This window comes from Callospermophilus lateralis, chromosome 17 (assembly GCF_048772815.1).
Source record: "Callospermophilus lateralis isolate mCalLat2 chromosome 17, mCalLat2.hap1, whole genome shotgun sequence".
NCBI classification, from domain to species: Eukaryota; Metazoa; Chordata; class Mammalia; order Rodentia; family Sciuridae; genus Callospermophilus; species Callospermophilus lateralis.
In genome coordinates, this window is record NC_135321.1 from 20146263 (window position 1) to 20218351 (window position 72089).

The following is a 72089-nucleotide window of genomic DNA, read 5'->3' on the forward strand; positions in this document are numbered from 1 at the left end:
TGGGAAATACCCAAGAAAATCCTGATACCTATTTCCTACTCTCCTGGGGCTCTCAAGAGGCTGCTTAAGGGGAAAAAAATGTCTGAAGTCAAAAGAAGTCAGAGCTGGATTTTTGCATATTAACTGAAAGAATCTCTAGGAATTCAGATGGAAAATACCAATTGAGATAAGCAAGTCAAATCAAGGTGGAAATACAAAGACTGAATGGGTAGGCAAGGAGCAGACTTGGCTGGAAGCAAAGTAAAAAGGTAGATAAGTAAATTGAAAATGGTCAAACAATGAAGTTCTCAAAAAAGAAAAAATCAGGCTTGGTAGGATAGCACTATGGTGGATTCTTGGGCAATTGGTATATCTATTGGGAATGGTGAGGACCTGACTCTTCATCATCAATGTGTCTTCTGGGGCCTGTCCTCTGAATACAATTTCCCTATGCCTGTGTCATCATTAACATTTTAGCTGAAATTGTTCTTTCAGTCCATCTAACGAGTTCCTCTGGGGTTCAGAGGTTTGAGTTCTCTGACTCAGAATCAGGAGGGCCTTTTCTTTTGAGCCTAAATCTTTTCAGGTTGAGTTTTTACACTATTTCTCATAACATTCTCATCTGAACTGCAGCCAGTGCTTGTTCAATTGGCTCAACTCCCTAGATCCCTGTGGATTCCAACAAAACTTTAAGAATATTGGTGTAAACCAAATAAGAGACGGCATAGATACAGGCCTAGTGTACTATGGGCACTTAGCAAATCTTAATACATAATTATCTGTTGTTTCTTAGAATTTCTGTAGTTTTTCTTTCTTCTGCTTGCCATCCCGAGTCTCATGAGTTGTGGGCTTACTTAATAGCAATCAGTGGCATGGCACAAAGAGGATGCATTTATTAAAAGAACCACCCCTCTCCATTTTGACAAGGGAGACAACCACCCCAGTGACTGTGCAGTGCTCAAAAACGGAAGAACTACACAGACTGGAAACCAGATTAGGGGATGTATGATTCACTTTGTTAGATCTAACAAATTGCTCATATTTTGCATCTACTAGTTATTTAAAAAATAAAGTGATCCTTCTATAGCAAAAAAATAAATAAGTCAAATGGTCATGTTTAGAAGAGTGTCTTCTCAGATCATTAATATTCTAGACCCAAATGTATGGTTAAATTGAGGTTCTAGGAGTTTAGGGGTCAGGAGCTTGGGGTTGAACCCATTTCCATCAATTGTTGGGTGCTAGGTGCTAGAACTTAGTCAAATTAGTTTGTCTCAGTTCCTCCGTCTATAGAATCATCTATACAATGGGAATACTAATCACTAATAGGGTTATTATAAGAGTTAACTCCATCATGTATGGATACCACAATTTATCCATCCATCTGTTGAAGGGAATCTCGGTTGGTTACTTAGTTCAGCTATTGTGTAGTGAGCTGCTGTAGACACTATGTGGCTGTGTTATCATTTGCTCTCATGAGCAGCAGTGTGATAATAAAGGAGAAGGAAACGATGGCTTTCAGCCATGTTGTCTCCCCACCAAACACAATAGGGGTTCCATAAAGAATGCTTCCTTTGCCCTCTTTTATAGTGTTTCCAAAATGAAGCATTTTACATGAATGGACATCAGTATGTTCTTCTCAGCTTATTTTTTTTCTCCTTTTATTTATTTTTCTTCTCTAAACTGAAAACTTCTCACAGTTGGTGCTCTTTCCTCTGAAAACGGCAGTGAAGTTGATTGCAGCTAGGGGTTGCGGAGGACCGTCGGTGGCTTTGCAGCCTTCCTATTTCTGACAGCTTGCTCTCTTCCCAGACTGGAAGGGCATCGTGCCAAGAGCCAGGAGATCTGCAGCTTTGGTCTGGTCCCAGCACAGCCGCTCACTCCAGCTCTCTAGCCCTCCTCTCCCTCATGTTTAGCAGGTGGGGGTTGAATGAGGGTGGAGAGACTTTCAGATGTTGTTCCTTGGTGATTGGGGGTTTCTCAGAGATGCCTTTATGAACCTTGTGGGAGTCAGGAGGCTGGGGAAGCCTTGCAGGGCCAGCTGGGGAGGAGTCCTAGCCTCCACTAAACTGAAACCGCTCTGCCTTTGTCTTTATATTGGCATCCTGTACAACTTTGCAGACTTCTGCTCTTTGAAGGTCTGAAAGGGCTCTCGCTTGGATGAGTTACTTCTAAAGCTGTGCTGCCCAATATTTTGGCCACTAGCCACATGATAGCTATGGAGCACTAGAAAGGTGACTTGTCTGAATTGAATTGTGCCATAAATTTAAACTGTGTGCTAAGTGTCAAAGATTCAGTATGACAAAAATACATAAAGAGCTCATTAATAATTAAAAAAATCATGTTGGAATCATCATTTTGGATATATTGCATCAAGTAAAATATTAAAATTAATTTCATCTTTCTTTTTAAAATTCATCATCTTGAAAATTAAAGCTAATGTGTGTCTTGCATTAATTACATTTCTAGCAAACAGCATTTCTGCCCTGAGTCTCTTTCAGCTCTGAAATTCTGTGCATGCATAAATGGATCCTGCAGTGTGTGGGGTGGTATCTGAGGCTTGCTGGAGAGCTGGGGGTTGCAAGTACATGTGGAGCCTTCTTTGGGGAGCTCAAAGTGGGTTGCAAACTTCCACACCACTGGGAGTTCATGCAGAAAGAGCACTCTTGCCTTATGGTGGCATCCAAAGGCACTCCTGCTTTTCCAGTCCTGCCTTTTTTCTTGCCTGCTCCCAGAAGTCTTCCTAACCGGCTCACGCTGTCAACAGTGTGATTGCCATATGTCCTGGTGGTTCCTAGAATAGCCCTGAATGTTGTTCACTTATTCGGATAACTACTGTTTTGTCAACCTGATTTTGGTTCAAAGACTATGGCACCTTGGATATTGGGGGATTATAAGAAGTTCTCCCCTTAGGATTTACAGCATGTAATCATAACCTTCAGTGGTTCCCAGAGGTAAGTGGGAGAAAAGCATGAACAGGCAGAGCACGGATTTTTGGTGCAGAGAAATAATGACATATGATGGTATTAAGGGTGGATATGTGTTGTACATTTGTCAAAACCCATAGAATAATGCTCAGAGTGAACTGTAAGGTGAGCTATGGGCTTTGGTTGATAACTCTGCCTCAGTGTCGGTTCATCCATTGTATTTTTAAAAGAAGTACCATTTTGTGGGGATGTTGGTGAAGGAGGCTGTGTAGGGGAAAGGGGAGGAAGTACTTGGAAATGCCTTCTACTTTCTGCTCAGTTTTTGCTGTGAACCTAAAACTGTTCTAAATGTAGTCTACTAATTAAAAATGAACACATACAACCTTATGTCTACACTGAAAATGAAAGCCATATATGTAGACAACCCCTGTGATGAAAATTGCCTCTTCTCCTGTTGGAGTGGCAGCTCTGAGTTCGCCTGATGCCCAGCTGTTCTCTGAGCTACTTTGCAGGAGAAAATGGCAATCGGCATCTTGCCAAGGTGTCTGCATCTGTACTTTAACACGAGAAGGCAGGAAAATGATAAATTCACTTGTTTTCTTGCCTTCCCAGGAAGGCCCGATTGATAGAAATAGCCACTAAATGACTTTGCAAAGCTGTAGGAATCTCTTGTGCTTTCTTCGGGACCCTAGGAGGTCAAACTGTCTTTGAAGGCTGGTTGCAAGGTAACCTGGTGACCTCTGAGTGTGATGGGGGACATAGTCTTATTTATTATTTAATGGAATACCTTGGATGACAAATTGCAGGCTTTGACATGCTTAGTGATACAGGGCTGTTATAATGAGATAGTGTGTGAGCAAATCAAGGCTTAATAAGCATGCTCTTCCTCCTCTTGCCTTATAATCTATACTCTTCTTCTGATTTCCAATGCCATGTGTGGAAAAACTCTCCTTCAAGATTCATTTAATTTTTTTTTTCAAAAAAGGATGAAGTTAGAAGAGCAGGATAATGTTCTGTTTTGAAAGAAGTTTAATTTTATGCTGTAGAAATTGAACAAGCTTTGACCAAGAGTGAGTGGTCTGGTTATCCTAGTTTCTGCTGCTCAGTCTCTGTCTTCCTTGGATGCTTCCTAATTCATATGTGAAATGGATGGAAGAGTGATTACTTTGCTTCTGCCTGCTTATATTTTAAAAGTATTTGGTGCTGAGCTTGGTGGTGCATGTCTATATTCCAGTGACTTGAGAGATGGAGACAGGATGATCACAAGTTCAAGGCCAACCTCAGCAACTTAACAAGACCCTCCCTCAAAATGAAAAATAAAAAGGGTTGGGGATGTAGATCAGTGGTAACATGCCCCTGGGTTCGATGTGCAGTACCTTACACACAAAAAATTGCTAAGTGAATAGGGAGAAGGCTCAGTGCTTGTGGATGATTTGTCAGAACAACTTGGGAAGTTGAAACATGGCCCGCCCTCCTCCCCAGAATGCTGTGGTTTGACCCCTGTGTTGACACTTTTCTGAAGTGTGAAGCTGAGCAAGGCACCAGTTCTCCCGGGGACCCATTCTTTCTCTTGTGGACCCCTGTGAATTTACAAATGCAATTTCAACCCATTGATTTATATTTTCTTGGTCTTAAACACACATCTCTCTGTATTCATGTTGAAGAATCTTTTAAATTGCAAAGTTATATACTCATTATATAAAGTTCCAAAATTATGAAAGCATAGAAAATAAAATTGCAAGGCTTCCCATTTCTCCAAATCTTGATAATTTGGTATGTTTCTGAGGCATCTGTTGATATGTCTGGGTATGTATGTGCAATTTAGACTCTACTTTTTGGGCATTCAAGTTATTTATTGGCATTCCAGGGTTATCTTGATATATCACTATATATTGTGCTACTTTTTTTCCTTTTAGTATCTGCATGATACAGTGTTCCATTGCACTGTGTGTATTTAATTTATTTGCTAACCCTTTATTAACGAGGATGTTATCACTCATTTTAGATTTGTTTCTTACAATTGCAAGAAAAAATACATGCTTATAATAAGAAACAGTAAAGAAAGGTATAAAATGTAAATCAAAACTTCTATTCTGACCCATTCTCACTTTTCTCAAATCAGATTCCTTAGAACACTTGAGATAAGTATCTCCCTCCCCCACTTTGTGGTCATTATTGTAGTTCTAAACAGTACGCATATCACTAGTTGTTTAACAACTTTAGACAGTGTCTTTTGACTGGCCACTATGAAAAATGAAGAAGGGTTCTGGAAGTCTGAGGTAGGGAGGACAGAGCAATTATTCAGAGAGGGAGGGAGGGAGTGTGTGTGTGCCTCCTGATAAAATATTTCCTCATTTACACCTCTGTTGATATAAAGGATTATTTGGTAATTGTTATTTTCCTACATTTTAAAAACTTTTAACACTGTTGGGTTTAAGGGATAGGGATAATTTCAGTCTGTCTTGAAACTGGTACAGGGCAGGGGGCATGTGTAGCCTCAGTTTTATATGCATGTTACAGTACCCCAGCCTTGTCCTTGGAATTACCAGAGGCCCTTACTGAAGGGAAGGGTCCAAATTTTGGTCAGTGTGCCTCTGAGAAGACACTGTAAAGAGCATTAGAAGTCATACATTATGCACGGAATCCAGGGTGAATTCAGACAGACTTCAATGTCCAAGAACTAAAGGTTTGGTCTGAGCAAATGATGCGAACTATACGGCTGGAGTTGTGGCTCAGTAGTAGTTTTTAGCATGTGTGAAGCACTGGGTTGATCCTCGGCACCATATTAAAAAAATAGTTATTAAAAAAATGTGAACTATAGGGTCAAATGTACTATTCTGACTATGAGGCTCTCAGTGTGAGATGGTTAATTGGATAGTTTTGGGTCAGAGACCATAGGAACATCTGAAACTGAATTGAGTTCTACAGTTGGAGATATCAAATCTGGTTTTTGGAAGATGTGAGAAGGCTTTGTAATGTAGGCACTGATTAAAAAAAAAAAAAAATAAGGAATTTCCAAAATCTGCTTGTGTTGGGCAACTAAAATCTTTCCCATGTTTAAAACATTTTATTGTGTTCATGTTCAGATTACCACCTCTTGCTGATAAGACATTAAAGTGGGATGTTACTCTGCTTTCACTATTGAGGATAAGTCAAGAATAAAGATAATGGTGGGAAAGTAATCAGGGATGTATTTTTGGTTTAGAAATTTTCTGGCTAAGGGATATGTTTCCATCACGAGGAAGCATTGCTATCCTGCAGGGGAGGGAAAGTCATTTCTAACATTATCCTTAAGATCGTATCTCCAACCAACTATCATTTAATAATTAAGTTTTATTTATTACATCTCTGTGTATGCAACATACCATTCTGATTTCCTTGCACATGAAACACCCAAGAGTAACTTGGATAGGAATGTTATACGTACAGGTTCTGTTTACCTCCTGGATGATTTCATGCTGGTCCCAGACACTGCAGACATTACAGGTAGAATAAGGTATCAGACTTGGGTAGAGGGATTTTGCTTCTGTGGTCAGTATCCAGGGATACAGGGCTGATCTGCATCTCTGAGGCAGACTGCACAACAAATAGGATTTAGTGTGACCACTTTTCAGTGGACCACAAGGTTTGGTTTCCCTGGGCTCAGCGCCCAGATAGAGACTGAAAGTGACTGGCTTTTTGTTGAGTATAAAATACCTCATAAGGTCTAAAATGGTAACCATTCTTTAGAATGAGGCAAACAGGGCTAGTCCTTGTGATCATAAGAAAGGTTAAAAGTAAATCTCTGAAAAGAAAGATGGCAGTCCATTGTGGTTGGGGGTAGTGTATTGTAGACCAGTGGTTCTCTAAGTATGGTGTCCAGACCAGCAGCATTAAGATTGCCTAGGAACTTGTTAGAAATGAGGTCCTAAGGTATACTTCAGACATATAAGTCAGACATCCTGGTGGTGAGGAATAGCAATCTGCATTTAATAAGATCTTTAGGTAATTCAGATTCAAGGTAAAGAATCATGACTGTCAATAGCCAGCAACCTGTTAAAGATTTCCCTGGTGGCACTTATATAAGTATGAACAACTGTGAGAAGGGTCAAAAAAAAAAAAAAAAAAAAAAACAAAAAAAAAAAACTGGAAAAGTTTCTTTTAATTCTGCTATTTTCAAACTTTGTTATTGAAGAAGTTTGTATTTTTTGGTTACATTAACAAAAATGAACTGAAAAGTTCCCATATGCATGCTAGTGTGCTTAGTATTTTAGCTGTATTACTTCCCTGATTTTTACCATCTTCTCTATTAATTGCTATTTTAATTTCCATTTTATAGATGAAGAGACAGAGGGATTAAGAATCTCATTAAACTTTTTGGAGCTAATAAGTGGCAGAGCTGAAACTTGAACCTAGGGAGTTTCACAAAATGAACTTGGCCTTCTTAACCACTAAGCTGTACTATATGGGTTCTTAATTTCCCATTACACCCTCCTTGTGCAGAAGACTGTACCATGCACAGTTTGGTAATGTATATTGATTAGTGCTTTTCTGCTTTGGGAATGATGTAAAACGGGTATTTTCCTGTCATGGCTAGCTCATTGCTCTTGAATCTTGATAGTTAACAATTTCAACACATTTTTATATAGAAAAGCTCAGAGTTTAATGCTAACTGGACTCCATACATACTATGTTTTAATCTTTCACTTGCTAAATTTATGCCTCTTCTCTTATGCCCCTAAATCTTTCCCTGTCATAATATGAATGATTTACCATTTTCCTCTCAAGGATTTCCTCTTGTTGTATTGGCACCTCCTATTATACTTTAGGACAAGGGTAAAAATAATGAGATTCAATGATTTTAAATCAGCCCAAAATATTGTTGCAGGATAAGCATCCAATTATTCTTTTTTTTCCTGATGGTAAGTTTTCTGTAATTGGAAATGTTGCGGTAATGCTATTTTAAATTCTGAGTGTGGAAGTATTTCTACAGCATAAAACTCTTCTCTCTTGTGTGTATGAGTGATTGGGTGTGGGTCAAAGAGACTTGGAACATTAATTTTAATTCAGAAGTGACTCCAGAGAGACGAGTTAATTTTCTAAATCAGCCTGGTGAGAGTTGGAGCTTGGAAAATGCATTCAAGGTAAAATGTCTTCTACTCTGCTAAAACAATTATGAGGTAATAGGCTCAGGAGTAAGCTGGCCACCAAGGTTTAGTAACATTTCTAGAATTGTGGCTGATTTGCCTGAAAACTCCAATTTCAAAATCTTGCTCATTCTAAGATAAGTCACTTTTTCACATCTTAATATTTCTGAAATAGGAACGTGCTTGTGGACAATGAATATGTGGTAGAAGGTCAGCATGACTTTTTACCTAAAGTTGTAATAGACATATTGTCAAAAAAGATGGTTGCAGAAGGAATTGTGATCCTATTTTTTGCTTTTTAATTGTACTAAAATCCACACAATATACAATTCATCTTAAAGTGTACCATTCGAAGGATTAAAGTACATGTGCTTTGCTGTATAATGGGTACCGCTGCCCATCTCCAGAACTTTGTTTTTCTTAGACTGAAACCTTGTACCCGTTAAACAATTTTCCATTATCCCATTCCCCAACTCCTAGCAACCATCATTCTAAGTTGTTTCTATGAATTTGTCTGTACTATAGATACCTCATAAGTAGATTCATACAGTATTCATCTTTCTGTGGCTGGCTTATTTCACTTAGCACAGCGTCCTCAAGGTTCTATGTTGTAACGTGTCACAATTTCCTCCCTTTTTAAGACTAGATAATATTCCATGGTATACATATACACTAGGTTGTTTATTCATCTGAGGGACACTTGGTTTGCTTCTACCTTTTTAGCTATGGTGTATGATGCTATGAACATGGGGGTGAAAATATCTGAGTCTGTTTCCATTTCCTTTGTGTACCCAGAAAACAATTGCTGAGACGTCTGTTTAGGTTTTTTTTTTTTTTGAGGAGTCTTTGTTGTTTTCCAAAGTGGCTGCATCATTACACTCGCACTAAGAGTGGACAAGGGTTCCATTTTCTCTACCTGCTCCCCAGCACTTATTTTCTGTTTGTTTATTTTATCTTATTTTTTAAAATAGTACCTTTTGTGATGAGTGTGGGTGGAGGAGTCATGACTTTCCATCACCCAGCTCACACGCAGGCTATGATGTAAGGATGGGGACTGGATATCTAGGGATAACTTGGGGCCTGGGGGGTCATGTCAGTGGAGAGGGCTGTGGATGTGATCTCATCGGGGAGGAAACAAGTCAAAGTGAAATTTTCGGGAAGGTGTTATACTTCCTTTGTTTTCTAAAGTCACAGGAGACTCCCCACTCCCAGTTGAACCTGGGGAGTTCACTTAGAAGGCTCACCTGCATCCCGCCAGCTGCCTTGGACAGAATTGATAACAACCTGTGATGGCATCAGTCAGGTTGGAGCTTCCCTGGTTCCTTTCCTCCTTCTCCTCCCTCTCCTTTCACTCTGGAGGAGTTGGGACCTGCCATTGTAGGGTCGAGGAGTGGGGAGAGGAAGCCCAGGACAGAATAGAAAAGGAGAGTAGACGGTACCCTGCTGGCTCACTTTCCATTTGCTGCAGACACAGGTAAAGGAGGCAAGAAGCTCCAACTTTACATCAGGACAAAGGTTTGGGAGGTCACTGAAGATCTTCATTACCACGTGAAAACTGCTTTTATAGCTTCAAGTGACAGTTGGCCTTTTGTATGACTTGAGCATACCCCGAGAGCTCATGGAATCAACTTTCGTTTTTGTCTGTAGCAGGGGAGTAAGTAGTACCACAGAGTACATCGTAAGGTACAGAGAAAGTTGGAAATGAAGTTGCTTTATGATAGCTTCTGTCAGTTTGGCTTGTTCAGTGAAATGGTGAAATGGACTTAAAATGTGATAATCTTTCCCAACCGTATCTCTGCCCAGTTGTAACTAAAAAACGATGCCGATTTTTTTTTTCCCCTTGGCAAATTGAGCTGCAGGGGTGAGGGGATGTTTTCATCTGGAACTCGTTGGGTATGGTGTTCAGCTGTCATGTTCTGCCTTGGCAAGAAGTGAGCCCCTTTACTGGTGCATCTGAAGTCGAGGAAGTGGGACCGGGTGCTCCTTACACTTCCTCCAGACAGTGGGAGTCTTTGCTTCTCACGTGTTGACCATCTTTATATTTATAAAACTGCTCCTTTATATTCTCTTTAACATCTTCAAAATGTTATCCGATTGGGGTTTCATTAGTATTACAGACATAAATAAGGTTGACTGTTTATGAAAGACTTGAGGGGTACCAAGTTATAGATGTTTGCCATGTTAAAATAGCTACTGAGAAAGTTTGTTTTCTGAAAATATTTTTGTTTTGGGTGGATTTTGTTTTATTCTGCTCAGGTTGCTCTTACAATTGCCATAATCTGAGTGGCTTTTAAATAACATTCATTTCTCATGCTTCTAGAGAATGGCAAGTCCAGAAGTCAGGTGCTGGCAGAAGGATTTCTGGTTTGTTGGTTCTGCCTTTCCACTGTGCCCTCACCGGGCGGAAGAAGCTGGGTAGCTCTCTAGGGCACTAATCCAGTTCATAAGGGCTCCATCCTCATGATGTCATCACCTCCCAGAGGCCCACCCCCTGATGCCATCACATTGGTGACTAGGTTTCACATGAATAGGGGGTGCGGGCATTCAGACCACAAGCATTACAAGAATACTTGCAAATTGTTTTTGACTGAAATGTTCAAGTTTGTCACTCAACATCCACTGGACAGCACTGGTCATGTAGTAATGAAGAGAAGCGTATTTTAGGAAATAGTGTTGCTGTTTAGTTACTACTATCTTTGGAAATAATTTTCACCAGAATTATAAAAAATCATCTTTAACCCCACCAAAATCTGCCTTTCGCTTGGCTCCACATTTCACTGGGGTATTGTGTGTTTTTCAGTAGCTAACAATAAAAAATAAAACTGGCCTAAACAGTAAGAACATTTATTTTTTTCAAATAACAAAAAAATTCAGAGGTTGGGTAGGCTTCTCATGCCCTCTTGAACGGGTTTCCTGTCCCTGAAGTGGCCTCATCCTGGGCTGCTCATAGATAACAGTGGGAGTTCCAGTAACGCATCTAGTCCTGATGATTGCTAGAGAAAGATTCTTGTTTCAAGATCAACAAAGCTTGACCTTGGAGTACTTCCTTTCACACCACAACGGTCTTCTCCCAAAATCTCTTTGGCTGGAATTTGAGACACATCCTAGTCAGATAACTAGCAAAGGACGAGGTACAATTAGGATTGACTAGAAAGTCAAGTTCACTCCCTGGAGTGCTGATAGGTTAGCTGCTCTTGAAGCATTTATCAGAAAGGGCCAACACCAGGTAGCACTGTTAAAAAGGAGGTTGAACAGTGAAGTGGCCGGTAATGTCCACTGTGGGGTGAGTATCCTTTATCTCAAATGCCAGGGAACAGAAGTGTTTGAATTTTAATTTCTTTAATCTTTGGATTTTTGGAATATTTACATATATATAGTGAGATATCTTGGGGAGGTGACCCAAGTCCAAATAGAATTCAGTTATGATTCATGTGTACTTTGTCCATATACCCTGAAAGTAGTCTTATACAATAGTTTTGGTATAGCTGTGTTTTAACTGCGAGTGTCACATAAGATCAGGTGTGGAATTTTCATCTTCTGATACCATACTAGAGCCTAAACAGTTGTGGATTTCGGAGCATTTTGGATTTTCAGGTGAGAGTTTCTCACCCTGTATAAAAAGTGGGCTCTTAAAGAAATTTGACAGTTAGCTGTTCACTTCAGATGAAATGTTCTCTTTGCAGGATCACAAACATTTCAAAGCTAGAAGGTTCCTTATATTTGGTCTATTCTAAACTGTTTATTTGGGAATGGAAGCTTGCAAGCAGGCAACTTCCAGAAATAACAGTAGGAACTGCAAGAACAATTCTGTGGACAGTTCTAGAGTAATATGATGACTACTACTTTCATTACTGTCAAGAGGATAAGGTACTGTGAAATGAAGCTGAAGGAATATAAGAGAATTCCAGAATTTCAAAGTTTCTCTCTGGTGTAGGCCATGATAGGCCCAGACCTGCCCCACTGTTAGCGAAGCCAATGTCTGTAGAAAATTGGATCAGATTTGCTTCTGACTTTGAGGTCTGGTGGTCTCTGTGCAATTACTCAACTCTGCCATCAAAATGCAAAAACAGCCCAATCAAAATAGTCAGTTCAGAATAAATGACAGTGTTCCAATTAAAGTTTATTAAAACAAAACAAAACAAAACAAAACAAAAAACTGGGTAGGATTTGACCTGTAGTTTAGTTTGCTGAGCTCTGGTTACATTTATCCAAAAGATTGATCTCCTTGCTGCCATTCCAGCTCAAAATGATATTGAAAAGGACCAAATAAGTTTCAGGGAAGATTCAAAAATTTGTATTTTCCACCAAACCCAAACCTGAAGGAATGGATGTCTGCTTTGTTTCCATGATGTGGAAACTATTCTTTGTACCAGTTGTCATGATAGACTGGGGTACTCAGGATATTAAGGTGATTCACAGTTTATTTCACTGGACTGATCTGTCAAGCAGTCATAATAGTGTGCTCTTGCCAAGACATAACCTGTATGTGACTTAGACTGGGTAACTCCTCCAGGTACCAATCTATCCAAAAAGAAAGTTTACCTGTAACCTACATTTCTCTCCAAGCCTAATATGAGAACATCTAATTAAATCATATTCTGAATGAGGGCACAGCTTGCCTTAGAATTAATTTAACCAAATAACTAGGAAACTTCTGAAGTTGTTTCAAATACTGGTAACAGGGAGTCATTTGAAAATTGCCCAAGCGTTCCTATTCCAGGAGACACAGGTCATCTATTTTTGGTTTGAAAATCACATGGTGATGGGTGTGTGTCCTGAAGTCTCAAGGAGAGGAATAAATTATATGCAGAGAAACTTTTTTTCTTTTTTTTAACAAAAACTCAGAAGTGCAAAATCTTTCATGGAGCAATAACTGAGATGAAGCAGACTGTAACCATTCTGATGGAGCAGTTTCCACTTTTGATATGGAACATGCAATGACTTCATTTTCCACTATTGGATTGTGTCTTGAGTTTTTATTTACTGCAGGGTAGCTACTCCCTTGATGACATCTTGAGTTGATTTCTTCATCTTGCAGTTACTTTGGAAATTAAAACAATCTCATTTTGGTTCCTAAAACTTTCCTGATCTTTGTAGTGCCTCAGCCACATTCCTCTCAGGCCTTCCCTACTTCCTACCACCTCTTTCTAAACCCAGCAACGATGGGACAACCGCGGGGAAGTGGGGAGTACACTCCGTCTTCTCCCAGTCTGTCCTGTCCTGAGTGTCTCCCTGTGGTGTCGGGGATCAAGGTGATTCTGAAGAATCTGCAGGTAGAGAATCGAGTGTCCTTGGCATGGTGTCTGCAGTTACTGTTCCACTATGCGAACAGTTTCGGATGGAGGTGGCAAGTTTCATCCCCTGTCTGTGGTTTCAGCTCATCCATTGCCCACCCATGGATTCCCTCAGAAGAAAGGCAAGCATCTGCATGGCAGCTCTCTTGGGTGGATCGTCTTTCTTGAGGATTCTCGAGGCACCCTCCTTTGGGAAGGTCCCTTTATGACTAAAGAGTGACCTCTTCTTTCGTAACTCGCAGTTCCCATTGTGGACAATCCACGCTGTGACCCGTTGCTGCTGATACTTGCTAGAAGGAAGGTCCGGCTTTGTGGACATGTGACCAGTGTGGTTATACAGGGCCTGAGCTCACAAGGAACCAAGAGTAGGGTTTAATGCTCTCGGGGTACCACGTTAAAATTCTTTATAATTTTACCTTTGAAATTGAGTTTTGGGAATGAAGTTTAATGGGGAAATTGAACAGGTGCCAGGGGCTCAGAGCCTTGAACCCTTCACAAGCCCACGTCTTGCAGCCTCTTCAGTTCCATGGGGTGGATCCTCCACTGCCCGTCCTTACCCCTTCATGTCCTGGGCCCATCTGGCCTTCTCTTCCTGACCTTGCCCTGTTACTGGTGCTGCCTTCTGCCTGGGGTGGTGACTATGTGGGTTGGGGTGCGAGTGTGGATGGGGGGCTGTGGAGGTGAGTCTGGGGAGGTTCAGGTTGGGGACATGGACTACTGAGTTCTGAGGCAGAACAAGCAGACATTTATCCCTTCTTTTGACTGGAAAGGCTATGGCACTTTTAGTGGGTGACTTAGCACTTAGTGGATGCCTCTTTCCCTCTAATCTAAGTGCATCCTGGCAGGAAATGGAACTTGTCCTTCTACAATGTGATGGGGCGGTGGACCCATGAAAAGGGGAGACTGAATTCCTGCCCCAGCCTAGGGTCTCACACTTTGATTTTACATTAGGACCCACAAATGACATAGCTGCCAGTAGGTGGTCCTTGTGGGGTATGTTGGCCAAATAGCTTAAGTTACCTCAGTAGTGACAGCTTCATCCATAACAAGGTGCATGCCTTGATAGTAAGATTAGTGTAACTGAAGGTGTCCCTTGTCATTTCCTTTCCTTGACCTACCATCTCTCTCCTGAACCCTCGTTCCTGCTTTACCTGGAGCGCCCCCCCCCCCCCCCCCACACACCCATCACTAAATTAGAGCTTGTGGTTAGTTGGAGTTGGCAAGTTATTCAGGTAGAGCAGGAATGAGGGTTCATTCACCCACCTTGTAAGGGGTGATTGGAGGCATTCACAAACCCATTCACCACCTTAGGTGAGAAGTGGGTCACCTTCTACCATGCTAAACTCTCTTCCAAGGCCACCTCTTCCCTCCTGGTCCTCTTTAATTTCTCAGTGACAAAGGCTGGGAAACCATGTCTGTGTGTCTGGATTTGGTCAGATACCTCACATTAAGTGTCATGTCTGCACCCCCTCCCTGACCCCGCCCACTTTTCGAAGCTCAACCCTGGAGTGTCTTGAGATTTTTGATCTCGGCAGGCACTGGATCTGCTTTAATCTCTGCTCTATTCATTCAGCTTCTGGGGAAAAAAAAAAAAAACAAAAAACCTCTCCTTTGGGTCTTTCCCTATTTTGTTAATAAGCAGTCTCAGGACCCTTCGGTGTTGGGTGTTGCATGAATTCACAGTCGGCTCAAGCTGACAGGCTGTTTTGATCAAATGATAGCCTCGCTAAACAACTAAATTTCCGTGGTGGTGTGTCTACTCTGTTATTCAGCTTCACCGGCCTTGAACAACTGGGGGAGCATTTTACCCCCCTGGGTAGTACCCGGCTTAACTTTTCTACACATTTTCTCTTAACATTTTTATATATTGGAAACAGTCACAATGATCATTCTGAGTTTCATTAACTTCAACTGATCCTTAGCTTTCTTGTGGGCAAGATGAAAAACCCCAAATTGGCTCTATTCACTTTACATGGCATTTGTGAGAATTCAATGGGATGATGATTGTAAAGCTTCTCAAATCTCGAGCTCTATAAATTTTGAGATAATCATAATCTGAATCAAACTAAATATAAGTCCTTGGCACCCACACACTTCCTCCGGCAACAGTGATTAATGATGAGGGGAAACGCCCCCACCCGGGCTCAAGGTTATAAAGTGAGGTTTGATTGAAAGGAGCATTTCCTGGAGATGCTCTCACTTGGGTGGGAGGAGCTGGGGTGAACAAGACTCGGGATGCAGGGATCACTGTGGTGAGATGAGGCCATCCCATGCATCTGAGGTCAGGGTGTTGAGAAAACAGCACGGGGTGTTTCCTTAGTCTAAGAATCTTGACATGATTTAAATTTGCACTTTTGACATCCACCTGCATTTCTATTGGCAAATATTTTGCTGCTTTTATCCTCATTTGTTGGCTGTCTAAGGAGTTCATTAATTGTCCTTTTCTTGTAATTATTCTCATTTTATCTTTCCTACTTAAAAAAAACAAACCACCTCCCACCAAGTGTGCTTGTGTTTCTGAATTTGTGATGTCCTGCGGACGGGATGACGGCCGCGCCTGCGGTGTTTAGAGTCTGAGATGGCATATGATGACAACATCCAGTGACTTTTGGGGACCTTATTTCTCTGCTGTTGTTTACCAGCTACAAATTCCATCTGGTCTTGCTGACAGGGACCTTGACACCATCTGCAAAACTTGTAATAAAGCAATTTGGGTCTGAAGAAAAGGAAAATAGCAAGTTGAATCCCATTTGGGAAATGTCACATTTGGTGTTTTAGAAGGAAGAATAGGAGGCGGGGGCTCGTGCTGCCGCATGTCCCTGTTGGGTGGACTTCCTGAGGGCACACCCGTGAAGGCAGAGACTTTGACAATTCTGACTCCTTGATCAGATAAGCTCAGACTGTAGTTCAGGAAGTTCACAATCATGGAAGTTCTTCAGTACGAATCTTGATGATGAGCTGACATTGAGGTTGTGTTTATGCAGACTAAGTCCACCTTGCTCCCTAGAACAATGGGTGCCAATGTGTTTTCCTTGTGTCTGAGGCATTTAAAAATCAGTCATATACTTTTCCTGTTACCCAGAGTTCACTTATGCATTACACAATCCTCTACAAATACCTATAATCTCACCCCACAACAAAGGGTAATAGTATTAGCTAAAATTTATATTCAGTGTTAAATACCTCGCACTGGTCCGAACCCTATAAAGATGGTAACTCAATTCCCACAACAATCCCAGAAGATAAATGTTCTGTTATCCTAATTCTACAGATAAGGAAACCAAAGCACAGAGAGGGTAAGTAACTTGTCAAGGGTCCCCAGACAGAAAGTGGTAGACCAAGGGCTTGAATTTAGGCCACTGTGTTTCAGTCAACAAAGTCAGCACTAGTTGCCACACTACAGGAGATTGCTGCTATTTTCAGATGTCAGTTAGGACTATGTACGGGCCTTTTTTCATTTGCTACTCACTTCTGTTCTCCCTTCTCTCCTGAATTGGCTCAGAAAGGCTCACCCTTCATGGCTGTATCCCTGGCTTGTTAGCCTCCGTTTCATTCAGCTTTTTCATTGCTGTGATTAAAAGACACAACCAGAACCAACTGTAGAGTAGGAAAAGTTTGAGGGCTCACGGTTTCTTAGTTCATAGAAGGCCAGCTCCATTCCTTGGAGCCTGAGGGTGAGGCAGGACATCATGGCAGAAGAGTGTGGCAGAGGGAAGCAGCTCACGTAATCAGAAAGTAGAGAGGTCTCCCCTTGCCAGATACAAATATGTATCCCAAAGCCACGCCCCCAGTGAACCACTTCCTCTAGCTAAACCCCACCTGCCTCTAGTCACCACCCAGTTAATCCCATCAGAAATTGATCATCAGGTTGTGTTAAGGCTGTAATCCAATCATTTCTCCTCCAAACCTTCTTGCATTCTCACATGTGAGCTTTTGGGGGACACCTCGCATCCAAGCCATAACGGCCTCTAATTTCCAGGTGGGTGTGACCAATGGACAGCACCAGGAAGAGATGACGGGCTCGGCATATATTGAGTGGGCTCACTGCTGTCATAAGCAGTGAGTGACCTCTTGTTAGGTGGGCCTGAGTTTGTTCATGTCGGGTAAGAAGATCATCTACACCTTCCTTCAGGTGGAGGGAAATCACGCCTGCTGTCTGCAAGCCCTGGTGCTTCATCGTTGTATTCTGTCAACTCTGCCCACACTTTGCAGATAGTGTTCAGTTCTGATGAAGGGACCAAGTATATTATCTGTTTCTGTGGAAATTCTGACAGATGCAGAGTTTTGAGAGTTTGCCTACTGACTTGAGTCCCCAATATTTTAAAACTATTTTATATTTTTAGAACTATTTAGTAAGAGCTAAATGGGAAAAATATTAAAACCTAAAGTATGGTCAGGAAGAACCTACTAACTTGCCTTTGAAGCAACAATGATAATGATGTCATATAAAGTCTTATTTCTTAATGCTTCTAGGTGTGTATATTAATAACAATTGCAGTTACATTTGCAGATAATGTTATGTGTACTCTCAGGAACACTTTATATAAATTAAATAATCAGCATTCTGAGGAGGGAGGAACCCTTATTATGTTGTAGATGAAGCAACAGAAATTGAAAGATTAAACAATCTGGGGCGGTACAGTTAATAACTTTTCATATAGCATTTACATGCAAGCAGCTGACTCCAGAATCCATGCTTTTAAACAATATACTTATGCATTTGGCATCTGATTTTTGCCTTTAAAGCAACTTCCAAAGTAGGCCAGGTAGGTATAACTTTTTTCCTTTATTATAGTTGAGTACACTGAAGCACAGTGTGTTGAAGTGTCTTCTCCTAAGATCAAAGTGCTAATTAGTCTGGTGATTAATGGAAAGGCTTGAGGAAATCGAGTAGCCTTGAAGGTGGCTTTGGTTTGTGCAAAGAGCAACGGGTAGGGTTTATATCCCAACTGAGACTTCCTAGATACTTAACCTGGGAACATCCAGCTCTGAATTTCCTTTCTTTGTATGTGTGATGGGAGAAGTGGCTCTTGCTTTACAGAGTATGTGAGGAGGATCTAAAATAACTGCACAAAAATACTCATCACAGTAGTTACTGTATTTTAAAAAATATTTATCTATGGGGCTGGGGATGTGGCTCAAGTGGTAGCGCGCTCGCCTGGCATGCATGCGGCCCGAGTTTGATCCTCAGCACCACATACAAATAAAGATGTTATGTCCGCCGAAAACTAAAAAATAAATACTAAAATTCTCTTTCTCTCTTTAAAAAAAAAATTCATCTATCATCAAAGGGCAGAGATGTAGTTTAGGGACAGTTGTGGAGGCAAAGGTCCTTAGGGTCCCAAAAACCTACCTAGTATGAGGAACGACTACCAGAAATGCACAACTTCTAGTGAATTCCACATGAGTAGGTGAAACTCTACCTCTAAATGTGTATTGGATGCCTGCTGTATGATAATGAAGAATTTTATATAAATGTGAGTGCTTTATTTTTGTGACATACTTTATTAATTCTATCAATAGGTAGCCAGATATTTAATAGTATATTAAGTACCTTTATGTGAGGACCATCATTTTTTTCCTAACAGAATAACTATATCTGTTATGGTGAGGACTTGATATATGGTATATTAATCTCTTTGCAAATGGTTTAGGGTATATTCTCAAGTGAATCTGAAATGTGAGGCCTTTTAAAATCAACCCACAGGAAATAATTTGTCATCCCTCTGAACTGGCAGAACTTATTGTCTGTATCACCTCTGAGTGTAATATTTCTGGTTTGAACATCATTATTTGTATACCTTTTTCTCTCTAAATTGAGAGATTATTTTTAAGAAGCACTATGTCCTGGGCTACTGTACATAACTATTAGAAATGAATTAAATACATTCTGACCCAAGTTATGCCTTGGGGTTTTTGCTGTTCTTTCCGACATTGAACATCTTTTGTGTGTTAGGAACTCGCCTGAGCAATAGGGACACAGAAATGGTCCTTGTAACCTATTATCTGATGTACAGATGCTAATAATTATTCCATCCACTGAGGCCTACGAGAAGCTGTGTGCAAGTTAGTGACGTATATCAACAGTAAAAATGAAAGCCAATGTGGTATTCAGAAAATATCTGAAGCATGTAGATCATGTAGTGATCTTAATGTTATTTTCCTTGTTGAGTACTATCGTCAGTGACGATAGTAAAAATCGTAATGAAGTGGAGGAATTTGGTTACTGGGATTTCCCAGTCAACGATGTTTTAGTCCATGTGGCATGTGTAGTTGTGAAAACGCAACATGAATGTTGTTGTTAGTGAGCATATTCCATCTCCACAAGATGGGAGTGTGTCCCCGGAAAAGCAGAGCTTTCAAGCCAAGCTTTAATTCAATTTGAATTCACTACACTCTCTCAGTGGTGACATTTGCCTCACTTTTTGTGGAAGAAAATGTCTGGAACATATTAGTCACTCAATACATACTGGTTGAATAAATGTCAAATGGAAAAGTTAGTTTTTCATGTTTCAGTTGAAAATGAGAGATTCCCCAGAAGTTCACTTGGAAGACATCAACTGAAATTTTGAAAATAGGATTTAGCACATTTTTGCACTTATTTTCAGAAAAATGGGGTGGGGGAGGGAAGGCAGGTGGCTAAGTAAACAATTTCACCAGATTTTGTGAATATAAAATAAGGATATGGCTTCCAATTGCCTTTGCTTGACTGTACTCAGATTTTTCTAAAGCAAAGAATATGAACTTATTGTAAAAATACTTTCTCTTTTTCATCTATCTATGGTGAGTGCTCTTGAGCTCTAATGCCAGGTGCAGCCCAACCAGCTACCAGTATCTGCAAATTCTTTTGCTATGCATGTACGACCTTATTTCTTTTTATAGTAAGAAACTGAATATACAGTGGACAATAATCAGATCATCACAAAACTGAATATACAGTGGACAATAGTCAGATCATTATGAACCCACCCCATTATTTATATCCACCAGCTTGGGAAACCCACCTATTTTCTATTGCAGACTTGTAGGAAGTCATATACCATCTTTATAAATAGGTCTAAGAAGCCAAGCAATAACCTCTGTAACAATCAACCCAAGATAGCCAACACTTGATTACTCACATCCGTCTTAATTTCTGTCCCTGTTTCCAATTTAAGAGCAACCATAGGGAGCCAGTTGTTTTTGTACCCCTAAACAATCACATGGAAATACCACTGAGAGCCTGCCTGCAGGTACCATATTGACAGGCCCGGTCAGGACATACCTGAAGCTTTCCCTTTTCCCACTGTGATAGGGCTTGAATGCCTCCCCCCACCAATGCCTGTGTTGGAGACTTAATACCCCAGTTCATTAACTATAGTTGGAAGTGGGGTTTGGGGATGTAATCAAGGTTAGAAAAACGGAAGATGGGGCCTCTTGATAGCATTAGTGGCTTTATAAGAAAAGGGCACACTTGCTCTATCTTGCCGTGTGGTTCCCTCTGCCATATTAGGATGCAGAAAGAAGGCCCTTAATCAGTGCTGAGCAGAGGCCTGTACAATGCTCCTGGACTTCTCCACCTCCAGAACTGTGAGCCAACTAAAATTTTTAAGATACATTACCATATCTTTATTCTGTTACAGCAGCAGGAAGCAGATTAAGACAAACTACAAAGTTTTCTTCCCAGTCTGACTGCCTTTGAGTCTCTGCCAAACGCAAGTGATGCTTTTCACCAGAGCAAGCTCAGAACATAGCTTTTCTTGTTCTTTCTTAACTTGGTCTTTATTTTTGCAACTGGTGTAGATTCTTTCATTTAGCATGGCTTTGAGAATCTCCCGTTGAGAGGCCTACACAGGTGATACTTGTGTTGTCCTGGAGGGCAAAAGAAGAAATACGGTTATAAAATATTAGGAAGTCCATAGGTTCTGAAGAAAAGGAACTGGGTCAAAGGATAGAGTAATAGAAGATCCTGTTTAAATAAGGTAGACACGGAAATTCCGAGGTGTGACCCTTGAGCAGCACTACAGATAAGTGGAGGGAATGAGTCACATGGCTAAATAGAAGGCCAAGGGTGTGGCAAGTGCAAAGACCCTGCCTTGGGAGTGAGCTTGTTCTGTTCTCAGAAAAGCAAGAAATTGGAGGTAGTGAAATAGTGAGCTTTGGTGGCTTACAGTGAGGTGTACAGTCTACTTCATGACCCAGCATATGGTGCAGATACTGTTATGGTTCCAAGGGTGTCATTCCAAAAAGGTGAGCTGAAGTGTAACTTGTAGCACCTGAAAATTAGGGAATGATGCCCGTAGGGGTAGAGGAATTAGGATGAGGTGACTTTTGGAGATGAATACTGCCCTATGGGCACAAAGCCTTGCTATGTCCAGTGAGTCTTTGTCCCAGGAAAAGTGACTAAGACATGGCCTTTGCTGGGATACAGCTTGTGGACCAGGGTATCACAGTGACTGGATTTAGGTCTCCTCTGCCCATTTTTGGCTCAGGCTTTCTGCATTATACCCCTAAACAATCACATTATACACCTCTCAGAAGTTTATCACAAGCTTTCTAACTAAACAGAAATTTTAATAGTATTTTTTTGTGTGACAGGAATGTTATTTATCCCTTAATATCTGATTTTCCCTTTATGTTGACAGAGCCTCAGATTGTTGGCTAGACAGATACCCAGAATGAAGTGACATAGAATTATTGTATGACATCTTTGAAGACGTTTCTTAAAGAATAGTGTTCAATTTTTAGATATACATAAGAGTGTATTTTGACATATTTCACATACATGGAGTATAAATCACCATTTTTTTGTGGTTGTATGTGATGGAGTTATATTGATGTATTCCTATATGAACATAGGGAAGTTATGTCCAATTCATTTGCTATTTTCCTTTCATTCCCCTTTATCTAATTCAATGAACTTCTTATTCTTCCCTCCCTCACCTTATTATGGTTAGCATTCATATATCAGAACACTCAGCCTTTGGGTTTTGGGGATTGATTTATTTTGCTTAACATGATAGTCTCCAGCTCCATTAATTTACCAGCAAATTCCATAATTTCATTCTTCTTTATGACTAATATTCCATTGTGTGTGTATAGCACATCTTCTTTATCCATTCATCTGTTGAAGGGTACCTAAGTTGGTTTCATAACTTGTCTATTGTGAATTGGGCTGCTATAAACATTGATGTGGCTGATTCACTATAGTGTGCTGATTTTAAGTCCTTTGGGTATATGCTGAGGAGTGGGATAACTGGGTCAAATGGTGGTTCCATTCCAAGTTTTCTGAGAAATCTCCATACTTCCTTCCATAGAGGTTGCACCAATTTGCAGTCCTAGTAATGCACGAGTGAACCTTTCCCCCACATCCTTGCCAACACTTATTGTTACTTGTATTCTTGATACTTGCCATTCTGACTGGAGTTAGAAGGAATCCCAGGGTAGTTCTAATTTGCTTTTCTCTAATTGCTAGAGAGGTTGAACATTTTTTTCATATACTTGTTGACCCATCGTATTTCTTCTGTGAAGTGCCTGTTCAGTTCCTTTTTCCACTTATTAATTGGGTTATTTTTTTTCGGTGTTTGATATATAATTCTTCATATATCCTAGAGATTAATGCTCTGAGGTGCAGGTGGCAAAGATTTTCTCCCATTCTCTAGGCTCTCTCCACATTTTTGATAGTTTCCTTTGCTGTGAGGAAGCTTTTCAGTTTGATTCCATCCCATGTATTGATTCTTGATTTTATTTCTTGTGCTTTAGGAGTCTCTCTTTCTTCCCCCTTTTCCCTTGGTTCATATTATGGTTGAGGTATGGGGTGTCCCCCAAATGCTCATGTGTGAAACAATGCAAGAGTTTTCAGAGGTGAAGTGTAGAGTATGAGAGTTGTAACCTAATCAGTGGATGGATCCCCTGGCGGATTCCCTGGGGGGTCACTGTTACTGTAGGCAGGTAGGGTGTGCCTGGATGACTTTGGAGTGTTTGGTCCTTGGTGAGCAGGGGTCTCTGTGCTTCCTGGGTGTCATGTCTTGAGTAGCTTTCCTCTGCCACTCCCTTCTGCATGATATTCTGCCTTACCTTGGGGCCAGAACAATGAGGTTGGCAGGTCATGAACTGAACCTCTGAAATGGTGAACCACAATAAACTTTTCTTCCTCCAAGATGTTCTTACAAGCTTTTTTGGTTCTAACAACAGAAAGCTGACTAAAGACATGTTCTTCCTGCAACATTGATATGAGGTCAAATCACTATCTTAGACAATGAGAATAAAAGCCATAGTCTAAGTATCAGCAGCAGAAAACTAGAAGCTTTCTGGTAATGACGTTAAACCATAAAAATAGGGGACGCCTCATATCTCAACCATAAAACCATAAAATTTGGGGTTTCCAAAATTTTATGCAAGAGACCAGGTTCTTTTCTGTTTGAATTCTTTTATTTTGTAGTAACATTTACATAATTTATATTTTTCAAAATGAACCTGGATCACGTTTCCTATCGTAAGAACTGATTTTTCTTACATCAGTGTTTCTGTGACATGGCCAAGGTGATTGTAATCTGGTTGTAATTGGGTGTTTGTCAGGCAGAGACTTGTTGCCTGTTCACTCTGTTGTTGGCTCCTCTGTTACTTGGATCAGCTCGGAAGCAATCCGTGGGAACTGATTATTACGACTTTAAAGTTACAAAGTCAACTCCTTTATGGTTTAGTATTAGCATGTCCTCACCTGTTCACCCATTCACTTATTCATGTATTTGTTCACTCATTTTCAATAAACATTTCAAAGAAAAAAATGAAACCTAATGCTAAAAGCTAATATCTTGTATAAGATCCTATCTTTATTTAACTAGGCTTTATTTCATACAAATTTTGTTTCGGTTCATATCTTTCCTCCAGTTATCTTTTCCCAAGTATTTATGAAGTCAGCTTAGAAATGAACATTTTTATCTAGTGGTATTTGCAACCAGTTGAGGCATCTGTCTTTTTATCTGTCCTTCTCTAGTCTTATGCAGCTCTGAGGTCTCCAACCTCTATCACAACTGACACGGAAACCATTGTGGGTTTTGGGGAGCAGATGCTTTCAGAGTAGAAGGGAAAATGCCATGAGAAGAAGTAATAGTGTGAGTAAAGGAACCCATTGCAAGTCCAACTTTTTCTTTCTGTTGAAAAAAATTTATATTTAGAATTAGCCAGCTGGAATGTGTTTATATGATCCCAGTTTATTGGCAATGTCCAAAGTATCATCATTAGGAGATAGATGAACATCTGCCTTTTCTCCACCAGGCCTGGTCAGGGTGTTGACTTTGGCCACATCCACGTCATAGATCTTCTTCACAGCCTCTCTGATCTGGTGTTTGCTGGCCTTGATGTCCACAATAAACACAGGTGTGGTGTTTTCAATACTCGTCATGCTGGCTCAGTGGTCAGGGGGAATTTTTTGATGGCACAGTGGTCAAGCTTGTTTCTTGTGAGGCAGCTCCTCTGAGGATATCTGGGCTGCCTCTGGAGCTGCAATGTCTTGAACTGCAGGAAGGACCTTCGTTTTGTATCTGGGGATGACTTTCAACCCTGCCTTCTTGGCCTTCATATCTTTTGCTTTGGCTTTGGTTTAGGGAGAGACAGGAGCTTCCCTCTGGTTTTGGTACCATCTTAGTGAAAGGGGCACGTCTGCTTACCCTCCTCTCTCCAAAGCCACCACCACCATCTTGGCTGGCTTAATGTGCCAGCTTCCTTCTTTATTTCCCTTTTGCTCTTCATCAGTCCAGTTAATGTTAAAACAAAATTAGGAATCCTGTATGTCCTCCATAGTATTTATTGATTGAAATGATAAGAACTTGATCAAACAATGAGTTTTGACTCAAATTGAAAATGTGAGAAAGGATCATGACTAAGTTCTTGGTGCTGGGACTTCTGAGGCTGACCATGGAGGGATCTAGAAACTCATTTCTAATTTCTAACACATACATGACTGTGGCTTAAATGGGTAATTTGTGCCACACACATACGAGGGAACCACCTCCAAGTAGGAGCCATTTGTATCCTAGATGTTGATGCATAATAAGGAGAATTTCCTGGTAGATGTTCTAGCAAAATTAATTCATTACCATGTTTTTAGAAAGGGGCATAAAGTGTTCTGAGTAAGAGTCTCATTTTTCTTATTTTCACATGCTACCATGGGGACAAGTGGTGCCCTTGTGACCACTTGAGTGTTGCATTCTAGGCATATGAATAATACTGGGTAAAAGTGTTCCCTGTTTACAAATAAAGCTGCCTAATTAAAAATAAGTCCCTAGAGAACTATATATAGCTAATATTATATCAACACAACTCAATATTTTCCTTATCTCACTGCATTAATTCTAAAACTGTTTATTATTTTACAAAAGGAGAATGTTAGTTTTAAATACGTATACTCCAAACACATACACATCAGATCTCAGCTCTACAGGGGTGAGACACACTCAGTGGCAGCTTTCAGCTTACCATATACCTGTTTTCTCTCTTGGATGTGTGGATGTGTAGCATTTCGGCAGTAGAACCCAGGCAGCGGGGGTCAATAAACATGGGGTAAGAAACTTCCCAAGTCTTGCTCTTAGGAAATAACTCCACTGATGTAGGTTCTCACTGTTTCTAAGCCAGACCCTCAGTGTTTTTTTCTTAAGAGCAGGCTGACTTCTTATTCATCTACCGTTTGATGGGACCAGCCACCTGGCATTCTCTCTACTCCCTCCATTTATCACTATAGGCTGAACATTTGGGGAAGTAAATTCTTTGGTTTATTTCATTGTGGAAAATTTAGGGGGGAACTTTATACTTCTTGCTTGTGAGTATGGAAAAGAGAAACTTACCAGGTATAATATGGTAAGGCAAAACCATTATCTAAAATAAAATCCATTTTTAATATTTTGTAATCCATCATCCTTGGAATTGTACTAACTGGTCCTGGAATACACTTAATCAGCATACAACTACCAACTGGAAAGAGAAAACCAAATCCATTCATCTGTATTCTAAAGAAAATTACTAAGTTACATAGGATTAGAGTTTGGTAGTTGTAACTAATAGTTTACATTTTCAATTGATTGCAAATATAAATTTACAATTTCTGTCTTTTGTTCCCTCTTAAAGCCTGAACTTTCCAGTCAGAAAACTCATATGTAAAGTAGTGCATTATTTCCTTCACTCCATGCACAATTGTCTGTGCTTTAAAGAGTTGGTTCATGACTGAACTTTCAGGGTCAGTGTGCCCTCGTAAGGTGGCATCTCTCCATGTGCCCAATTTTCCCTGCCATATTGTAAAATCCTCCAAGGCATTCTTTATGTTTAAAACCTTTTTATCCATCCTAATGACACCTAGCATAGTGCCTTACATATGACATTCAGGTGTGTGTCAAGTTATATTAAAGCTCTTCTCTTTTTTTAGAATGTGAAAAGTCATTGTTAACTGTGACAGCGATTTTTTTTTTCTTTTTTTGCCCTTCTCTGGAAAAACTACTTAACTCAGTTAAAAGTTTTAATTGGTCGCCTTTTCTGGCCTATTTAACTGTTTCTTGTTCTTTGGAAGTATTGATCTATCTTTACATTTTCTATCATGTCTTTGTGTATGTATAAATAAATAAAATATACTTTTTTCCCCACTTTCTATTTAAACATTTCCCTCAATTAAAAAAACTCTAATGCTTATACTGGAACTGGTCAGTGAGTGATACTGCCATTTTATTAGACTATTAGTTGCCCAAGGGTAAACCCATGAGGCTAGCTGACAGCTCCCTCTGGCCATTTCACTTTCTTGGAGTCATTTGGAATAATTCAGGGTGACTCAAGGATACAGGTTAACTTAGGAAAAGCTGCCAAAGGTGAATAAAGTTATTTCTTATGCCCACTTCCAAGAAGCAGTGTTAACACTTTACTGGCATCACCGTACCCAAGCTGTGAGGTTTAGTTGAAACATTTGGCTAGGCTTTAATACATTACCCAGATGTAAGATTTCCTACATATCCAGTAGACGGGGATTATCCGATATACCCTAAAGCTTTCTGCTGCAGTCTCCACCCCTACCCGAACATTTCCCTTTCTGCGAGTGGCCTGTGTGTGCTGTGCATTATTGTAGCCCTTGACTCACTAGAATTACCTTGAGAGTTGGAATTTTCTGCAGGATTTTACTCTTCCTCCTCCTCTCCATATTCTCCCAAATGTGTGGGTGTGCTGATTTGCATGTGTGCAGACACACATGAACACATCCACCCACTACTCCCTTTATAACTTTGTACCTTTGAGGAAATGTGTTTTCATGTTTTTCTGAAGAAAAATTCACCTGACTCCTTGTGGCAGGCAATAACTGTAGACCGTATAAGAGTGTGTACAGATGGAGACCAGAGAGAGCAAGATGGATTATACATGGGATGAAAGGATAAACAGAGTTACCAGGAAAATTGGTGATTCTGATCCTCATATGCATCATTTACATATAATTCCCTTTGGAACTCCCCACTTCTGATATTTATGGAGCAGACACCCAGTTTTTCTTTTGAGACTCTGTTAAATTTAGGGCTAATATTCCAGGAAGTCTTAAAATGTGACTGCAACCAATTTAACTTCTTGAATTGGTGTGCCCTTAAACATTTCTATATTGACGAATCAAGTAAGGTTAAAGGCAACTCCCTCAAATATATTTCTGCAGAGACTTTTTTTTCACTTTGCTTTTATTCTGGAAGGATTTGTTGCATTTGGAATTTGGTATCTGGACTTTTCGCCCAATTTAAAGCATCCATTGTGAATGATTTTATCCCTGTGCCTGAAATTATAAATTAATGTCAACTAATAGACTCTGTGATTTATTGGCTATAGCTCAGTAACATTGCTCCTTTTATTTTATTGAAGTCAATTTTGTTAAGCTCTGCTAAGGCTCATGGAGTCCCTCTGGGGCATAGCATTAGCCTAATTGTGAATTCAGAGTAAACCCGTTGAACCACTATGCGTTGGTTTATTATCAAGTGTAGAAACATGGTGAAAATGAGCATTTTTGTCAACCCTCTGACATCGAACAGATTTTTTCCCGAGTTGAGTAGCAAAATACCATGTCTAAGTCTTGGGTAAGTCTTGTCTTCCCCTGAGGCTTTTAAATATTCACGCTATGAGCATTTCTTACATCAAGTCAGTTCATTACCCACTATGTATCCAGCTGTTAAATAGGAGAGGTTAAGACTGAAGGACAGAAGTTCCTGTCCTAAGCCACTAGAATGATTACACCAAGATGGGGACTATTGTCTTTTTTTTTTTTTTCCTCCTATGTTTCTCCAGTATCTAGAACATGCTAAATATATGACAATGTCTCAAATAATGTCAAATACATGAATACAGTTTCACAAAGATTATGGAGTTGCCTGAACCTGGAAGTGTTAGGGTATTTTACCACTGTTGTTTTCAGAATCTGAAACAAGAGCAGGTGGTGGGGGTGGAGTGGAGAGGGTTGGGTGGATGTTGCTTAAGTTAATCACTGGCACATGGATTTGTGTGTCCTGGGAGTTAAGAGTATATTGGGAAGGAGATAAAGAATTTGGATGCTATCTAGGATATGAGCTCATCCATGCAGGCTCCAGGAATGTCTCAGAATGTAAGTGCATGAAAACCTTAGAATGAAGCACTGATTAGGTACCACGTGTCCTCCACAAACCTGTCAGAAGGAGCCTGTTTTGCTTTACCTGGCACCTTGAGCAGTAGAGAACTTAAGAGTTCACTGTCAGATAATTTGACATTTGTTTTCTTGTTTATTTTTGACAAGGGGTTTCACTGTTTTGCCCAGGATGGTCTTACACTCTTGGGCTCAAGCGATCTTCCTCCCTCAGCTTCCCAAGTAACTGAGACGATAGGTGCAAACCATGCCTGGCTGATAATTCCACAGTTGGACTGCTCTAACTATGGGAATTCTTTCTTAAATGTGGTCAAATTTCTACTTATTAGTCCTCATTTGACTCCCCAAAAAGTACTTAAAGTACTCATTAAAAGACTCCCCCCCTTCCCCCTGGTATCAAGGATTGAACCCAGGGGCACTTAACTACTGAGCCATATCCCAGCTCTTTTTATATTTTAGAGACGGGATCTTGCTGAGTTGCTCAGGGCCTTACTAAGTTGCTGAGGTTGGCTCTGAACTCTTGCTCCTCCTGCCTCAGCCTCCTAAGCTACTGGGATTATAGGCATGCACCACCATGCCTGACATAGAAGACACTTTATCATGGAATGACATCATTTTTAACAGATACCCCGTCTCATTATTTTCCCTTTTCCTGGACCTTTTGTTTATAACTGTTTGCAAGTAATATTTCCTAGACTGTATATTTCCTATGGTGAAAAACACCCATGGTGATACATCCTGTTTGTATCCATGATCTCTAGTTTATATGCACTACTTCTTCTTTGAATTGAGGTATACTTTCCAAATAATAGAATGCACTGATATTAGGAATGAACAGTTTGAGAATGGTGTACCTTTCTGTAACCACCATCCCAATCCAAAGCAAACATATTTTCATCATCTTGGAGAATTTCCTATGTTCCTGTCCAGGCAGCGCTCTCAGAGGAAATGCTGTGCTGATTTTCATTAACATAGACTCCTTTGGCTTTTCTGTGAACTTCATATTAATGGAATCAAACAGCATGTGCTCTTCGTGTTTTTTGTTTGTTTTTTTGCTCAATGTGACTTTTTTTGTGATATGTTCATGTCATTGCAAGTGTCCCTTATGACTGCTGGTTAGCATTTCATTGTATGAGCATCCTCCTATTTTTCTTTGCTTTGAATGTTGGGTGCATGTGTCACTCTTTTCATTAGGTTTCCACCAATGATCTGATCAGTATATAGTGGAAAAAGACCAGTATCTCCATGGTTTCAGAAGCATATTTTCGTTTAACCCAAGTTTGCATTAGTCATTACAGCGTCCTTATTGCCCTGTGCACTTGATGGATTGGGAAGACCAAGGCTTTCCAGAAAATCTACAATGGGTTCAAATCCCAGATTTACCTCTTGCAATCTACAGGAGATAGGGGAGATTATTCTATGTCTCCTCACCGCTGTAAAATAGGAACAATGATACTGTGAGTCTCTAATGTCTATGTTTAGGAGCTTAAGGCATTCAATATCCCTGTGGTTTCTACCCACACCTGCTTTCAAATGGGAATTGCAATTATGACAGCATACCATAGTCTTGCTGTTCTAGCTCTCTCCTATACTCATGCATTTGTATACGTTTATATGCCAGAATTTAAAACTTATCCCATTTATTTTCATGTAATACAATCCATCGTTCCACCTCATTGAAACCAACCGACTCTTCACCTGATCAACCAGCAGAGCTGCTTTCTGCATTGGCTCTGTCATCTGTGGATTTCATAAGCAGATCATCTATATCCTCAAGCAAGTCACTCTTAATATTTGAACTAGAACAGAACCAAGGACATATTCCTTTAACATAAAATTAACAACCACTCTTTAGTTTGAAATTGACCTACTAACCAATACTTTTTGGGAACTGTTGTGCAGGCATTTTCAAACCCACTGAACTGTATTATTTTTCAGTTATCTTTTTATAAGATGTCAAGGGATACAATTCTACAAATCTATAAAATTCAAAGTCCTTGGAAGTCCCATAAGCATATAAAGTAAATTATAATCTCCTCTTTCAATTGTATTTTAACTTCACCTGTTAAAATATCCTGGCGTAATATTTTAATAATTGAACTCATATTTTCAAAATTTTAAAAGGGAATCCCTAATTTGCTTCACAAAGAATGTTATAGATCTTGTTCAAAATGATTTTTCAGGGGGGAATAAAAGCAGAAAAGTAAGGCTATTTAATATTTTTCATGTAAGTGTCCTTTTAAAATGTTCTTAACTTGCAAAATTCATAACTTTGATTCTTTGAAGAATAAAATTTTATTAGATTCTTTCCTTGCATTGTCACATTTAGTATCATTTCAAAATACTCTTCAGATCCAACTAAGAGTAAAGATTAACACCTGTCAAGCTTTTTCAAATATGTTATCTTGGTTTTGCGAAGTATCTCTGTGGTTGGGATCTAGACAACTCCACACACAGGTCAGGTATATATTTGTCCAAGTAAGTGTGGTTTGTTTTTCCTGGCTACCATTCTTTCATTCTTGAACATGAGAATTAATCATGTGACTGAGGATCTTGATATGAAAACTATCATTCAATTTTTTTTCTATTTTGAAAATTAAATACCATTTAGTTCATATAAAGGAGGAAAAAAGGGCAAGTCAATATGGAAGATCCTGGAGGGCACAGGCCAGGACAGACATATTCTTTTGTCTCCTTATTATCCAGTGTTGTGGTTTTTACATAATAGACATATATAGTAAGGTATTACTACGTTGCATGAGGGGAGAATTAATTATGATTGGTTTTTTTGCACATATAATATAAATTTCATATTTATAAATGTTTTCAGTAGTTCATAGTTCTTATTATACGTTATCTGCCTATGGATTATAGAATTTTGAAAATGACAAAACTGTTCCCTCTGTAATTTTATAGAGGGCAGTACTTTGGTGTCCAAGATGACTTAAAGAAGCATAGCTAGGCAGATGACATCTTTGGGAAATTTTAGGTTAACCCTCATGTAATAAGATTCTCTGAAAAGATAGCCAAATGATTGATAAAAAGATAGCCAAACATATTTTTGCACACAAATTTCTAAGAACAATTTTATATAGCAGTTAGAAAAATCACAACACACAGTAATATGCAAATTTTTTAAAGTATTTGTATTCCTGGAAAGTATGGTAACTCACCAAGAGGAATATCCTTGGACTGAGTCTGTCTGCATGCATTATATGATCACTATTTATTGCTCTGTTGGACTTCGGTCACTTTGTGTTGACTGATTCATTTCTTCATTTGAAGATTACTATCTTCAGATAGAAGACATACACTTGTCTTTGGAAGGATTCCCGAACCAAATTGTAATTATCTGGTTTGTGTGATTATTATTATTATTATTATTATTATTATTATTATGTAGAGAGGGAGAGACAGAGACTGACTCAACAAAACAACTAGCTAAAACATTTCTTTATCATCTTAACTATTGTCAATAATGTAGGAGTAATAAACTTCAAGGCTAGAGCTTTGGCATGAACTACTTTTGGGGATCTTGAATTTGAAATAGTTTAAGAGAGATGTCTGTTTATGTGTGAGTTAGCCTGACAGATAAATCAGAGATCCTAACACCAAATTTAATACCAAGGAGTGTAATAAGGATTTGTGGTGCTTCCTAGAGGCCCCAAGGTCTATAAACCAATGAATAGTTTACAGTGGGACATAAATATAACATATAAAACATCCAGCCGTTTCATAGAGGAAAACCTTGCTATGTTTGAGGTTTGGCAGTCACGAAAGAAAAATACTTGTTCTTACAAATTTTATGTGAAGATGGCTTTAGTTTTCAAATATTAACACGGGAACCTTAACAACCTTAACTGGGCTGAAGATATTACTGGTCTATAAAGGGGCAGCAAGTGAGGAGGAGCAGAGAGGCTTCTAAGGAGGGGGAACCCCATGGCTCTCTGCTTAAGATCTGACTCCTTCCCAGAGAATTGTCTGCACTGGTAAATGATGGGACCAGGGAGAAATTCGAATATTCTGAAATGAAATGAAAAAAGCCCCAAATGAATAATTTATGATTGAATCTCATCCTAAATTCTCATTTTCTTAAGAAAAACATGAACAATCTGTTAGAGATGAACCACTCTTCTTGAGGTGCCAATCTTGGCTTGTGTGACATGACAGAGGCATTTGTAAGCCCAGTGTCTCTCTCAAGCTCAGCTTTATTCATTTGCCTGCAGATCTGCATGATAAGTCATGGCTGATTGGCTCAGCAATAGAAATGCTTTATGCATGTCCATCTCTCCCAAGGGCTCTGACTACAGCAGAGTTGCCTCCATCACAGTCTCTTAGCCTGGCCTCACTCTCAGTCTATGCTTGTCATCGCCACAGGCTGTGGTCTATTTCCTATCAAGTCCCCCAAGTCCACCAGTGGAGTCCAGAGGGAATGAAATGCCCTGGCTATGTCCCCACCTTCACATGATTCTGAAGTTTTATGTGGAAAATTGAGACTGGGTGTAGGAACAGAGACCTTGCCATGCCTTTTGCTAGAACCAGGAAATTAACTATAGTCAAATCGCCAGCTGTCAGCCTAAGTTTGGTCTTTTACATTGGCATGTTTGGATGGCCTCAGAAGTGATGGAACAAGTCTGGGTGATCCAATAGTTCTATGGCATGCAACTCATCAAAACAGAAAGAAGGGCTGTGTGAAGAATTGGTACTTCTAAGTGTTTGAGAATAGAATGGTTGTGATTTAAATTCACTTTGATGTACCAGGATGCAACAAAGACCTTTATATAAGGGTCTAATCAGACTCCTTCTGGTCATAGTTGTTTCTTATATCACTTCTTGTCCCCAAATTAGAATTTTATTGGCAATGGTTAGTTGAGAATTTTGTGATGGTTGCGGGGGGAGTTCAGTAAGGAACAGGAAATGTACATACTCCTTGAATAAAAAATTATATTTTAATTTGTGCTTTAAAATTAAAAACATGTATATATGTCCAAGTATGTTAATGCAGCATTGCTTGTACTGGTATATAACCTAAAATAGCTTAATTGTTAACCAGTACAAAAATGATATATACATAGTATATATCTTGTAATTTTATTTAAAAGTCAAGAAAAATAATGTGTGGAGAAGGTATGGAAAGGCACACTTCAAAATGCTAACACCAATTACTTTTTTATATTTTCATTTTATTGATTTTTTTTTTTAAAATGACAGTGGAAAGCATTACAATTCTTATTACACATATACAGTACAATTTTTCATCTCAGGTTGTATATAAAGTATGTTGACACCAATTTGTGCTTCATACATGAACTTTGGATGATGTCCATCACATTCCACCATCCTTGCTAATCCCCTGCCCCCTCCCTTTCTCTCCCACCCCTCTGCTCTATCTAGAATTCATCTATTCCTCCCATGCTTCCCCTCCCTATCCTGCTCTGGTTCAGCCTCCTTATATCAGAAAACATTCGGCATTTGTTTTTTTGGGATTGGATACTTTTACTTAGCATTATCTTCTCCAGTGCCATCCATTTACCTGCAAATGCCATGATTTTATTTTATTGATGAGTAAAATTCCTTTGTGTATATATGCCACATTTTTTTTTTTACCCATTCATCCACTGAAAGGCATCTAGGTTGGCTCCATAGTTTAGCTATTGTGAATTGTGCTGCTATAAACATTGATGTGGCTGTGTCCCTGTAATAAGCTGTTTTTAAGTCTTTTGGGTATAGACCAAGGAGAAGGGATAGCTGGGTCAAATGGTGGTTGCATACTCAGATTTCCAAGGAATCTCCATACTGCTTTTCATATTGGCTGCACCAATTTGCAGTTCCACCAGCAATATATGAGGCTAACACCAATTACTAAAGGGCATGAGATCACAAAGGTGTGAGGAAGAATAAACAATTGCATGGTTTGCATTTAACTGACCTTTTCAAGAATACAACACATTGACTATAGTTATCACACTATCCAATTTTGAATTTATTCCTTCTGATTTTGCAATCTTTGATGAACATCGATTTTGCAATCTTTGATGAACATCGATTTTGCAATCTTTGATGAACATCTTCCCAACACACTCTTCCCTACCTGGTAACCATTCTATTCTCTGCTGCTGTGAGTTCAGCTTTTTAAGATTCTGTGTATAAGTGGGATCGTGTGCTATTTGTCTTTTGGCTTATTCACTTAACATGGTGTCCTCCAGATTCATCTTGTTTTCCCAAATGGATCTTAGACGAAAGTGATTCTAAGGCAGCATGGAGGGAAAAAAAATCTAACAAGTGAAATAGCTCTTGCGTTCTCTAGGCAGCTTAATCACAACCAGCCTGGGTAATCATGTACCACGTGCAACTCCATGTATCTGTCCTCCAACTTCATCCAACTCTGTAGATCATCTTGCTTTTTATGTCCTTACATCTCAGGGGTGCCTGTTAGACACTAGAATTATCTACAAAATGTTTCCTGAACCCTTAGGAGGTCCCCACAAATTTCACTGATTTTCCTCTTGTGCATAACTGACCCCCAACATAATGTAATTTTGGTAGAAAAGCTGATCTTCATCCAAGTTACTGTGGAGGAAAGTGAATATCCTTTCCACACAAGAGCTGATGGGCCAAGTTCATCATTAGAAAAGAACACACTTACTATGGATTTCATCTGGCTTCTTTGGCTTCGCTGCTTCTTTCTCTTGAAATCCTCCATAACACATTTTATTGTACTCTACTGGTTGCCTCTAAGAGTGACTCTGTCATCATTTAATTTGGTCTTTTTATGTTACCCATAATTCTTGAATGTTCTGCTCATGGTTACTTACCATCTTCACTGTGTGGTCTACTTTACTTTCAAGATTATAAATTTTGTCTTCGTTGTCTGAGGTTCTATCTTCCAAGTGATCTAATCTGTTGGTGATGGTTTCTATTGAGTTTTTAATTTGGTTTTTGTTTCCTTCATTTCAAAGACTTTTTTTTTTAAATCTCCTTATTGAAGTAATCTTTTGCTTCCTGTATTTGCTTATGTGGCTCTTTATCAAAATGATCTTTTGCTGCCTGTATTCTCTCATATCATCCTTTAATTCACAGGACATTTTAATTATGTACACCCTGAACTCCTCCTCTGTAATTTCTTCGTGTGCTGGCCATGGATTCTAATAATGTTGTATCTTGTTTGTTTGGGGCACTTGTTTTTTCTTCCCTTGTTTTTTCATGTTGTTCATGTGTCTTCCCTTCTAGCACTGCAGATTGGAGGTGTTCCAGTTTTTACCATATGGGCTTATAGTGTCCCTGCAGGGTTCCAATACCTCTCCTTTAAGCGGGAGAACAGTATTAACAGATCCCAACAAACAATATACAGCCTTAAACCAAATAGCTGCTATTAAAACATTTATAGTTTTGTCACAATATACAGAAATGGTGGGTTCAATTACTATCCACAACATAGACAGTGGGTTTGCAAAAGGGTCTACAGTTTCTGATGGTGGACAAAGAGAACTGGGTGTGGGGTGTAGGATGAAGATGTTAAGGAGGTAGGAGTGAGGATAGAGAGTTATTAGATCTTAACTCTCTCCCCCCCCCCCACCCCCTGCCATTGTGGATGGAACTCTCAGTCACTTAAACTGATGGGCCAAATTATCTATTTTGACTAAGTCATTCAGGCTGATTCCTGGCAACAGCAGAGTCTGAGAGGTGACAGGGATATTTGTTTTATCCAATAACTCAAACTTCTCAGGTTTTTGAATGAGGAGTGCCATTTCAAATAAGACAAAGGAATGGAGTCTTCAGCTTTTGCTATCTGTTCATTCTCGGTGTTGATTATAACAGTTCTGACATCAGGTGGTCTAAGATCTAAACTGCCACAGACGGCTACAAGGAGCTTTAATAGGCTGCTACTGAAGTAGTGTCTAGTACACTTGGGTGGCTTTACTTTTCATATTGTATTTAAACGGGGACAGTAAACTGGATTCTATAGTTGGAAAGGTGTGTTAAAATGCATGGGTGGGTACACTGTCAAAAGAAGTATTAGCTATAATATTTTGTACATGTAATGTTTAGATGTAGTATGTAATATTATGGTAGTTTTTCCAGTATAACTTTTATTGGGTTTCATTATTTTTACTTCTAGGCATTTCTAAATGAATTGAATTGAGTGGGAATTCAAATTCTCTTCATTCCTGGAGTTAGGGCATTTACAATTCCAATCAGGCAATCTGCAACATTTGTGGGTGGTCACCTCTAAAGGGGTACACCATTAGAGCCAGCATGGATTCCAGGGGTGGATGTGGATAATTGCTGAGGATCTCTGCTGCAGGAGGCGAAGATCAAGACTACCATGTTAGTACTGTGGTTGATTTATCGACCGGAATAAACAGAGCATAAGACTCGTGTCTTACTTGCTAGACTATTACTGTATTTCCATGAGGAGTCAGGCCCTGCCATTGGATTTGGGTATTTGGTTATAGTGCTCATGTGTCTCACATGGAGGATTCTAGCTGGATAAACAAGCTCTTTATGACTGCAATGTGGAAATAGGGAAGTTTAAACATTTCTTCTGTTTATGTCTCTGTGTACAAAGTGATAGAACCTGTAAAGTCTCCAGTTGGTATTTGAGTGGTAATGGGGCATGAGCTCATTGTTCTTATCTGGGACGTGCATAAAATGGCAAAGTACATGGAAATATATGCCATAAAGAAGCGGCTATTTTAAAGCCATGTGGAAAGTTCACGACAGCTCAATATGTGTATTGTCTCTACTTCTATTATTTTTGGTCTTCATATTTTCACCTGACAAATTGTGGGCTCTATTGGATGCCATGGCTGGTACCCTTTAGGAAAAAAATACCATTGTGCAGGAGCATAAGCTCTTTTGGTTCCAATGAGCCATGTTTTCATGTGGCTGTTCCCCCATGTGTACTGATCCACATCAGCCAACATCGTTAAGACCAAGAGCTCCTAGATGACAGAATCATCGGACTGCTTCACAGAGCTTGTGGTGGTGTTTGGTGACTATGAAATGGGTAAAATTTGTAAATAAGTGATTATTTAAAAAATTAACACCATCATTTTACATACAATAGATACATGCTTCCTTCAAAGTCTTTTCTGTTTTGATGCAAATTTTATCCTAATGACATACAAATGATGCTTTAGATGGTCACTGGAAAATCTAAACTCATTAGTGTCGAGAAGAGATGCAGATTTATTTCTGGTTTCCCTCCATTGAATTATGTCCCCTACAGAAACACACACATTAACACAGTCTGAGAACTGATCTATGCTTTAAACATCCTCAGCTTAGAGATTTTTTTCCAGTCAAATCTTAATTGCCCCTTGGAGAGTCCCATTTTCTCGGCTTCCTACTATCCTGTCTTCAGAACCTTTTTAGTTCTAATGATGAAATATACAAAAAGAGAAGTACTTTAACTTAACAGAGGAGATTTCGGGAAACACACGGACCTTGCAGCATGATTGGCTTATGTGGTGACAATGGCCTGAGAGGCACAGTGGAAAAAGTCTCTGTGGGCTAGAATGAAGAAAGGCAGGGTGCTTCTCTCTCAAAAGGTGAGCTCTAGAAAGTACAGTCTCATTTATTGCTTTATTTCTACAACTTGGGCTACACAGCAGGTTCTTATGTCTGTTGAACCATTGAATGAATAAACAATAGAGTGATGTAATTTTAATACTCGGGTAATATTTCATTGGGGAGGAAAATATTAGAGCCTCACCTCATGAAAATTGCCATAATGCCACTCTGCCTTAGTTTAGAAGCTGTAGGGAGATTCAGGTTTCCCTCAGCAGGTTTAATAATTTAGTCGACTTAAAACAAAAAACCAAACCAAACCCCTCCCCTGACCATAAACAGATCAATAGGAGAGAAGGCAAACGGATTTCGTTATGTGCTCATGTCCAAGGAGCCACTCAAAATATCCAACCCCAAGAAGGGCCACATAGTTAATGCCACATAGTTGAGGCTTAAGAATCCTCTTCCAAGGGGAAAGTGGAGTGGGGCTGTAGGCAGTCTGGGGGGAGTAGAGGATTTTTCAAGGAAACCAATGGGCCTGAAGAATGGTTGATGGCCTGGGACAAAGTTCCTGTCGGCTCTGGGTGTGATGTCTGATTTCCAGTGTCTTCCTCTGGGATACAAGTTTAATCTTCCTTGGTAAATGAAATGTCAGAAGATTGAAGGCAATTGTGTTCCTCTTTGATCTGGTCTTTGGGTAGATGAGAGAGTTCAGAGAAAGCCCTTCCCTGCCGTTGCTCAGTTTGAAGTTCAAAGCAGCATAATTGGGGGGTATTGTTTTCTGAGCCACAACAAAGCAAACGGATAATTCTATGTCAAAATACAAAATCATAATGCTTAATTTATCAATTATAGGACAGGTTCCTTAAAACAGATAATCGCATCTCTTCTAAGTCTTTTTAATTAAACATTTTGCTTTAGCTAATTGTAGATTTGCGTGAAATACCAAGAAATAATACAGAGACAGCCTATGAACCCTTTACCTTAACGTTTCCTTCAGTGAGAAGTTATTGAAACAATATAGTACAAAGTCACAACCAAGATGCTGACATTCTCCTAGGGATGTAGAACATTTCCATCACCACAAAGATCTCTCCTGCTGCCCTTTGATGCCCATAACAATCTCCTCCCTTTTGCCATCCCCAAGTGCCTGATGTGGCTGACCTCTGTTTCTACAATTTTGTCATTTTGGGAATGGTGTATGTATGAATCTCATGGTTGACAACCTCCAGGAGCTACTGTTTGCCCCTTAGCATCAGGTCCTGAATGCTCCCTGAGTTTGTGCTGCCAAATAGAGGTGGAGGCTCAGCTTGCAGTTGATGCTTCAGCACTGCCCTGTGGGGGGAATCCGGGTACTGGGTAGAGAAGGGATGATCGGCTCCCTGCTCAGCCCCCGTGACAGGAACTCTGGAGGGGAATCTGAACAGCACCTGGCTCTGCTGTTTTGGGGGAAGACAAGATCAGCTCTGCTTGGCCATGCTGAAACCATACAAAAGGGGAATGGACCATCTCTGCCTGCTTCCTCCGGGAAAGATGAGGATCGGGAGTGGCGTGCAAGACGAACTTCCTCCTGGTCCTGCAGCCTCCTGTCCCATGGAGGAAGCCACAGGGAAATCCAGGGATTTGCTGCGGAGTGGCTCCACAAGTCCTAAGGCCTACATGTTGTCCGCTGCCATTTTTCTTAGTCTTCCTACGTTTGTTGCGTTATGTTCAGTGTTTTTTGGATGCAAGGAAAACCTGGGAGGAATTTGAATTTTCTTTTTCAAAAGAATTCTATACAGTTTTTTTTTCCAGAGTACTTTATGAAATAACTTTGACACATGATATTAGTTTTCATGCTGTTTTAGACGGCATACTTTCTATTCAGCATATCCAATATTTAAGACAAGCATCTGTGTGAAGTTCCTTAAAAATAAGACTTACATCAGGGCAGGTATTTCAGGATGAATTGATAGGTCAGCCTACGGGTGGGGGGAAGAGATAAGTATGTAGATCTTTGTGAAATTGTCTCATAATTTACAAGTATTACTTTACATATTTACTTTTTCAAAACATCATCCTCAGTGCGGCTGATGGAAGCTATACATCATTTTGGCATTCTGGATGACTTGAGAGAGAATTACTTATGATTGTTGAGCAATTTTGTGATACTGCTAAGTGGAAGAGGGGCTAAGATATATTATGATCTTCTGAAATAACCCATCTAAAAATGTTGATATTCAGACTATATATTCCTGGTTACACATCATTTTATAGCTAGTTTTCACTATGTTCCTGTTCACTGCTTTTCTTCTGCTTGTAGCTTTTTTCCCCCCTACCATGTCATTGGCGACGATTCTCTTGTTGTGGAATTAGAGTAATTTCCAGTGTATTTTTACATTATACACAGAAATCGGGGAGAAGTCCAACAGTATTAGGCTAAGGAATTTAGCTTCACCCATAAACTTTGCAACTAGAACCATAGACCAGCTGACCTCTCCATATATACATATATCCTAACAATGATCTCTAATGGTACAAAATCCCTAAAGGACACTAAACAATGTCCTTCATTCAAAGCAAAGAAATATAAGTGTTGATTCCGTAAAGGGACAGTAAAAAAAATTGTCCAGTGGTTTTGATATATTTTTAGACAGTTGATCTGAACTCAATTTATAGTTAGTCTCTGACATGCTTAGGGCATGAGTAATTACTTATACACCGCATCATTCACGTTTACTATAAATATCAGACCTAAAATGTTAAGGAATGTATTTTACACATTCAAAACTCATTATATAATCTTGTCTCTAGTAGCTGCTTGATAAATATATGCTGAATGGCAGAGTGATTTGGGCCATTCAACTTCCCTCTCATTAAAAACTTTTTGGGCATGATCTGTGTGAAGCGTTTTTTTTTTGCCTCTGCTGCCTGGGGCATTTTCTAAATGCCTTTTTCATTCACTGCTGTTCATAATTGTAGTCGGGCATTGTGAGTTCAGCTCACCAAGAACAGACTTAATCTTATCTGTCCCACCTGCTTTTGCCATGGAGATTGCCTACAGAACCTCCGATGGCCCACTTCAGTTCTAGTTTTGCTGGTTTCTGCAGTTTTGCACCCACGTTGTGGGAACTCCTGCTTCTGTGTGTATGCGAGTTCTGCCCAGCACCAGAACCAGTGCTTTACTGTCCTAGTTTGCTCACATTCTAATCTATAGTTAGCATTCCAGCTCATTTCTTGCTTCCAGGATACCTTCTGTAAATGCTTTAAAACATGCTGTTACATTTTCTGTACCACTAGTAACACACATCTTGTATCTTAAATTTACCTGTGCATGATCTCACATTTTTTTTCCTAATTTTATTTTTGACTCTCTGCTAATGACTTTTGTTACACTATTGCTTGCTCTGATGAGGGCAAATCCTTCCTTTGTAGGATTTGGTGACACAGCAGACTTTCCTGGCACTGATCATAGTTATGATTGCTCCAGGCTTTCAGGACAATACCTCTTTGGTTCTTTTCATTCACACCACCTGATTCGATGCTAGTGCTTTCTCAGGACTTGGAATATGAGCCCTTTCATCAGAGAAGGCTTTTTCTTACTTGCTGACTAGGTGAGGTTATCTTGCTTTAGTATATCTTTCATAAATTCATTCATTCTTTTCACTTCATAACTACTGATCACTTCTTACATATCAGGTAATGTTTCAGGGGTTAGAGATATATAAGTGATATGGCTGGGGGTATAACTAAGTGGTAGAGCGCTTGCCTACTATTTGCAAGGCCCTGTGTTCCATCCCCAAGACTGGGAAAAAAACGCATGTAACAAGATGGACACAATTGCTTTTTCAATATGCACTTATATTCTTGTGGGAGACTAACAACAACCAAAAACAAAACAAAACAAAAAAACAAACAAAAAACCCAGGAGCTGGACAATAAAAATAAACTAATAATTAATATTAGAAGCTCTATTAGTCAGGGTAGGATTAACTGTGCTGTGACAACATGTAAGTCCATAATTTCAGTGCTGTAGCAAAAAGTTTTTTACTTTTGAAAAATATGCCAAGATCTGGATAACTCTCCAGGGAAACATTCATCTGTATAGTACTTCTACAGTCTGTTTTGCCCTTCAGCACTCTCATCTCAAAATGAAGTCGGCTTCATGATTGTGATCGTTGCGGGGGCATCTGTGGAAGGTCATGAACTGGCAGTTAAATGCCTGGGCACAGAACCCTCATATGTCAATTCTGCTGACACTGCATTGCCCTGAACTAAATCATATGACTCCATCTGAGTGGGGCAGGGGTTATCAGCTCTTCTATATGCTTGAGAGGAGAAACGGACATAGGTGAAATCTAAAATCTGCATATAAGTAGATCATGCTGAATGGGAAATCCTAGGTCAGGGTAAGCTGCTCTTTTGTGCTTGGGGACATTGCAATCGAAGCCTAGTCCCAAAACGACATCCCAGTGAACGTTTGAAGGAAGTGAAGGAGCGAGGATGTCAATATGTCCAAGAAGGGCATTCCAGAGATTAAAATCGGCTAGTGCCAGAGTCCTGAGCTGAAAGATGAGTGGTTTTCTGAGGATGGGCAAGAAGACCTGTGTGGCTACTGTGAGTGGACAAGAGGATTGCTGTGGGGGCATCACCCAGAGGATATAGGACCTCAGAAGTCATTTTAAGGATTTTGTATCCTCCACCTCACTATTTTAGGTAAATTTCACTTGCCACAACATTCGTCCATTCAGTTGTATAATTGAATGATTTTTTTAATGTATTCAAAGTTGTGCAACCATGATTACAACAATTTTAGAACACAATCGTCATCCCCCTAAAGAAACCCATACCGATTAGAAATCACTCCCCATTCTCCATCAGTCTCCCCAGCTCCGACTCTAGATATTTGTCCATGGTGGACATTTCATAAAAGTTATATAATTTGTGGAATTTTGTGACTGGTTTATTTCACTTAGTATAATGTCCTTAAGGTTGATTCATGCTTTACTATGCTTTTTTTTACAGTAATATTCCATTGTATGGATATATCACATTTTATTACTCATTAGTTAATGGACACTTGGGTTATTTCTACATTTGGGCAATTGAAAATAATTGCTTTGTGAATATTAATGTTAAAGTCTTTATGTGGAAGTATATTTTAGTTTTTGGGAGGTATTATATCTAGAACCAGCATTGCTGGACCATATAGCAATTCTATTTTTAGCATTTTGAGAAATTTCCTCAACTTTTTGCCAAAGTAACTGTATTATTTTACATTAATCCTGGCAGTGTAAGGAGTCTTCAATTTTCCCACGTTCTCACCAATCTTGTTATGATATTTTAAAAAATTCTAGTAATTGTAGCAGATGTGAGTGGTATCTTAATGTGGCTTTGATTTGCACTTCCTCGATGGGTGATAATATTGAAAATATTGATAATATTCATGTACTTATTAGTCATTTGTACATCATGTTTGGAGAAATGCATATTCGGATCCTTTACCCATATTTTAATCGGATTTAAGATGTTGGCATTGATTTTAATAGAATAATTATTATCCACCAAAGTTTTGAGCAGACAAATGGAAAAATCTGGTTTAGGATTCTAAAAGGACCTCTCTGGTTGCTGTGTTGAGAATGGATAGCAAGGAGGTAAGCATGGAACTAGTTAAAAGAATATTGGACTGACCTGGTCGAGAGGTTCTTGAGGCCTGGACTGGGATAGGAGCAGCAGAAATGGAAATAAGTATTTTCATTCTGGATGTAGTTTGCAGGGAAAGGTAGCAAGATTTGTTGACAAACTGGATAGAACACCAAGAAAAAGAAATTAGTCAATGATGACTCAACATCTGTGGCCAGAGCATCTGGACAGATAGTTGCCCATGCTTAGGTTAAGAAGACTGTACTTGGAACAAATGGGTAGGGAAATTTTTTTTCCACTCTTGTGAGACTTCAAGCTTTGTGAGGACAGGGACCATTCCAGTCATATGCACCACAGCATCATCAGCTAGGAACAGGCTCATGGTATATAAATAAAAGAATGAGTGATTAAACAAAAGCAAGTGCCACAGCTCTATTAAATGTTGAATTTAACATTTTTTGGTGATGGATATACAAGTCTAATACATTAATTTAATACTTACCTATTTTTCTTTCAGCCAGTGTTTTAAATTATTCCATTTGTTATAGGATCATGCTCAAGAGCATTAACTTTATAGTTGGGTATGACTGGCTTTTATCAGTATGACATTGGACTCATTACCTAACTGCACTGAAACTTGGTTTTCTTTGTTTGGGGTACTAACATTAAGCTAAAAGTGGTCTCTGAATATTAAATGAAAAGTCCTTAGGACAAAACTCGTCACGTGGGAAAATCCTGCAAATTTCTGTATGTTTTGTATATTACATGCAAAAATAAACCCAACATGTATGTGTACACATATGTACACCTAATATATTTACATGTGCAAATGACAAAAGTACATATTGAATGTAGTGCATATTTAACATTTTGAATTCAAGTGCCAAAGCTGTTTTGTTTTATATATATTACTGAATCATTTCTTGCTCCAAACACAATTTTAATTTCTTCTTTTATAAAAAGCAAAAGGAAAATTATTGACTTTAAAGCCAGAAGTCTGGGGTTTGAAGTTCCGATCTACAATTTATTGTCCATGAAGCTATTCTTAGAGTCCATCTTCCCATCTGTAAAATGATGGCGATTGTACATATGCACTTGCCTTATATGCTAACATATAGCAGGGCATGGGAAGGAAAAAGTGGAATGTGACAGTGCTCATAATATTGCATAAGTTTTTACTTAATGTTACATATTAAAATATTTAAGTTATTATTATCTTCATAACTTGCTATTTTACTTTTGGGAGAAGATATCATTGAAAGAGAATAGATTATCAGTGGATTCTGAGAAAGTAGGAAAAGCATGGAGAAAACTATTATTGGAAATACAATGTACAATAATCTGTTAAAATGTCTACAGCAACAAAATAATAGAAACCCGAGATGTGACTTTAATGGAGGCAACAGCGTGGAACCCACGGCGTTATTTCTAGATTTTAGTCAATGACACGTCAGACTCATTATGTTTGATTCATTGGGTTTCGGTGTCTGAAGCTGAGGATTGCACTTTCTGCAACCATTCGCGAAAGAACAAACGATGCTCCAAATGGACAGCTCAGCATCTTCACGGCTGTGAAGTTCAGGTCACTGAAAGAACATTAGTGTCGGGAAGTGCAGGAGATCTGGGGGTACTGGGCTTGAAGGTCATTTGTTGGTACCTGAGATGTACAGCACTTAGTAGGCACTCGATAAGTGATATTTATCAACAGACATCTATTAACTTCTACTTAGAAATTTGATATGAGGCCCTGGTTTATCATGTGGGAAAAGTGAGACTTGGTGTAAAGCGGCTCTAATTCAGAAATACTGGCAACTTCCTTTGAAATGCATTAAAAAATAAAAGGCAAATTGATGGAGAGATGTGCAGATGGAATGATAGGCGATCAAGCAAATCTGTGAAATGTTAATTGTAGTAACTGTACAATTTTGCAAGCATTTGTTACTTGAATTATTTTTATAATAAAATATTTATAGAAGTACAAAAAAGGGCTGGGAATATGGCTCAGCAGTTGAGTGCCCCTGAGTTCAATCCCTGGTTTCCCCCTCCTACCAAAAAAAAAAAAAAGGTAAAAAGAAACCAAAAATACACTATAGGAAGAAAAACTAGCTGCTTTCTCTGCTGCTTTAAGAATTGTAGCGCTGGGCTGTAGCTCCGTGGTGGAGAGCATGCATGAGTTCTTGTATTTGATTTCCACCCTGAAAATAATTGTAGCACAAATATGCCACACAGAAGGAACAAGTACTACCTGATCCTACTTATATGAAGAATCTTAAATGATCAAACTCGGAACAGAAGAATGATGGTTGCCAGGATCTGGGGATAATGGAGAATGCGGAGGCATTAGTCAAAGGGTACAAAATTATGCAAAATGACTAAGTCCTCGCCATCTCTTATGGCATATTGACTATGGCTCATGATAGTGTATTGTATACTTAGAAACCCATTAAGTGGGTAGATCTTGTATGAAATGCTCTCCCCACCAAAATCAATCACTCAAAAAATCAATAAGAGTGGGAGGAAACTTTCGGAGGTGATGGATATGTTTATGGCATTGATTATGGTGATGGTTTGGTGGGTGTGTATACTTATCTGCAAACTCATCATGTTGTATGCATTAAACAGGTAAAGCTTTCCGTGTACCAACCATGACTCAATAAGATTGTTTATTAAAAAAAAAAGATTGTTTTTAAAAAACAAAATTTATAGAAGCTGTACGACCAAACGGTATCAGCAGAATAACAGTGTTTTTTAAATTCGTTGTCATCGACTTCCTTCTCCTTTTCTTAGATTAACAACTAGAAAAGGTTAGGCATGTTGCTGTAACAAATTAATCCCTGAATCGTAGTTACTCAATGCCACAGTTATCTCTCTAATACACATGACGAGTTGACTTGGGTCTTTGCTGTAGGACATAGACTGATAGCATTACAAATGATGGAGCTTCTGTCAGCCCTCCTGCCCCCACAGAACACCAGCAGGGAAAGGAAAGGTGGAGAGCTGAAGCCGTGTTTCAACCCTGGGAAGCAGTGTTTCACATGCTTGAGGAATGGAGGAGAAGCTGGAATTGGTGAGCAGTTAAGTCTTTATAAGGAGATGGAGGATGAAGCGGAGAGATCAGTGTTCATTACTTCTTTATTTTTCTTCCCAGTAACAGGTTAGGTACAGCATATCATGCGTGAAAACTCCAAATTATTAAAAAAAAATTTGGGAAACAAAAGTTTTGGGGAAAAAATGCCCACGATGACAAATTCTCGAGGTCCAAATGTTATAATCCTCCTTTGCATACCTGGGTGATGTGCTGTCATTACAGTGTTCTCAGAATTTATCAGTAGGTCAAAAAGGTTCAGCACTTACTTTGTGCCTGAGAACTCTCTCTCCATAAGGGAAATAACAGACATGTATCCTGCCTTTAAGGCTTAATAATCCAGAAACTAATGGGCTTGAAATTGCTAGAGAATAATTGTTCCAGATACAATTGAAAGCTTAATGGCTATAGGCATTAGGAATCATCAAATAGAGGTCAAAAAAGGTGACTAGCATATCAATAGCAATAGTAGGAATAGCAGTAATAGTAATAGCTGAGGCTAACATTGTGCTTCCTTTGTGTCAGGTAATATTCTGTGTCTCTTGTAAGTATTACATCTTTGAATGTCCCTGTCAAGCCTGGTGAGGTCAGTGCCATTGCTGATGGACACTTCATAGAGAAGCAGAGAATGGTGTTCATCACTGAACTAGGGTGGTACTGAACAGGAGAGGGGAAGGAAGAAAGTCTTCAGGGAAGAGAGTAGTGTGTACAAAGTTACAGGGGCCTGAACAAGCAAAGAGCAGGACGGGACAGGAAGGAGGCAGGTTTAAATAGAGCTCAAGGTCAGGGAGAGACAGGAGTTGGGTAACTTGGATGTGACCAGATAATGGGGGATCTTGAACTGTAGGAGGACACTGTTTAATTCTTTTTCTTTGCTTTCGTGTTTGTGTATGTAAATGGTGGGGCCCAACTTGAGATAGAATATATACTTTTAATTATTGTAAGTTGTCTGTAACAGGAGGAATGATGACATGTAATGAAACAGTTGCATGAATGACCTCCAGTTTTGCCTGATTTTTATCAAGAATGGAGGGTGGGGTGGAAGAACAAACTTGGTCCAAATGTTTGGGGAGGTCGAGCCGACTACAAAGTTCAAGGGATGTGGTGTCCAAGACTGCTCTCCTGACGCCAAATTCGAGGGCTTCCCACCACCACTTCTGGGTTGGATAATTCACTAGAAAGAGAAGTCACTTAATGCTACATGCATGGTCATGGTTTGTGATAGAAAAAGGGGACAGATTAACATTGGACAAAGTAAGAGATGCAGGGGGCAGAGCCCAGAGGAATTCCAAATATGGAGTGTCTGTTGTCTCCTACCCATGGGGCATTGCTCTCAACATCTCGGGGTGATGATACATATGGTGCATTGCCAACCAGGGCAGCTCACCTGAGCTGTGGTGGTCTGATGTTTTACTGGGACTGCATTCCATGGCATGATTGGCTGACTGTCCATCTGGTTGATCTCAGCCTCCAGAGCCCCTGATACTGGATATACAAAACCCCCAAGGGACATTGCTGGTCTTTCTGGTATAGCCAGTCCCTTCCCTAATTCATAACTGTTGGATTATCCGCCCTGTTTCAATGACAGAAATCAAGTCACTGCTTATCCATGAAGTGTTCATCAGTGATGGCACTCACCTCACCAGGTTGAAAGGGACGTTCAAAGGCTTAACACTTTGCCTTTGTTTCCAGGCAAACAAGACTCCCGTGTGGCACAAATTTCCCAGGCTCCAAGACCACTTCCCCAAAGCCAAGGGCAAAGACCAGACCTTCTCTATGGTCATGGTAAAATTCTTTACTATGCACGTGGACAACAACTTGCAATGCACCAATAAAAAACAAAAAGTACCAGGGAAAATGAACTCTTGGAGTTAACTTATTGGGTAATTGGCAACAAGTGGCTTTTTAATGTATGTTTCGCAGAAAAAAAAAAATATGCCATGGATTTTGGCACGGAACAGCTTTTAAGGAACTTTCCCATTCAAGTACATTTGCAACTTCTTTAACAACTCGGTAAAAAACCCTTTGTGGCATTCCATATATTGCTTTACTGTGCTGATTCTTTGGCCACCATTAGGGATAGATCTGTCTTGTTAACATTTCTGTGACTGAAGGGGGTGGGGTCTCCCATATGCTAGTAGGGGATGGAGGATCTTGTTGGCAGGGTTTTGAGGTGTGGGTGTGGTCAGAACCCTGTTGAAAATGTGCAGAATATAATCCACTCGGGCTTCAACTCAGACTTTGATTATAGTTGGAGGCCAGAGTGGGTTTCCTGGAATTTGGGACTGAGTGGCACTTATAGACGGGGTTCATATCAGGAGCAAATGTAGAACAGGTTTGTACCAGTGAGTTCTGATGGTGAGGGCCAGAGAGAGAGAGAGGAGGCCAAATCCCACGCTGAGTCAAGGGAACTTTAATGGTTTCAGTAGTAGGATGTTGTTTACCTGCCCTGCCCAAAGCTTGGTTGGATCTTCTGAGAGTTTGTTGAACAGCCATTAACAGTCCAGTTTCTGGTAGCACACTACCTGAATTCAAGATGTGGCCGTGCCAGTTGCTGATGATGTGATCTACACAAGTTACTTCTCTGTGCCTGTTTTTATAAATAAGGCTAACATTCATTTTCTGTACCCTTAATTTCTATTCCTATTTTTTTTCTCTAATTAGATGTTTTTCTCTAGCTTCTTGAAATGGAGGCTGTTTTTTTCAGTTTTTATTCTGTGTATTTAAACTTACAAATCTATCAAGAATCAGAACTTTAGTTAGAACCCACAAGTTTTGACAGAACACATCCTCATTGAAGTTCACCTTAATCTATTTTTGACTTTTCCATTGTGATATCCCATTTGAGGTCTGGATGATTTAAACGTATGTTGTTTTATTTCTAATTAGTTTTCTTTAATTTATTCCTAGTTTATGTCTGCTGAAGTCAGAGAACAGTCTTTGTATGATTTCAGTTCTGGGAAATTTGTTGAGGCAGACTTGCTTTATGAATTGGCACTTGGGTTATTTTGGAAATGCTCTGTAGGAACCTAAAGAAGTGTGCATTGCAGGGCTGTTGCAGTCTTTCATGACTGTCAGTTAGGCCAGGTTGGTTTACAGGTTGTTCTGAATTTTGTCTGCTTATTCTTGCAGTTTCTTGTCAAGGTGTGCTAAAATTTTTTCAACTTTGACTAAAGATTTGTCTAGTCCTTTGAGTTTTTTCCCTAAGTTTATAAGGACTTTAAAGACATTTTTACTGTATCTAACTTATGATTATGCTACTAGATACAAATTCAGGATTGCTGTGTCTTCCTATTGAGGTGACTGTCTTTGTGTTAACAGTTTAGCCTTGAAACATATTGTCTGATACTGATATCTCCACAGTAGCTTTTGTTCCATTCATGTCTGCACAGTGAATCTTTCTCTGATCTTTTATTTATTTTCTAATATTTGGTGTATGCCTTCTGCCCAATTTTTTTTTAACTAGGCCTGAAGATGTAGGATGTATGTTTCCTTCTCTTCTAATGGAAGTATTTAGTTCACATTTAGTTGGTATAAGTCTGACATTTTACTATTCTCTATTTAATCCAGTTTTTGTTCCTTCTATTTTTCTTGTCATCTCAATCAAATTAATAATAAAATATTGTTCCATTTTCCCCTTCATTAATTTTTGAATTGTGTACTTTTTTTAAAAAAAAAAATTGTTACTTTAGGGTATAGGTCTGCAAACTTTCTTTCTTTCTGCAAAGAATCACCAAATATTTTTGGTTATGACAGCCATGGTTGGATGCCAACAAAACTTTATTAAACAAATTGCTTGTCAGATTTGGCCAGTGGGCTATGATTTTAGATGCCTGCATTAGCGATTAAAACATTTTCAACTAACAATAGTCTAAAACTCGCTATTTTCTTCTCTCCACAGAGGAATTTAAGACGTTTACCCTTCTCCCTTTGGACTATTCTTATTGTGTATTTCACTTCTACCTATGTTAAAAACTGCACAAGAAATTAATATTGTGGATTTAAGGAGCAATGTCTTTTTATATTTATCTAAATATTCATCTTTTCTGTTCTTTATGACTTCTCATTATTTTACTTCTATCTGGATTCATCTTAAATTAGTTTGAAGAACTTGTTTATGTATTATAGTGAAGTCAGCTGAATATGGCAACTCTTTATTTCTGTTTCTGTATGGAAATGTCTTTATTTGTCTTCACTTTTGAAAGGTATTTTCACTAGAGATAGAATTCCAAGTTGGAAGGGGTATTTTTCCCTCCCTTGAACATTAGTTATTTCATTGGTCTCTTTTTTCCTTATTTCTGTTGAAGAATCACTTACAAAATTATTTTATTGCTTGAGTGTATCACATCTTTTCCCCTCAAGATTTGGAGTGTCTAGGTGTGATTTCCTTTATATTTATCCCACTTGTTGCTCCTGATACTTCTGAATCAGTTGGTTTGCTGTTTTTCATCAGACTTAGAACACTTAAAGCCATTATCTCTACAAAGAGTACTTGAGTCACATTTCCTTAATTCTCTCCTGGTACGATAGTCATGTATAGATCAGACTTTCATTTGACTGAAGCCTGTCTCTTATGCTTTCCTGTGTGTTTTTTCTCCTGATTATCAGTAGGTAAATTTGAGGATTTTAAAAATTGATCTAAATTTGAATTCACTGATCCTGTTCTCTACATTGTTAAATCTGTCAACATCCCTACTTTTAAATTTTTTTATGTATTTCTCAGATGTAAGATGTATATTTCCTTTTTAAAATAGATTAGTTATATACTGAAATTATCTTTTTATTCATTTCATCCATATTTTCTGTTTTCCTTTAATGTATTTATAATATTTAAAATCTGTGCTCTCGTAACTAACTGATCTCTATCATGTCTGAATCTACTTCTAATGCTTATTTCTTCTCTTGACGGTCACATTTATTTTTCATATGTCTTATACTTTTTGATTATGTACAGAACAGTGTGTAGATTTATTTTTCCACAGAGTACTGGGTAAGTTTAATCAGGCATGCCATAAGCTTTACTTATACTCTTGTTGCTTTGATTGCAAACATCTCAATGACAAGATCAGTGGAATGTTACACTTTCCTTTTTCTAGCTGGACTGTTTATTATTATTTTTAAATGACAGCGGAATGCATTACAATTCTTATTACATGTATAACAGCACAATTTTTCATATCTGGTTGTATATAAATATATTGACACCCAATTTGTGTCTTCATACATGTCCTTTGGATAGTGATGTCTATCATATTCCACCATCATCGCTAACCTCCTGCCCACTCCCTTCTCTTCCCACCCCTCTGCCCTATCTAGAACTCATCTATTCCTCCCATGTTCCCCCCTCCCTACCCCACTATGAGTCAGTCACCTTATATCAGAGAAAACATTCGCCATTTGGTTTTTTTGGAATTGGCTAACTTCACTTAGCATTGTCTTCTCAGCGCCATCCATTTACCTGAAAATGCCATGATTTTTTTTTCCTCTTATTGCTGAGTAAAATTCCATTGTATATATATGCCATATTTTTTTATCCATTCATCCACTGAAGGGCATCTAGGTTGGCTCCACAGTTTAGCTATTGTGAATTGTGCTGCTATAAACATTGATGTGGCTATGTCCCTGTAGTATGCTGTTTTTAAGTCTTTGGGGTATAGACTGAGGAGAGAGGGATAGCTGGGTCAAATGGTGGTTCCATTCTAGCTGGACTGTTTCTTAAGCACTACAGATTCTGGGTGATTTTATTCTGCCTTTTAATTTTAGCCCTCTCACTTCTCATGCTCCTTAAGGATTCAGTTTATTTCTCACTAAGAAAACTAGGATGTGACCTTTGTGATTCTCTAAATTACACTTCAACATGTCAGTGTGGTATCATCAAAAATCCCATTGGCTTCTCTTTTTCCTAAAAGTTCTTTCCTACAGTGGGATTATTTTCCAATAAATAATGTCAGCAAATGACTTCAAGTTAGAAAATAGCCATGAACATCAGCCACATAAGAAAGACTATATCCTCAGTTGCATTAAATTAATTTAGTCCTCTTTTGAATATACATGTTAAACAATGTGATGTTCTGCAGTGGGAGCGATGACCTGATTTTATTTTATTTATTTTTGGTGGCAGTCATGTATTTCTAACTACTACATCATCCCCAGGACAAGATATTAGGAAAAAAAAAGTAAAGATAAAGATTAAGGCCTAAGAGGTGATTTTTATTTCCCTAAACTGCTTTGTTCTCACTCCTGAGGGTTCATCTTCCTCTGACATCAGGAATGCTTTGGTCAAACATTTTGGAAGAGTTGCCTTATTTGATTACTCAGCCTCAGAGTTTCATATTTTGGGGATAATTGGGCCTGTGTTGGTGTATTATGTTATCATTATTACAAAATTAGAATATAAAAGCATAATGGAAAATGGGAAATTGGAATAGTTTGGTAAAAGAGCTTATAATTGTGATGTAGCTATAGATGTTAAGTGACAATTGTGTCTGAGCCTGTAAGTCAGTGCTGTGATTTGAATGTATCCTCAAAAATTCATGAATTGGAAACTTAATTCTCCAATATGGCAGTGTTGGGAGTGGGGCCCAAGGGGAGGTGCCTGGGGTCGCAAGGACGGAGACCTCATGAATGGATCAATGTCATTGTCCTGGGACACTATTAGTTATTGCAAAATGGATTGTTATAAAAATAGCCTGCTCTCATCCCCACCTTCGTACGGGCTCACTCTTAACCTCTCTCTCTCCACCATGTTAGACCATAACACGCCAGATGCCAGAGCCATGTCCTTGGACTTCCCAGGTTACAGAATCATAAGCCGAACAAACTTCTTCTCTTTATAAATTACCTCTTCTATGGTATTCTGTCATAGCTACAGAAAATGGAGTAAGACAATCACATACAGTGATTTCTTTTTATTTAGAACTACTACAATTGAAGTTTACTGAGTGAGGACTGAGATTAGGTATATTTGATTAAGGCTTATAGAAACTTAGTGGAACCAGAATAACACAGTATATGATTTTCCCAAGTATTTATTGAATACCTTTAATAGCTTCCCTACAGACTATCATATTTTATAAATGATCAAAATAGAATTTATTTTAATATTAGATCTTGGGCATCAATATGAGTTTATGCTACTGAGAGTGATAAAACTTCCCTAACTTTGCTAGAACATTGATTGTTCTCTCTCTAGGCAGACAAAATTTTGATTGCAATACAAATATGCAAATATTTCTTGAGGACCCACTGACTCCACCACATCTCTAGGCCTGTCGGGTCCCAGATGCTCTAGGCTGACCATCATTTTAGCCTCTTTTGCTCCTTCAACGCCACCCTTTATCCTTCTAAAATGTCTCTCAGACTTTATCTTTGCCTGCATTTTTTAGTTGCTCCCTCCAAAATTTTTCTGTGTGTGGTTTTGTATGTTTAGGTCAAATTGAATAATAATCTTAGAACGTTTTCTACAGGTCCAGTTCTAGGGTTTCTCATTGTCGTCTTTGTAACCCCTTTTCTACCCAGGCCTACTAGGCATTTTCTCCTTTGTGTATTCCTTCTCCACAAAATTGTGTGTGTGTGTGTGTGTGTGTGTGTGTGTGTGTGTGTGTGTGTATGTAATAGAGGGACAGATAAAATAGATTCTCAATAATTCTCCTTTGTATTTTGAGTTGAATGTAACTATCCTCACAATAGTTTCATCTACAAAATTGGTTAGGAATACAGATATGTTAGGTGGCAATTATTTGCTTGCCAATGATTAAAATTAAAAAGAAAATCTCATTTTTTCCTGTATTTGTTGTACAAGGTAACTGAACTAGATCCCGGAAGCATCATATTTTATAGATTCTAAGATGAAGAATGTGTGGTAAAAATATGATTCGACTATTTGTGCTCAGTTCTGCAAACAATGGTAGTTGAATGTGAACTGGTGAAAACGAGAATCCCAAGTGCTGAGTATTTCATGAATGTAAATGGAGGTGGGAAGGCCAACATTTGTAAAATGGTTATGTGTTAACACTCTGTCTCATGTCAAGTTGCTTCCATCCATAGTCCCATTTCCCAGCCTCTACCAAGAAACGCTGGGGCAAATGGTGTGGTGCTATGCAAACTTTGGTGTTGAAACAAGTTCCCTAGAGCACTTTTCAACCAGTTGTGGTCTTTGGATGACTCTCACTTGGATATTCTTGAGCCTTTTACCCATAGCAACAAACACTTGTAAATATGTGTGTGTATATAATTAGTTTGTTTATATTCCCCAGTTTAGTCTCCCCAGGAATTCTGTATAACAAGTATTATCTTTCCATCTCACAATAGAGAAAATTGAAGCTTTTGGAAGCAAAATGTTTTGCCTAACATTATATGTTAGGATGGGATCTAGAATTCAAATTTGAGTCGGTGTAACCATAGGAACGGGACGCAGAATAATGTGTATTCCGTAGTTGTTGAGTGTAGTCTTCCACAATTGTCAGTTAGGTTCAGTTGGGTTATAGGTTATTCACGACTTCAGTGTGCTTACTGATTTTTTTTTTTTAATGCCTGCTTGTTCTTTCAGTTTCTAAGCAAGAGATGATAAATCTTCAGCCATAGTTGGAAAATTTATCTATTCTTTCAGTTCTGAGATCCTTTTTGCTTTACATATCTTGGGGAAAGAATATTAGATGTAAGCTTAGAATTTTCATTCCTGTTGAAATGACTGTAGTAATATTTTTGCTTTGAAGTATATTTGATACTGTGTTTGATTCTCTATTTATGTGATTTATATTACTAAATCGTCCTACACAGTTGATGTGGTGTAGTCTTTCTCCAAGTGGGAGAATAAATCAATTTTGATAATTTACAGATGAGCCATTTTAGAGAATTATGAATTTCAGGTCAAATTCCATTTGATTTCTAACATGCCACTATCTAGCTTTCAACATAAGCCAGTTGAGAATGCAAACTCATTCTGAAAAGCCAAATTGTAATTAGAAAGTTAATTTGCTCACCCTTAAAATCATATAATAAACACCAAAGCCAAATATAAATTACTTTTGTATTATCCTTTATTTTGAACTCTTCATCCCCTTGATCCCTTTATTAATGTGGATAATTAAGAGTGGAGTATATTAGTGCTAAAGTAATCTTACTCTTCACCTTGTCCAAATACAGTCTTTGGTTAGCACCCATCTTCTAGATAGCGTTCATGGGATAATGGTGTATTTAAAGCAAGTCATCTCTGGGCTAGGTGCAATAAGAAACGTACTGAATACTTGCAGTAGGTGGCATTAGGTTGCATGTGACATCAAAATTATTTGTGAAGACGGAAAAATAGTTTGCCAAGAGTACTATCTGGATGCTACATGTTTACAGTATATTTCCATGGTATCAATTGTTATTACAAAAGTTTGTTTGGCTAGATATTACCACTCTGTCTTTGGTCAATCACCAACCAAAGAGACAATACAGAAACTTAGCTTAGGGAAACTCCAAGTGGCAGATGAGAAGGCATCAAAATTTTATTTGGTAAAAATTTAATCCAGTTGTTTTATTTCAAGCTAGTTGCTAATGCCTTATTGACCCAAAAAGATGGCAGAAAAATCGAAAGTGTCTTTCTTTTCTTTCTCTGATATCTTTGAAGTCTAAAGGCTTACATTCATCTTCATTCAGATTTCAATTTCTGTCTTCCTTCTTCAGACCTATAGTCACCAAGCCTTCTACCCTAAAAATCTTAAGACCTTGGAGGATATTAAAAGCAGCTCCTACTCAGTGAAATGTTAGGGAGTTCTAGCCTAGATGGTGACAAAACTGCTCTGTATTTCTTGTCTTGATGTAAGGATCATTTCTCAGTGGAAATTTGTATTGGGTATTGGATCCTTGATTACATGGTTTTTGTTTTTGGATTTTCTGAAGAAATTCAGACTTTCTGCTACCTTTAGCTTTGATAGAATCCTCTTTACACCTATAATCCTCATTAAACAGTAACTTTGAATGGAAAGCTCAGTTGGGGGAATGAAGCCTTTGTAGAATCTATCACCTTTAATTAAAAAAGGTGAATTTCAAAATATGCAATAAGAATGGCTATTAATCCCACTTTTCATTCAAAAGCAGAAGTCAAAGTTAACAGAGAGCCAAAGTTTTCAATGCATCAGGCCCTAGAAGGGAGGTTCTTATTCATTTGCATTCTTATTATCTGAACAGACTCTTGTGGTAATTTTTATGTGATCAGGTCGGAAAACATAGAGCTTGTCCTGTTTTATTATAGGCGTTCTGTTGTCTGTGCAGTGGAATCAAGGTGAATGACCTAGGTTTATAAAGTGCTAATTTGTATAGTGACTTAGACACAGAAAACTCCAGACTCAAAGATTGGCTTTCTACAATTTCTAAAACTTTCACGTGCCACCTGCTTTTCTGCTCTTTGAAATGAAAGAACTTGCAAAGTCGAGTGATTTGGGTAGTATGAGGAGGTGGACAAGGCTAGTTATTAAAGGTGTGTTTGTATTTCAGGCAACCTTCCTCCTGAGATATTGTTTTGCTACATCCTAAGGAAATCGCACTGCTATGTGTAGATACAAGGTGTCCCCTGAAAGCTCATTGTGCGAGACAATGCATGAAAGTTTAGAGATGAAATGATTGGGTTATGAGAACCTTAATCTAATCAGAGCATTAACTCTCCGATGGGGATTCACTGGATGTAACTGTAGGCAGGTAGAATGTGGTGGGAGGAGGACGGTCTCCAGGGGCATAACTTTGGGGTCCATATTTTGTCCTAGAGTGGAGCTCTTTCTTCCGCTAGTTCCTTGTTCCCAGCTGCTTTTCTCCATTACGCACTTCCACCATGATGGTTCTGCCTCATCTCAGGCCCTCAGGAATGAAGTTGTCCATCCATGGGCTGAGACCTCTGAAACCATGAGCCCCGACATAAACTTTTTCTCCTCCAAAATTACTCTTGTCAGGTCCTTGAGTCACAGTAGCTAAAAAGCTGACTGAAACACACACCTGTACTGAAAGTTAACATTAAGCAAAAGTACATACCCTTATTTTTCTAGCGGGGCTTTCAGCTCCCGTTAATTTACCATAGTACTTTGTTTACACTTTATAGAATCTGTGTATGTCAAACCAGACACTTGAGTACCCTCTGCTCCAATTCCGGATCAAGTCAACTCAAATTCATTACGTTTTTCTTGGACTCGTCTCCACCCTAGTATTTTCTGTATCCCACACTCTATATCTGGCCAATTTATATTTTTATGTATACTTGTTATTTGTCCCCTTGATGATTGATTATGCATTCTTTGAACCCATATTTTTTGAACACCTACTATGCAACAGACCTTGTTCTGTTTTGGAAGGTGGTAAAAATCCAATATTTCATAGTATTCCTTCAATAAGATATCTCTTGGATCCAACCATATTTTCCTGTTTGGTCAACACCATCATCTAGTCCTTATGATACTGCAATGACTCTAAAGTGGTCTTTCAGTATCCATTATGGTCCTCCATGAATCTGTTTTCCACACTGCATGTGTGATGAACATATCAGAATTAAGATCTATTTAGATTGCTGTTTCCTGGCTGAAAATTGGTGACTGACTTCCCATTACTCTAAAATAAAACGAAATATTTTAAAATGTGGCCTACCACTTAGTGTATGCCTATCCCTGAAGCCTCAGCTTGTGGCCTTGTTCCCACTTGAGTATGAACTTCATTCTCTTCCTTTCATACCCTTTTCTCTTTTGCTACAGGGTCTTTGAAGAGCCTACTGCTATTCCCCAAATGTTCTTTCCATCTTTCCACCTGTTCAAACCTCAGCTCCATTGTCATTACCTCAAGAGATTCTTAAACCTTCCTCCTCAGGTCAAATCTTCACTTGTTGGCTCTCCTAACTTTCTGCCCTTCTTCTTTTTGTATTTCTCACAAATTCCTACTCTGTTTGTTGGTATGATCATTTGTTTTAAATATATAATATATATATTTAGTTGGACCTAGTGCCTTTTACTTCATTTTTATGCAGTGCTGAGGATCAAACCTGTGCCTCACACGTGCTGGGCAAATGCTCTACCACTGAGCTACAACCCCAGCCCTGCTATGGTATTTTAATTACTATTTCCACCATGAGGAAATGAAACCCGTGAGGGCAGGGACAAGGACTATCTCCTGTACTGCATTTCTAGGGTCTAGACCAGGCTGAGGCACTATACATACTGTTCTAATCGGCTTTTCTGTCATTGTGACCAAAATGCGTGATGAGAATAACTCGGGAGGAAAAGTTTATTTGGAGCGCATGTTTTCAGAGGCCTCAGTCCATAGACGGCTGACTCCATTGCTCTGCATCCGAAGTGAGGCAGAGCATTATGGAGGAAGGGCCCAACAGAGGGAAAGCTGTTCAGCTCATGGAGAGGTCAGGAAGCAGGGACAGGCACAGGTAAGATGCACCCTCCCAGGCATGTCCCTGCAACCTGCCTAGAGTTACCACCCAGTCAGTCCATTCAAAGTAGGATGAACCGATTAGGCAACAGCTCTCATTATCTCATCATTTCCCCTGAGTATTCCTGCACTAATAACACAGGAGCTTTTAGAGAACACCTCACATCCGAACCACACATACTATCAATTAATTTTATACTGTAAGCGTTAGAATCTGAACCATAGGAATTTCTTAATGTTGAATGTGTGATGTAAGGAGAGCAGGTAAGTATGGCTATGAGGAAGTGCACAGATTTTCTATGTTTTTATTCAAACTTTTTTTTTTGTGATCAGATTTTGAGGGAGAGTCCATAGCTTTTATCAGACTTTAAAAGAATGTAATTTTTAAAGGTTACCAAGAACTTCAGGGAGACTTTGAGATTTTATTTTTGTTTGTTTTATCACCCTTTAAGGTTGAGCTACTCACAAAACCTTTATTTCAACAGCAACATGGAATGATATTTATGAAGGTCCAGAAGGATGGTGCTTAGTGATACATTAAGCAAATTCAGAAACACCAGCAGTTGCTGTGAATTTGAATGAGAATTCAACCTAAGCATGTTGCTGGTTTTTTTTTTTTTTTTTTTTTTTTTTTCTTTTAAGAGCAGAGACCTGGCCACAAACAGATGAGGATTAAATTTCTGAGAGAGGATGATGGATACAGACTTATTGCTGAGGTTCAGTGGTCCATTGGGAATTTGTGGCTGCTGGAAGTTAATGCAGAGTGACAGATTGATGCTTTGAGTGGAATTTTTTTTTCTCACTTAAACAAGTCTCTAATTAAAGCATTTTATGTTTATATAGTTGTCACATCCAATAATTTAAAATTATCCTAATTTAAAATAGCATTTAAGAAACTCTAATTAGACTGTTAATATTATGAATTCTTAAGTGTGCTCATGTTCTTTTCCCCTGATTAAAATAGAAAAAAAAAATCCCCCACATCATCCTGTCGGCACCTGATCCTAGAGGTGATAGTTAACTTAAGGTTAGGAAATGTTATGGATATTCCATGGATAGAAGGAAAATCTTATATTCTTCACTCAATTTCTCATTCACATCAGGGAGCAAATTATTACTTAAGTAGCTTTGCTCTTTCTTGTCAACATATGTGAGAAAATTTTAACCTGAAACAAATTCATAAATGTCAGTAGTTTTCCAAGATTTCTCATTTTAAAATTCCCCCCACCTAAAGAAAACCAGGGGAGAACAATAATCAAAATACACACACACAAAAAAAAACCCCAAAATGAATCTGTTTCAATATTATGTTTAAAAATAAAAGTTGGAATAGGTTGATATCTGTGTAGATGGAGAAGACCACCTTTTTTTTTTTTTTTTTTTTGTATTGACTTTGACATCTAAAAGAAATGCAGTTACTGGTTTGATTCCCATCATTTTTTCTGGTTTAAAAAAAAAATTGTGCCAGATAAAGATGCCTGAGGCTGTGGAAGCTGAGAATGATTGCCCTAGAACTTTTTCTTCAATTGTTGTAAGGCACTAAACACTAAAACAAATGGCTCAGGCTACCTCAAGGTTGGAAAAATAAGACCTGGTAGAAATATCCAGGGACAGACAAACCATAATAAAGCAGGATAGTGTCACCTTCCTGGTACAAGCATGAGGCTTGGCCTCACTGTAGAAAAGGTCTTTCAGATGGAAAGTGAGTAGGAAGCTGCCCCCATCCCTTACCAACCCTTCACTTATCAGGTGGTTCTTTCTTCAGAATAAACCCAAGAGAAACTTACGCTTGCCCAGCTGGAGATGTGTGCAGGATGGTTTGTTAACAGCTCTGTTCACAGTAAAACTCAGTGGAGGATATTCACACAGCGATGTATTATAGTGTATGAATAAACTACAGGGTGACCCAGAAGTCTGAATGGATCAAGGTGATGTACTCTGAAGTGAAAAGTGTAGATCCCAACACATTAAAGATATTTTAATCAAGTTCAAAAAAAAAAAAAAAAACTAAATTGAAACTGGGTGGAACTCTATAAAAAGGAAAAGGGAATGATGGGTGTAGAATGGAGGGGAATGAGTACTTTGGGCAGGTAGAGGGGTGGGGAGAGGCTGGAATTGGAGATAACCTACTAGCCACAGGTGTCTCCTTTTCTACAAGGTCCAGCTTTTGGATGATGGGTTTTCAGTGCTTATTATGTTATCAAAAACAATAAAAATGATTGAAGAAAGTGGGCCATGTATGAACCAATGATGAGTGTGTGTCTTGAACTAAGAGAACCAGTTCAGGAGAAAAACCCTCAATTGGATACTTGACGAACATCCTGGTGCTGAAGCTGTGTGTGAACTGGGGGAAGGACTGGAAAGATCCTGTCAAGTTGTTCTTGACTTTCTTTCATGAGAAAGATTGAGTCACTGAAATGAAGAAAATAAAACTTCTCCAACTTCAGAGACCTAGAAAAAGAACAACGAGACAAGTGAAAAACATTATTCTTTTTTTTTTTCCAGAAGAATAATAGGGAATGGAAATTGGGGCATATTCATCCTAGTCTTTAGGGACAGCTCAAAATCTTTTATGCAGCCTTATCATTTTAAAATTCATATTATAAAGAATTTCAAATGTCTACAAAAGTAGAACAGCATAATTAACCCCCATAAGTACTTGTCTCCCAGATTTTTTACAATTATCTTTCCTACTACTCCATGTACCTCCTTTGGGTTTTTTAAAACATTCTAGATTTTTTTTTTCCACATGTAAATATTTCAGGACATATTGCTGGAAGAGGGACTCTTCTTAAATATCACTTTCAAAGCATTGTGCAACTGCAAGCAATATTTTTAATAGTATTCAATAACCAGCCAGTATTTATTATTTGAAGATTGTTTTAATCGGGACCCAAACAAGGTCTCTTACGTGTTTCTCCTCCATTTCTTTTTTTTCCTTGGCATTTTAATTAAATTTTGTTGAAGAAGCTAAATCCTTTGTCATGTAGAGTTTCCAGTAATGTGTGTTATTATATCCATGTTTGGTAGAATAGGTTTTTGTCCCGTTTCCTGATATTGTCCTTTAGTCTAGAGATTAATCAGATTCAGGCTTGATTTCTTTCAGCAGTGCTATTCTATAGGTGGTCTCCTGAACTTCTCTCGGGAGCAATGTACTGTCTGATCTTTTCTCCTTGTGTTCTGTTTGCAACCATGGATGATCATTAGTTAATGAATGAGGTACAACAATATTTTAACTGATCATCTCTTCTTTATTTGTTGGAATGATTCTGTAATGAGAAAATTTCCCCCATCAATTATGGGTACCTTGAGGAACATTTTATATAATCAAAGGGTGTTAAGTGCTTGCTTTTCCCAATTTTTTTTTTCTCACCAGTTATCAGTATTTTAAGTTGGTTCCTGAACATTCTCTACGTGAAATTAATGGGCTAGTGAGTATCATTTTGGATTTATGGATTTAAACTACCTTATGTATTTCAGTCCATGGAAACTATTGCCTCTATTGTGATATTCAGATGGGCCCATCTTGGCTAGCAGACGTGCACACAGTTGGTTCCTGAGTCCTTTTGGCATTTGATGGTTCCCTCGTTTTCTTAGTGCTCTATTCTAAACTCATCTTGCACATTTCCTTCTCCAACTAGGAATCTGCTATTTCTTGGAGCTGTGATTTCTTTTAGTGAAAAATAACATTTAGGTAACATTGTCTAGGCACTTGGGTTGTTGCTCATGGCCACTGGTTGTTCATTTTTTTTTCTATACTTTGAACAGGGGAGAATGACATTTTTAAAAAGAAACTGAAACTTGGAATTCTCCTTTAGAATTGCAGGGCTTTTTAACTTAATCTCATCAAACTGTGGTGTCTCCTATTCCTGCCTAAAATCCCATTTCCCAATGATTATAAGAGACTTATTCACCTGCTTTGTCTCATACTGCACACTCATAATACTTTCAGAAAAACAATGCCAGTCCTATCACCAGTGATCAATGAAAACAATTGTCTTGCAGTTCTTTTGGTCCCTGGGGTATACGCCACTAAGAGGGTGCAGTCAAATTTCTTCTTTTCAAGTTTCGTTATAATTGTTCTCTGTTATTTTTGCTCCTAACTAGATTCACAGTTAGGCTCGTTTATTTGGTTTTAAGTTTGAATCAACACTATGTGACCCTTACAGCTTTTGCTGCTTTGTTTTCACCTGCTCTTATTTTGGGTTTCATAGGAATATTTTGTCACTTGCTGTTGTTGGAGATAACATTAAAACAATCCTAGTTGTTCTGCATTCAGTGGTATCCACTGACATTGAATATATGCATGTGCTATGATTTCACAATTCCATTCCTAATAATCCACTCAACAGAAGGGATACATATGTTCATCAAAGCCAAAGTCTTGAAACTATTGAATTGCTATCAACTCTAAAATGAGTAAGTCACGGTATATTCACACTATGGATTACTGTACAAAAACTATACAAAAATAATTCAGATGAATCTCGCATAATTTCAGGAAAATACAAAGAAGGACATTATATGATTCCATTTACAGAAAGTATAAAAGTAAGAAAAATTATGTTTTAGATGTCAGAAGACTTGTTGGGAGCAGTGTGTGGAAGGAGAAATGAGGGGGGCGGCTGTGGGCATTGATAATACCTACTTCCTGAACTGGGTGCTTTTTATATTAGCACACTCTGAATAGTTATCAATCTGGACAACACATACGTGAATTTTTTATTATAAATAAAAGTAAAAATGAAAACAGCCATTTCATAGCCATTTTCATGGCTTCATTTTAACATACTTTTCTATAATTTGAGCATCAAAAAAAAAAAAGGTAGTGAAGTGAACTATGAAACGTTAAAATGCACGTGTCCATAGTGATACTTAGAGTAAGGAGCTGTGTGTCATTGAGGACCTCGGGGGTGATGGTGTCACATGACGGGAGCATCTGTTGGGGCAACTGTTTTCCAGCCCCAAAGCAAAGAGGTTTTGGCTTGCTCCTTTCCTAACAATCCTCTTGTGAGGACTCCAAAGGTCAACCAAGGACTACTACTTGGGAGCACACCACCCATGATCTCAGGCCTCCCACAGTTACCTCTTTCTGAAGGTTTTAGCACTTTGCAAGGGCCCTACTCCACAGACCCAGACTTCAGTAGCAATGGACCCTTGAAGACACTCAAACCACAACCAAACTTCATCAGGGAGCCACAGCCTTCAGAAGACGGTTGTTCTCTTCTTTCCTACCAAGGTGTGTTCTAGCTGTTTATTGGTTCTTACTTTTTTCTACAACTCATCACCCCCATCATGTCCTCAGTCAGAACTATACTAATCTGTATTGTTCATAATTCTTATTAGTAATTAAAGCGTTAATTCATAAGCACACACCAAGGCATTTATCTTTCTTGCCACTGAAGGGTAAGCACCATTAATTAGACTGGGGGTTTTGCTTGTCTAGTGCTTCCATTATTTTCCTGGTACCTAGATCGGGATTTGGAAGGTGGAGCACTTGAGGAATGAATAAGGGCTAGTCGGGATCAGGAGGTTGGCAATATCCCCTAGGAGGGCTCTCAGCTGGCAGCAGGGCCCTAAGATCTCCAACTAGCATGGAAGCCATTGGCTCCTCCAAGATATGCATGGGTGAAGGTGGCCTTGAGACTCTCCTAGGCAGGATTTAGGTGATATTTGTTTTTTTAAAATACACAACAGTGGAATGCATTATAATTCTTAAGAGTGTAATTTTTCATATCTTTGTATATAGATTTTGTTCACACCAATTCATGCCTTTATACATGTACTTTGTTTTTTTGCATTACAATTCTTATTACATATATATACCACAATATTTCATATCTCTGTTTATAAAGTATGTTGACACCCAATTTGTGTCTTCATACATGTACTTCGGATGATGATGTCTGTCACATTCCACCATCCTTGCTAACCCCCTGTCCCCTTCCTATCCCTCCAACCCCTCTGCCCTATCTAGAGTTCGTCTATTCCTCCCATGCTCCCCCTCCCTACCCCACTATGAGTTAGCCTCCTTATATCAGAGAAAACATTCGGCATTTATTATTTTTTTTGTATTCATTACCTGTTAAAGTTCTGGAGTCTGAGTGGAAGCTTACCTAAGAAGTTTACTTAAAACAGGAAGAATGGCATCTGCAGTCAGCCTGTGAGCCCTTGAAAAGAAGCCTACCTGTCATCTTTATCTGTCTTTGCCGTCGCTGTGCTATGCGTTTCATGTATTAGAGTGGGCCCTTTGAGTGCAGGAGTGTGTGTTGGTTTTCATAAATATCAGAGGCGTGGTAATGACAGGGAACATTCCATACCTGTCTGTGATTACTTGGGTTAGTTTAACCTCAATTAAGAAAATGGAGCATTCACCTGATGAATTCAAGGTGGGCAGATGGAGCTGACACAGCTGTCTGGGATGCCAGGTGGAGGGAGGAAATTTAGACCCAAGTGAGAGCAACATCTTCTCCGTTAGCAAATGTGCCATCTGCTCCTCCATGGTTGCATTTTAAAGGAGGCACCTTAACTCTTTCAGGGAACAGCTTTCCAGAGCAGCCATTGGTATTCAAGGGAAATAAAGGCCTATATAAATGAATTCAAAGGGAATATGTGATCCCCATCCACTGGCAAGAGCAGAAAAAGAGCATAGTAGTGCATGCATGTGGAATATTCTCAGATTTCCTCAACACCTCTGAGGGGGCCAGTCTGAGTTCTGTCCCTTTCAGATGGGAAGTCGATTCAGCTAAATCAAGGTCTTGGTGTATGTGCGGTAAAGCAGAATGTTGGGGAGGGAAGGAAAAAATAACCAGGTGCCTTCAGTTAACTCTGGAGAAAATGAACAAATGGTAGTCCAATTTTCATTCTGCTCTGTTGCAATGTGTTGCTGCTCAGCCATTTGGAGTGGAATTTTCCGCCTGAACCAATAGATTAACCCGTGTTTATTCAGCTAATCCATTTTGCTTTTTTACGTGTCACCTGCTATTTCATTCAGCAAATTGCTTGAGCATCTAAACAAAGCTCTGTGCTAGATAGTATTAAGTTTACAAAGCCAAATAAGATCAAGTTCCAGTTTATCACGTGTTCAGGCTGGTGGAGTAATCAGACACATGCATAAAAATTTCGAGTACACAGTTACACTGTGGCAAATCCTATACTTTGAGGGTCGTCTGCATCTGAATTAAAGAGATGCAAACTCATTGAAGTTATTCCTGCCATTGCATGTTAAATTCTTTGCCAAACTTGAACTTATCTAACTCCCATAGTTCTCTAATTTTGGATGAGGAAAAATTGGACAGTGAATTAGCTCTCCACCCAACGGAGGTTCTGATGAGGACCGACATCTAAGTTTCTGGGGACAGGTTAGTTCCCTGGAATGCACAGCCTCAAGGCTGATCTGGGGCCTGTGTATTCTGGGTCAAAATCAAGCAGCCTGGTTCATGATAACTGTAAAAGAACTGTTTTCCTGCTCTGTTTGTATATCCTTACATTCTCGTTTTGTTTTCTGCTCCTGTGTGTGGTATTACTTGTGCTTTGGTCATGGAGATATTTTTTAAAAAACCCTTCCTATTGTCAGAATGAGGCTCTGAGCTGGAAATAAATCCCCTTCTAGGCAGAAATATCGATACCATGTTATATCGCCTTTAAATCATAGTCCTCAACAACAGATCTAGAGTTGACTATCATACTCTTTTTCTGCTTTCATCTGAGCCACCTTGGAGAAGTCAAAAATGTTTATAGCTATAAGAGAACAGCAATAATAGCAGAGGCTCATTTCCCAGCTGTTAATTCTATGGTTTATATTCAAAGCTCTGACGTGGGAAGCTTCACCGGCTAATGACAGCACAGACACATTTATCTGTGGTAGCTGTAGTGTACTGGAGTCTAGCAGCAATTCAGGATTGTGTCTCTTGAAACACGGGGCTAGGCGGGCACTGGCCCTGAACTTGTGTAACAAGCTGTGGCTGACAAATTGTTCCGAGTTGGACATCTGGGGAAAGCTAAGGAAATATCAACCTTAGAAACTGAAGTTCGTAAACTAATAGACGATGTTTATAGACGCATGAGTGATCTTTAGTTTCTGGGAAGGCCAAGGAACTTCTGCTACTGAGGTTCCTTAGGGGAGAGTTGAACAAGAGATGAATGATAAAGGAAGAGAAAAGGAAAAGGGGGTGAGGACCTGAGCTTCTGTTCTGTTTTTTTTCCTCCTCTTTTTTCTTCCCTGCCTCTTCCTGCGCAGTCTTCTTCCCTCTCGTCTCTTCTGAATGATTGCCTCATCTTCCACACATCTGGCTTCTCTTGATTTCTCCAGTGCTGCCCAGTATCACCAGTCAGCACAACTGACACAGGATGTTCTCTGTCTGGTTTCCTAGTCGTCTTCGGTCCTTTTTTTTTTTTTTTTTTTTTTTTTTTTTTTTTTTTTTTTTGGAGATCCCAGGACACTTTCTGTATTGTGGGGTTGTCAAACCTTGGAATCCACCTGTTCCAGCTTGGTCAGTGAAAGTAATCTGTTCCCCTACCACAGTGATTGGCTCAGGGATGGATTTGTGAGCATTTAATGTGAACAGAATCATCAAAGTCTTTCCCTGTGGGAGGTTTTTTAAAGAGACAAATCCCTCTGAGGTTATACAGACTGGGGCAGGTACGAGCTTGGCCTGGCCGTTTTGCCTGTCACGTAGGAGGTGGCTCTGGAACGTAAAGCCAAGCATTAGAAATGGTTAGGAGATGGAAACAGATGTAGCCCTGACATTTCCTCCTGAATTCCTGGATCTTTTGCAGAGTCTAAAGCATCTTCTACACCTAAATGTCCCATATGTAGGAGTCAAGAAATTTTCTTTTTGTTTTAGGTAGTCCGAGTTGAGTTTGTTATTATCTGATTAGCATAATAAAGTCCAAATGGCAAGGAATAATAAAGAACTTCTAGAAGTTTCTTCAGGTTAACCAGTGTTTTTTGTTAGTTGCCACCAATATTTTTGGAAAGCAATCAATTATATTTGGAGACGACCACCCCAACTACCATAGCCAGTTTTCCACTTGGGCTTGCATCCAAGACTAAAGTATAATATCAAGGAATTGTTTATATAAAAGAAAAATGTTTAGGGCTGGGGGGACAGCTCAGTGGTAGGGTACTTGTCCAGCAAGTGCAAGGCCCTGGGTTTGATCTTCAGTATTATACCAAAATGCAAAAAAAACCAAAGCAAATAACAACAAAAGCCCCAAAGTTTAAATGGTCTCATATCCACTGTGGTCATCTTTGTTTAAATGACTCATCATCTGTGTCAGATTGTCTGTTCATACTTATCTGTGCTGTTCTTGTTTAGGAGAGGCTGAAAGCCTGGAAATTACTCAACACTCCTAGGTAGCAGCATTCTAGTTAGTTTCTTGTTGCTGACAAATGAGTCACTTTGGTGAAGTCTGGCAGCAGATAGAAGGGGCAAGTTCTTCTTCCCGAGCACCAGCTAGGGGAAGGAAGCTGGGTGTCCACAGATGGCAGGGGTGAGGTTTTGAGTGCTTGCTGGGGACTTGGGCTCTCACTCTCATTGAGGGTGTCTGACCCCATCCAGCTGCTTCTAGTCATCCTTCTTTCTGAGAACCAGCTATTGGGCTGCAGACAGCGGGAATTGTGGGTGGGAGCTGCCCTCTGATTCCTAATTTCCTGAAAGCTAGCAGCCCTTCTAGCCATTACTCTTGCAGTCTTCCAATGTTTGGGCAAGTTTCCAATTTTCTGTGTCGAATCTTTTCCTAGTCAAGATACTCAAATGGCCTCTGATTTTTCTCACCAAACCATTTAACTATCTAGAGTCATGGAATGGAGCATCAATACTTGGAGGAAGATTGTACAGTAATAGCAAAATGCATCATCCTTCAATTCTGATTGTGAAGCCACTGCTGTCTCTTTGTATGTTGAAGTGAAAATATTTATCAAATCTAAGCCATTCAGAGAGGGCTTGAGGGCAAATGATCTGTTCCACCACATACTCGGAAGACAAAGTCTGTTGGAGGCAGGTAATATTCTGAAATATTGCTTGCCTGAACCAGAAAAACTGTTTTTGAGTGTCTATAGAATTCTAGTTGTAAATGAAGGAAGAAAAAGAACCTGGTGTCCCAAACTGCAGATTAAAAAACAGTGCTGTTTCTAAGAATTCGATTAATTCAAACACTTAGAAAAGTGGAATCTTCTGGCTTTGGTGTGCCTTTCATGTCATGAACATACCATTTCCATATCTTGGTAATTTATGGAGTATTTTAGTCAGAGTAGGTTAGGCTATGTTGCGGTAACAAACAGCTCCAAAATTTCAGGACTTAATACAAGGTTTGGATGTTAATCAGCTTTCTGTTTATCACTAAATACCTGAGACAATCAGTGTAAAAAGAGAAAAGGTTTATAGGTTTCATTCCATGGTTGGCTGGTCATGTTTTTTGGGTCTGTGGCGAGACATTATATCATGGTAAGAGCACATGGTGGAGGAAACTGCTTGCCTCATAGTAGCTGAGAAGCAAAGTGAGAGACAGGGAGAGGGGATGGGGAAACAACATCCCTTTCAAGGGCATACCCTATTAATCTAACTTCCTTCTTCTAGGCCCCATTTCCTAAAGGTTCCACCATTTCCCAATAGTACCCTGGGCTCAGGAATGAGCCTTTTAACACGTGGCCTGGGGGGAACATTTCACAAAGTACTACAGGTTGTTTTTCCTAGTTGCTGCTCCTCCTGCCTGGGTAGCTTTCCCAGGTAATATTTCTACAAGGACCAAGGCTTCCCCTATGGTGTAATGATGCCAGTCTTAAACCTGGGGCTTCCACTGCACCAAGGCAAAGATGAGAGGCCCAGGATCACACAGGGACTTTGTTTTCAGGTCTTGATGGGGTAAATACCACTGCAACCCCCATTTTATTGGCTAGTAACCCAAGTTTTGTGGGTCCCAATCTACCCAAAGGGGAGGTTTAGAAGTGTGCTCTTGAGGATGGTCTGAGTACTGAATGTGCATCTTCCTGGCCTCAGCATGGCTCTGCAGAGAATTGTCCCTCCCATGTTCTATTTGGCTTTTCACCCCCCAAATCTGCCCTACTTCAACATATTTTTTTCCTTCTCTCAAGGTCTTTACTCATGTTGTTTTCATAATCTAGGTTAACTACACTTTGATTTTTCTGATTTAAATGAGGTCAGCATGAATACAGAGCATGTGTTTATGTGGTTGATCATTCTGATTGTAATGAGCAGTGATTTTTTTTTTCTTAACTTTGGTCATCTTAATTGTAATGGGAGATACTCTGCATCTGATACTTCCTTAATGAAGAATTTCCTGGCCACTCTGGCCTTGGGACTCTTCTTTGCCTCTCCAGAAGAACTAGCATCTACAGTCCCCGCCAGTGTTCCTCAAACCTTAGTGAGCTCCAGAATCACCCGAGGGGCTTAACAAAACCTTGATTGCATAGCTCCATTCCAGAATTTCAGATTCCACTTGGTATGAGTTGGGGTCTGAGAATTTGCATGTTTAACAAGTTCTTGGTGATGCTGTTCCTGGCCTGTGGACCTTATCTTGAGAACTGCTGGTGTCTACCAGAGAGTTCAGCATGAAATTTCATGTTATCTTATTAAATTATTTGCAATTTTCTCACACATCAGTACACTTTGAGAATCTATTGTATGTTGTGTCTTATACTACTTGATGTTAGAAATTATTAGTCATATTTCAAGGACATCATTTTAATTTTTTGTATCTTTCTTATAGTAATAAATCCAGGTTTATTAATTGGTGTGAGCCAATACTATTGATTTCTACTGTCTTTTTGAACATAGACTTCATGCAGAAATGGTGATTTTTATTTTTGACTATTAAAAATCGGATGGAGTCTTTTGACCTCCGATATCTTGTGGGAATGGACAGGCTTACTGTGTTATGTTAACATCAGTTCTCAAGCAATTCAATAAATATGGCAAGTGAATTGCTCAATTTCATGTCCTTGGTTATCCTCAGTCAAAGGCATTGCAAAAGCATTAAAGATGATTAGTCTTGGTTCTTAATTAAAAGACATTTTGACTTTTCATAGATATTAATGGAACTGAAAACTGAAACCCTCTAGACTACATTTAAATAACTGGATAAAGAAGCTCTCAGGATTTTAATTTTGCCCTGATGCTTCTTGCCCAAAGGTGAATTTTACTCCAGAGTACTGATGCTGTTTTATTGTCATGTTCACTATCTTTGCCACGGGACATTTTGGCTCCCCAAAGGGCCAGTGAATTGGAAGTCATAAGATATTCTATAACAATAGCAATAGCAGCTATCTAGAAACTATTTTTATTCTTGTGACGTTTAAGATTTAAATTTAGTGTGCTGAAATATTTTGAAGCTTATTTTCTCTTTTCACCTGAAATTAGGGGCAACTTTCATTAAAATATTAAAAAGAATCTTATTGGCATTGTGGGTAGAAAGGATACGTATTAATTTTGGTGCTTTAAAATTATTTTCAGTTTCTTTTAAAAATTTTTTTAAAGATAAGCACAAAACTGTATCACTCTACTCTTTTTATTTTCTCACATT